The sequence below is a fragment of the Ascaphus truei genome, chromosome 2 (genome assembly GCF_040206685.1).
Source record: "Ascaphus truei isolate aAscTru1 chromosome 2, aAscTru1.hap1, whole genome shotgun sequence".
NCBI lineage: Eukaryota > Metazoa > Chordata > Amphibia > Anura > Ascaphidae > Ascaphus > Ascaphus truei.
The window spans coordinates 491157030-491226878 of NC_134484.1; the positions used below are offsets into that span (position 1 = coordinate 491157030).

The 69849-nt window shown below is 48.2% G+C and overlaps 1 protein-coding gene across 3 annotated transcripts; it reads left to right on the forward strand.

The window, feature by feature from the left end:
- Positions 1 to 25917: 25917 nt before the first annotated feature.
- On the forward strand, positions 25918 to 58555 carry LOC142488072 (tyrosinase-like). 3 transcript variants are annotated; one of them, XM_075588448.1, is made up of 6 exons: positions 29361 to 29539; positions 30725 to 31072; positions 35451 to 36269; positions 45760 to 45973; positions 56686 to 56827; positions 57743 to 58555. In XM_075588448.1, the coding sequence occupies exons 3-6, from the start codon at positions 35475 to 35477 to the stop codon at positions 58167 to 58169; spliced, it is 1578 nt and encodes a 525-aa protein (XP_075444563.1). In that variant the 5' UTR covers positions 29361 to 29539; positions 30725 to 31072; positions 35451 to 35474; the 3' UTR covers positions 58170 to 58555. The 3 variants fall into 3 exon arrangements, with proteins under 3 accessions (XP_075444564.1, XP_075444563.1, XP_075444562.1); XM_075588449.1 differs by lacking the exons at positions 29361 to 29539; positions 30725 to 31072 and adding an exon at positions 25918 to 26041; XM_075588447.1 differs by lacking the exon at positions 30725 to 31072.
- The last annotated feature ends 11294 nt before the right edge of the window (positions 58556 to 69849 follow it).

Consider the following 69849-nt stretch of genomic DNA (forward strand, 5'->3'; position numbering starts at 1 on the left):
ATTCCTGAGGCCCTTTAGCATTTTGGAACGGGTCAACCCTGTGGCATATTGCCTCCAACTGCCGCCATCGATGAAGATCCCTTCGGTTTTTCACATCTCTTTATTGAAACTGGTAGTTCGGAGCTCTCAGTTCCCTAATGTCGCGCCTTGACCACCTCCGGTTATGGTTCAGGGACAGGAAAAGTTCGAGATCCAGTCGGTTATTGATTCCAGATACTCCAGAGGAGGAGTCCTATTCCTTGTGCATTGGAAGGGTTTCGGACACGAAGAAAACTCCAGGTTACCACTTCACCAGATCAATGCTCCCGGCTTACTAAGGCGATTCCACGCTAGGTTCCCGCGTAAGCCGTATAGGAATCGTCCTGAGGCCGATCATCAAGGAGGGGGTACTGAAAGGAATCTCGGGGGAACATGTCCTTTGCAACGTGTTCACCCCTTACCTGCTGCAACTGCTGCCTCTGTTCCTGCTCATGCACGCATCCCCGCTCTTGTTACATAGCGCACGTGCACCCGCAGCACTTCTAGCTGCCGTATGGAACCTGGCCCTGCCCCTTCATGTGTCGCACGTCTCTCCCATGCAGCACGCACATGCGATGACATGCAATGATCCCCAGCTGTGTGGCTAGCTCTCCCATGCCTGCCTTGTTCTCCTGCAGCCTATCCCAGTCTCCGCTGGGGCCGTGCCTCTGCTCCGCCCCCTGTCTAATTGGTCTGCCCTGTCTGTAAATACTTGCTGCTTCCTCACATGCTTTGCTCAGCATAATTCTATGTAGCCGCGAGACGCTCACTTCTGTTGTGCTTAGCTCCTAGTTCTCTCCTGCAGTTAACCTCTTGTGTACCGACCCAGCTTGTTTGTGGATGTCACGATTGTCACTACGTTCATCAACGCATTTATATTTTTGGGTACTCGATTGAACAGAACAAGGGGCAAAATAAATTGCGATTTATTTCCATGATAGACAAACACACGACAACTTCAGAATACACTTAAAACAACACTTACTGGGGTAGGGAAACAAAAGAAATTGTCTTTTCCACAAAAGCGCAAGAAATCCAGTCTTTGGGTTAAAGTCCTGTGGCTAGATCGCAACTTGCCGATCCAATGTCTTGGCCACCACAAAGAATTTCGTAATAGTTCGTAGGAATTCATTTGGAAGTTCACAGGGCTAACGAATTTCGTAGATTGGGGTGATTTATTTGTTGCGCTGCTATTAACCCCTTGCGTACTGGAACCATGTCTCTGCGCTTGCACGAAATACTCCGTGAAGCGTGGTTACATCATCTCTCGTCAGAAGAAGAACGGACGAAGAACACTGGGGATAGCTCGGCGGGCACAGTTATAGGGTGCTTCATAGGGTACAGTTATAAGGTGCTTCATCCTTAACCTGTGCACCCATCCCCCTTGTGGGAATATTTCACCCACCAATAGCCGCGCTGCCCACAGTTTGCCAAACCGGGCAAAAGGTCTTCCCGGTTTGCAAAGCGCATGTGTCGGCTTGACACACGGGCAACTTAGTATACCTGGTGTACCTGGCACCTCCTAGTCTGAGGTTTGGCGCAAAGGTGTCAATGGCCCGGGATCTACGACTTCTCAGGAATCCGGCCATGTAAACATTAGGATGCTCTGCGGTCTTTCATCCCTGACACTTCTTTAGACTGAGGGGCGCCTGGTCAGCGGAATCCCTTTGAAGTGTCAGGAATAAAATACCCGCAGCTCATTCTCCCCCAACCTACCTTCAGGTCAGAGGAATTCTTCCCGGGCTTATAGGAAAAGGTCCTGCCCATACAGTTTAAACACACATTTTACACACTTTATTAAAACATTATGTTCTGGGTGTATTTTCACTGTAATTGTTCCATGTAAATTCATGTTGTGTTTTAGTACATGTGCACCCCGAAAACCAGGGTGCTGGGTGCTTCCGTTCTCGAGTCAGCCTTTCTAATTGAAATGCCGGCTTCAGGGACTCAAGATCACCGAATTCTCACGTCAATTGGCACAGTTCCCACGTCAATTGACCGGCCGCCTTTCAAGTCAGAAAGCTAACCGAGGAACGGATACATTCTATCGGTAAAACCTAACCGCAAACCACTTATCCAATTGACTTGTGGTTAGAGGTCAAACCAATAGGAATGGATACCCATGCTTCAAACAGCCTGTTAACTGCAGCCACACTTCTTCAATCAGTGCTTGCTTGTGTCGCAACAGGAATATAGAAGGCAATGCATTTTCTTTTAGTACAGCAGACAGAGAATGGCCTGCAAATGGGGGGGGGTAAAAAGGCTGGGACAGGGCAAATACAGCAATGCATGGGCAATAATTTTAACCCCTTCATTCCCAATGTGAGTTGGGGATGATCAGCCGGGTACAACACCTTTATTTAGGCCTTATCACCCCTATATTCGTCACACCTCCCCCATTCAAAGTGCAGGGACTGCCTAGACCACCCTGTCCGGTGGCCGGGCTGCCCTGCCAGCTCTTGAAGTCAGTATGTCCTTAGGGTTGTCCTGGCGGGAAAGGCCATCCGCATTGCCATGCTCACTCCACTTCTTGTGCTGGATGGTGAAATCAAATTCCTGTAAGGCCAGGCTCCAGCGTAAGAGTTTAGCATTTTCCCCCGACATCCTCTGTAACCAACTCAAGGGATTGTGGTCTGTAATAACAGTAAAAGGTCTGCCATAAAGATAGGGCTGTAATTTCTTCAGAGCCCATACTATGGCCAGACACTCCTTTTCTTTTCTTTTTTTCCAAATAGTTTTATTAGGCAGTAATACAAGACATATTCAACATACATAATTCACGGCCTAATACAGAACATTTTGTTTTTTCCATTCAGCGGGGAAAAGAGCGACAGGCTCAGCTGTCTCTGAAGGTGGAGTCCTCAAAGCGGGAGGACAGAGAGGGGAGTGGGGGGGAAGGAGGGAAGGGGGTGGGGGAGGGTGGAAGGGGGGGTGGTGTACCCTTCCCGGGAGGCCTTTCCCAAAGTTGTCCCTGTTTAAATTGAAGCTCACGGCTCAGTCTCCGATTCACCATTTATAGGGCCTTCTCCTCTTGTATGGAGAATCCATGGCTCCCATATGTTGTAAAATGTGAAAAGTTTCTGCTTAAGCATGGCCGTCAATTTCTCCATGAGCATCACTTCACTGGTCCTCTTTTTTATTGACCTCGTAGAGGGGGTGGTTTGCCTCTTCCAGACAGCCGCTATTTCACATCTCGCCGTGGTAAAAATAAACCATGCAAGCAGGTAGGTCAGTGGGTCTATAGGCAGCTCTAGGTCAGTGACCTTTTTTACTAAATTCTGGACCTTAGCCCAGTATTTTATCATTTCCGGACATGACCACCAGATGTGGGCCATGTCCCCTCTATGACCACAGCCTCTCCAGCATAAGTCTGACGCCAGGGGGTAGATTTTATTTAACCTCTCAGGAGTTAGGTACCAGTGATAGAGAATTTTATAGATGTTCTCCTTGGTTGTTGTGCAGATAGATGTTCCCGAGGCTGCCTCCCAGATTTCTTCCCAAATCTCTCTCTCTATTGTGATGTTCAAAGCTGCTGCCCACTTGAGCATGTAGTTGTGGTCCTGGGAAGTCGCTGAATTTTCCAAATCGGAATATATTTCAGAGATGAGTCCCTTTTGGTAACTATTAGCTTTGCAAAATCTCTCGAATTTGGTGAGAGGGGGGAATTCTGGGTCTGGGCATATCTTTTGAGCAAAATGTCGGATTTGTAGATATTTAAATGTGTCCAGCTCTCTTATTTTATATTTGGTGCGGAGTTCTTGGTAACTTAGGAGCTTTCCAAAGCTGAGAAGATCCGCAATCGCCCCAACCCCTCCCTTTCTTAGTTGCTCATAAAGTTTAGATCTGCAGCCTGGGGGGAATTTTGGGTTATTGGTTATGGGCGTGAGCTGTGGATTGGGCGAGCAAAGCCCAAATTGGGTCTTGTATTTCGTCCAGACCTCCCATGTAAGAAATTACGCTTTTAGTTTTAAGTTATGGACTTGTCTGTCTCCTCTGTCTAGACTCCAGAGGCAGGCCTGCAGAGAAGGCATTCTAGCGTACTGGGATTCTATGTCAATCCAGCAGCATCGGGCCGGATCAGTATTCCACATAACTGCTTGTTTCAATTGCGCAGCTATATAGTATTTAAGGATGTCTGGAACAGCCATACCTCCTCTTCCCCTTGATGCCAACAGGACTGATCTGGCCACCCTGGGTCTTTTACCCTGTCAAATGAAGTGAAACAGTCTATTTTGTATGTTTTTCAGGTCAGTGCTAGGTACATGGACCGGGAGTGTCTGAAAGTAATATAAAAGTCTGGGGAGTATGTTCATCTTGATGGATGTCATTCTCCCAATCCATGAGACCCGGTAACCTTCCCACTGATCTAGATCTTTTTTGATTGTCTCCCAGAGGGCTGGGTAGTTATCCTGATATTGAGCTCGATAGTGTCTTGATATATTCACTCCCAAGTATTTCATATATGAAGAGCACCATCTATAGCTAAAATTCAATTTAAGAAGTTTCACTTCGTGTTCTGGTAAGCTAAGATTTAGGGCTTCGGATTTTCCGCTGTTTATTTTATAGTTAGATATGTTGCCAAAATCCACCAGTTCCTTTTGAAGGTTCGGAAGGGAAGTTTGGGGTTTGGACAAAGTTAGAATGACATCATCAGCGAAAAGAGATATTTTATAATTTGTATCTCCTATTCCTATGCCCTGTATATTCACATTATTACGTATTTTGGTCGCCAGTGGTTCAATCGTTAGAGCGAAGAGGAGAGGTGCTAGGGGACATCCCTGTCTCTGTCAGGATCGCCTAGACCTCCTGCCTAGCCATAGCTTCCTTGTCCACTGGGTGTGCTGCTGCCTTCTGTTGGCTCTGGGTTCCTCTGTCTGTCTGTCTTCTTGTTGATCCTGTCTCTGTCCTTTATAGCTTGCTTCCTGTCTGTTGTGTTTGCCTTTGCTTCAAGTCAGACTCCCATGCCTGTCTTTGATCCTGACCTGTTTCCTGTACCTGTACCTGTACCTGTATTGTAGTCTGCTCACAGTAAAGGTCCTTGCTAGTAATCTGGCTTGTCCCTGGTTATTCCTGCTCCCCGGTCTCAGTCCCTGCTCCCCGTTCTCAGTCCCTGCTCCCCGTTCTCAGTCCCTGCTCCCGGACCTGTCCTGCCCCGCCTGTCCTGTTCCAGTCTCCTCGTTGCCGACCTCTGCTTGTTACCTGACGTCGCTACCTGCCGCCTGCCTCGGACCTCTGCTTGTTTCCTGACTGCGCTACCTGCCGCGTGCCTCGGACCCCTGCTTGTGACCCCTACTTCGCTTCCTGCTGTTCCGGCCACAGAGATCCTACCCGCCACAGGAGTCTCCCGTGACAGAAAGCAAAGGCCACTTCTGGATCTCGCTGGAACAGATTCTTCTTCTGCCTGCACCCTTTCCTGCCTGCTGCAGCAGACCACATCCGCATGGTTGAAGATAAGTACTTTCGTTTCTTTTTTGGAAATCCAAGTTGGGATTTTGAAAGGTTTTTTTTTGTTGCTGCTAAGTGTTCTGCAAGAATTATTGCGTTCATAACAAAAAAAAAAACATTTTTTTTTCTGAGACTAGAACTGTTGCTGCAAGAGACTATTGCTGTTTTCTTTGAGATTTTTATTTTTGTGCAGTGCCTGGGTTAACCCTTGCAGTACCTGTTGCCACCTTTTAGACTCTGACTTTTCATTTCCTGGATAGGCTTGTCTCTGCATCACTGGTTGGACCACTGCTGTTCACAGGGTTCCCATTTCAAAAGACAAGAGTGCTTCTATTGTTTTGTTACTGCATACTGTGATTTTTCCTGCAATCTGTAGTTTTTCATATCATTGGTTCTAAAGTTTCAGGTTTACCTGCAAGTTCCCCTAAAGTTTGTTTCTCTGCAACATATGATATCCCTACGCCTGATATCAAAGGTTTCAGATTTGACTGCAGGGTTCTCTGTCTGACATTCCTATGTCAAAAGTTTCAGATCTAACTACAAGTTTTCTCTGTATTAGTTTCCTGCTGTCTATGATATTTCTATAACACATACAGAACACCTACAAGCTCAAATTGAACCCCCAAAATACCCACAACATATATATAAGCATATAAGTTTCACAGAGGAGTGCTACTGAGCATGGCAATATATATTTAACATAAAACACAGACAAAGCTCAGTGCACATCCAGAAAAACTTATATACGGTACAGTGCCTAAATATACATGTATAAATAACTAATAAATAAAATGGTCTATTAGTTTAACATTTTGGCCAAATTGTTGTAAGCCCTTGAGCCAAACTTCACGGCAGACCACGTTTCAAGGGTCCCTACACTAATATAAATTCTTAATAACCTGTGCATTGCCAGGAAGAATGATTTATAATAAATCTGTCAATATAAGTTGCAAAAGTTCTAAGTCTGATTGAAGCTCTTATTAACCTGTACATTACCAGGAAAAGCACTCTGTAATAGATTTGTCACAATCACACTGCATGCAGGCAAGTTCCCCTGATAGTTGGAGATGCCATGGAGTGAGCTTTTAACCATTCAAATGTGGGAGGGAGTGAGCTTCAATTGGAAAGGAGGTTGCCACCCTCCAAAACAGCCAAGACTAGCTTCACTTCTTTTTTTTTTTTTTTCACATGGTCCAACATGCTTTATTGTTTTATCATTCAAAGCATTATTACACACAGATTTAATATCAAGTGATTTGTGACTGATAGCTCTTTCTACTATCTTTGGTGAAACTTTATCTTGCTAGTCCGGTAGACTTCATAGAATTAATGTTGTATTTCATTATAAACTTTATTTACATTTGTGCATTTTCTTTTCTTTTAACTCACATGTTTTTAGTTTTTTTGACCAATTCATCAGAGATTTTGGTTTAGCATATTATGTTTAATTATCTGTATATGTTTTCCTATCCAATGATAAGATTGGTCAATTTTATTACAGCACTGTTTTTAATTTGATGATTATTATTTGCTGTGTTAGGGGTTACACCTGTTACCCATTTGTTTGGGGCTTGTTCACAGGTGTTGTAACTTGCACTGGCTATATATACATCATGCTGTTACAAACGGATCACTCTTTTGACAAAGGCCTGACGGGCCGAAACACGTCAAGAGGATCCGTTTGCACTTTGTCTCATTAAAGTTTTTATGAATCACTGATCAGCCTTCTCTGAAGTTCTTGCTCCACGGCTGTGCGGCATCTACACCTCCCCTGGGAGGATTTCCAGTACTCCAGTGCCTGCTGCCTGCACGCCGGGCTGCGTCTGGTGCACCTGCGTCCCCCTGCTACACCCGGATACACCGGCACTGCCGTCGGTCAGGTGACCACCCACCGCGATCGAGCGGATGTAGGGTTGGCGGCAGAAGAAAGTGCTGGCGGGCTGAGAGGATCAAGTCGTCAAGACACATTGCTAGCAGAGGGACATGCAGCATTTCCATACCGGAGGATAGACCAGCCACTTCTCTGCATCCCCCAGCTGTAAGTTATCTACTTCTATGTTTTCTCAAACTTTATTGTGCTTATGGTTAGCCAGTTGCAGAGATTTACATTTGTGAAGATTACACTGGGGGACTGTGGCGTTCGTTTCCAACATTAACTGTTATTCAAGCACCAGTTCACAGCTGCAGCCATGCTTTCTGAGCGCCTGGTGGGTTAACTTGCTGTTTACCCGTTTCACATCCATAATATGGGGTTTAATCTATTTGCCAATATCTTGCTATACAATTTGAGATCGTTGTTCAGCAAAGATATAGGCCTATAGCTGCCACACTGTGTCGGGTCTGTCCTATCTTTATGAATGATCGCCAGGTTGGCTGTGGACATTGACGCTGGGATAGGATTCCCTTCCATGAAGGAATTGAAGAGGTCTAGCAGGTAGGTTGATAGTATGGGTAGGAACCTTGTGTCTGTATTTGTAAAACCGTCTGGGCCCGGCGCTTTGGATGCTTTAGAAGCCTTCACTGCCGCTGTTAGTTCTTCTATTGTAATTTTCCCATTTAAAATGGTATTTTCCTCTTCTGTCAGGGAGGGCAAGTCTCAGTCAGCTAGATAATTTACAATTGGCTCTTGGTCGACCATTTGTGAGTTAGCAGAGTGGTTTCTCCGGTTATATAATTTAGTATAACATTTAGTGAATTCGTCTGCTATTTTTTTCTCACTGTATATTATCTCACCAGACCTATTCTTGATCGCTGTAATTTGCGATCTTTTCTGTATGCCTCTTAACTTACTAGCAAGAAGTCTGTCGGCTTTATTCCCCTTGTCATAATACCTCTGACCTGTCCATTACAGAGCTTTTTCTACGTTTTCCAATTAGATATCTCTTAGTTCGCTTCTGGCTGCTGATAATATTTTGTACATTTTTCTCGAGGGATTTGATTTAAGCAGCTGCTCAAGCTTTATAATTTTGTCTGTAAGCTCTTTAATTAGTTTTGATTTGACTTTTTTCCTGTGGGATGCTATTGATATGAGATTGCCTCTAATTGTCGCCTTATGGGCCTCCCACAGGGTAGCTGGGGACTTGACCGTGTCGAAGTTCAATCTAAAGTAATCCTTAAGAGCTATTTTAATCTCTTTTTCTACTTCTTTATGGTTAAGTAGGGAGTCATTCAGTTTCCAGCTATAAGATATCGTTTTTACAAATGGGGTCGAGAGGTTCACAGAGATGGGTGCGTGATCGGACCATGTAATCGGCCCGATGTCCGAGTTGGCTGCTGCTTCCAGGATATTCTTGGTAGCAAGGAAGTAGTCGATACGCGAATAGGTCTGGTGAGGGGCCGAATAAAAGATATAATCCCTTTGTCCCTGATGTTGTGCTCTCCAAATATCCACTAAGGAAAATTCCTTCATAATATCGTTAAATTTTCTCCCTAGTCTTAGGACCTGGGTTGGGTGCGAGCGTCCCAAAGTGGACGACTTGTCTTCGGACGGGTTAAGTGCCATATTTAAATCTCCTGCTATTATTAGTGACGACAGGTATGCAGGGTCAATTTCCTCCAGTACTTGTTGTAGGAAGCTTATCTGGTTTTCGTTGGGGGGCATAAAGGTTGATCAGGGCGACTGCGGATCCCGATAATGAGCCATACACAACAATGAATCTACCCTCTGGGTCAGTTGTTATTTTTGTTAGATTAAATGGAGTGCCCTGATGGATCAGAATAGCAACTCCCCTTTTTTTACTACTAAATGATGAGTAGTAACTCAAGGGGTATGCATTTTGGAAGGTTTTGGGCGGGTCCTGAGATGTGAAGTGCGTTTCCTGGAGGAAAACAATGTCCCCATTTGATTTTTTTAAATTCTTGGAGGGCGAGCCTCCTTTTCTTATTAGTCTATAGACCCTTTACATTTAGGGATACTATTTTGATTGTGTTTTGTTTAGCCATATTTTCTCTTTATTTTTCCTTTTTCCCTCTTCGGGTCTTGGGACCTTACCCTTCCCACTAGGTATGGTCCAATGTCTGTTTGTAGGGGGTGCTACTCCCCTGTTGCTAGGGTCAGTGAACGTTTTGTTGTCCTGACACATCTGGGTGGCCTCCCAGAGGGGGTGGGAAGGTGGGGGAGGGGAGGACAGGGGGGGAGAGGGGGGTCATGCTGGGACAGTATCAGCAGGGTTAAAAGAGAAAAGAAAGCAGACCTTGTCAGGGTCTCAAAGGTACAGAACCGGTCTGAACTAAGGGCCAGTAGTTAGGGTTTAAGACCCTAAGGGGAGTACGTCCGGTTTCGTCCGCCAACAGGTCCGAGAGAGGTGGGGACCCTTGATTAGTCAAGAACCCTTTTGCTCCTCCTGGGCTCATCCGTGTTGGGTCGGGTGGGAGGGGGGGTCATGAGGGGGGGGGGGGGAAGTGCGGATCTGCATGTCCCCTTTCATGAATGGCCTCTCGAGGTTTACAGCTTAGTCGCTTTCCGGTCAGGGCCTTGGTGCTAGGCTGGGTGTAATTATTCCCTCAAGTTATGCTTAGGGTTAGTTATTTTGCCTAGGGTTGGCTGTATTTCTTCTGGGGGGGGTTAACATGTGAGTACACCTGGGGGGATAGCGTATAATGAGGGGGGAGGGGCAGGGGGGAGGGGGGGAAAGGCAGGAATAGGGGGGAGGGGTTTGTGTAGCGCCTAGGCTCACGGGGTACCTATTTTACTTATAGGAGAAGGGGTAAGCAAGGATGTAGTAACTAAGGCTAGAGTACATGACTAACATCCCGTTGGGAACTCGGGGCCGACAACCTTAAACATAATTAACTAACGTTACTGGAGGGTATGGGTCGAGCAGCCGCTCCTGAAGCACTGTCCTTGCGGGGTGGGTCTCCCTCCTTAGGATGGCTCTTCTGAGCGGGAGCCATTTTAGCATGTCCGTATGCTAGTTCAGACCATGGGCCTCCCCCCTCCCTCTCCCACAAGTCCCCATACAGACCGCAAGGTGAGGCAGGGTTGCCTTCTCCATCTCCGCCAGAGTTTCTTTGTGTCGGCCCTGGCCGTGCACGGTCCTTGGTCTCCAACAGCATGGTATAAAATGAAAGAAGTGGAGGGTTAGGGGACGTCCCGTCCTCTCGGCGGTTGTTGGGGATCGGTGCTCTGGTGGTAAGAAGATCTTCGTGTGGATGGCCGTCTGTTCCGATCTCCATGCGATGTAGAGGGAGTTAGACCCGGTGATGCAGGGGTTCCCTCTGAAGGTTTTCCGTGTGTCTCTCGTGAAGGGGATTCTGTGCAGCGGAGTGGTTCAGGAGCGGGGTAACGGCCAATTGGGGGTAACATCTGCCAGTAGACAGTGTTTGGTTTGGGCGGATCACTTGCTCTTGTTTTGGGTTTGTGCCGCTATTCTCTGCGAGGAGCGTATTGATCTATCTTCCTCCTCGGTGCCTCTCGCTGGGCGCTCCGCCTCCGACCACGAGGGCGGGGGGGAGAGGCCCAGCGCTCTGGCAAACCCGGGCTTCTCCTCTGGCCTCCTCAGGGCCAGATATTTTCCATTTTTGGAGGCTATAAGTTTAAATGGGAATCCCCAATGATATTTGATCCCATTCTCCCGCAGAAGCATGGTAAGCGGTTTGATTTCCTTTCTTTTGTTGACGTTAGATTTCGAAAGGTCACTGAAGACTTGTATAACCTCGTCTTGGAAGACAACAGAGTCCAGTGCTCGGCAGGCATTTAGTATTTTTTCTTTCATGGAATCGAACAATGATATCGCGCCGTCTGTTGGGATCTGCTGATCTAGGCCCTAGGGCCCTGTGCGCCCGATCGATTTCCATGTCTCTTTGGTTCGTTTCCCTGCATACTTCGGTGATTAATTTGGTAAGGTAGGGCTTCAGGAGGTCCGGGAGTATTGTCTCCGGTACATTCCAGATTCGGAGGTTCTGCCTCCTATCCCGGTTTTCGTGATCTTCCATCTCCTCCTTGAGACCCGCAACCTCCTCTCCCAGCCGGAAGATTTCGTCATCCGCCTCCATCAGCCTCTGGCATTCTTCCCCCTGTGTGAGCTCAATCTCGGCCGTCCGGTCTGCTAGGCCCGAGATTTCGTGTTTCAGTTCTGAGACGACCGGCTTTAGGTCGTCTTGCAGCGAGGTGTGCAGCTTAGCATGCATATTTGTCATCAGCTCCTCCATATAGGAGCGGGAGAGCGGGTCCTCTGGGTTTGAGTCTCCCCCGGACTGCTGGGGCCTGTTCACTTCAGCGGGCGAGCCGCGTGGTCCAGCGCCATCTTGCATCCTCGTCTCGGGGCTTTTGTGTGCAGGGGGAAGTATTTCGCTACACCTTGGGTTGTCGGTCTTTTGACTCTCGCCTGCATTCTTCCCTTATTCCTCCGACTGTTGGTGGTCGGGTGAGCCAGAAAAGCTTGGGGTAAAATGATCAGCGATTGCTTTTGTTAATGAAGGTCCCCGGAGCTCTCTCAGCAAGCAGCCATGCCGGAGGGCGTCACCGGAAGTCTCCCCAGACACTCCTTTTCAATGGTGGCATATGCCACCTCTCTGGGCAGCAGCTTGCAGCTCTGATACACCACTGGGTGTTCACTGCCCTCCTCCCCCACTTGGCTGAGTACAGCAGCAATGCCATAATCAGAGGCATCAGTCTGCACCAAGAACTTCTTTGCATAGTCTGGTGCAGCGAGAATAGGGGCACTGGTCAGTGCAATCTTCAATGCCTGGAAGGAGACCACACAGGCAGGAGACCAGACTACCAGCACAGACTGTAACTTCTGGGTCATGTCAGTCAGGGGTTTGGCAATGGCGCTATACTGAGGGACAAACTTTCTGTAGTAGCCTGCGGTGCCTAAGAAAGCCATAACTTGCGTCTTGGTTTTGGGAATTGACCACTTCTCTATTGCTTCCACCTTAGCTGGTTCTGGCTTAAGATGCCCGCCACCCATCCGGTGCCCTAGGTACAGTACCTCTGCCATTACTACTAAGCACTTGGTGGGTTTCAACGTGAGTCCCGCTTCCCTAATCCTGGCTAGCACCGCAGCTAACGCAAACAAGAGATGCGAAACAGTCTTTTGGCTTGGGGCGCCGCTTGCAGCCCCTGTATCTTCGCCGAAAGAAATGTCTTTGTTCTGCCCTTGCAAAATCCATTCACAATCCCATCACAAGATGGGCACAATCCTTGGTTGCAATGGATTATCATTAAACCTCTCACATAATCCGTTTGTTTGGGGATGATAAGGGGCCGTGCATTGGTGCTTCGCCCCACACTCATCCTAGAGACACTGCAGCAATTCACTCATGAATTGCGACCCTTGATCGTTTAGGATCTCACTAGGGATCCCTACCCTAGTAAAAAATAACTAATAATGTCATTGCTACTGCCTTTGCATCTATAGTTGCCAGCGCTACAGCCTCAGTGTACCGGGTGGCAAAGTCCACCACCGTGAGAATGCAGCGCTTCCCTGACCAGCTGGGAACCATAAGGGGACCCACTTTGTCTATGGCTGTGCACTGAAAAGGTTCTCCTATTACCGGTAATGTGTTCAGAGGTACCTACTCGCTGGCAGGCATCACAAGAGCGGCAGAACTCTACCACTGCGCCACTGCACCACTGCGCCTGATGCCCCCTGCCAGTAGTATCGATGCAACAGCCGGGCTCTCGTGCGAGTGACCCCCTGATACTACACCTTGTGGAATAGCATGGGCTACCTGCAGTAATTGCTGCCTTTATGCCCTGGGTACTCCTAACTGTCGCCTGCCAGTCCAAACCCTATCTGTCCCAGCAGATCCTTGCTCCCTATACAGAAGCCCGTGATGCCACAAGAAGTGGTCTGACCCCTCACTTTCCTGAGACTCGGACGCCCAATGTCTCTAAGCTGGGGTCAGCTTTCACCCCATCCCTGAATACTGTTGCTAACACTGGCCACCCACCCTTAATCTCTAAGTCAGGAGACACAGGAATAGGAGAAGGGAACTGTGAGTCAGTCTCTGGTTGTGACCACGCAGTCTGGCTTACCTGTCTGGTCTCGGCAGAGACCGCTGGAACCGTTGGTCCCAAATGCAGGGGGACAGGGGTTTATTTTGCTGTCAGTCATGGGAGAGGGGGTTTGGCCCGGTATTAAAGTGGCTACACCCCATTGGGCCACCCCCTGCTCTCACCTGGGAGGCGAGGGGTTAACTGGAATGATGTCCAGTATTGTAGTTATGCCCCTGATTCAGCACCAACTGTGTATCCCCCTGTGAATATGTAATGTTCCCATTCCAGTGTCTGCACCAACACATACACTGGGATCTATGCGGGAGGGAAAGGGTTAATGTTAATTCTGTGTTTATAGCCCTTTGTTCCATTTTCCCGCCTTTGCAGGCTCCATTTTGCTTTGATTTGGGCCCGTTTCAGTCGAAGACCTGCAGGTGGCGCTCGAGAGGAGGAGCGGCGGTTCCCCATTGAAAGTGAATGGAGTAATGCATTTCAATGGGGATTCCTGGAAGCCGACCACCGGAGACGAGCTGGCAGCCAGCCAGACCGCAAAACCACAAGAGCGGCAACATTGTCAAAAAAATGCTTTGATCACGCAATTGGCGTGGGAACTAGGGCCTCGTTCAAGTTCACGGCCAATTGGCGTGGGAACTTTTGTTCTAGGGCACCCAGAAATAAAATTCCTTTTGCACCTAAATGTTAGGAACCGCCTCACTTGACCCCAATAAGGTCCGACAATTAATGGCGACAAGAAAGGGTCGCGCCGGCCAGGAGGGTCCTACCATTGAATCCTATGGCGGCGCCGGCCCATGCATTTCCTATGGAGGCGCCGGCCCTATTGATTTTAATGGAGGGAAGCCACGTGAAAAAACGGCTAAGTCAGAATGACAGAAACCTGGAACCCATTACTCCGGTTCTGTTCAACCTAGAGGGCTGAGATTCGGTCACCAGGTAGTCCTAGTTCCGGCATGATTGCATGGCAAATAGCGACCCTCTCGGGGCCACAGAACGGAGTCAGGGTAATGGTAAAGTTTAGGTTTCTGCCATTGACTTGCATGGCAGAAAAAAGCCACTTTTGTAATGTGCTTTTAAACTGTGTTTTTTGTATCTCCGGTTCTGGGGGTCCTGGAAGTCTGATATTTGGCCACTATGGCAAGGCATGAGGACCTGGCAAATTTCAGCCCGCTCAGACCCACAGAACGGATTATTTTAATATGTGTAGATATTAAAGAATGTACAGTATTTTGGGTCCAGGGTAAAAGCCCGGGAAGGCTAGAGCCCATATGGTATGTTAATGCTCAGGGGGGAGACAAGTGGTCTACAATAAACCCCCTGATCGAAGGCTCCCCCACCCTGCTTGTGTATGCTACAACAAAGCAGAGCAGGACGTGGGTACTTGGGATAAGTTTTCTGTTTCACCTTGGAACAAAGGGTTTCCTATCCCAAGCAGACTGGGCGACGCCAGTCTTGTGGGAGGGGGGCTAGGGAAATAAGCCCCTGATTAGAATAATGTTCACCCAGTGGGCAGGTATTCTTTTGCCTCTCAAGTGAGGTGGCAAGGAGGGATTGGGTGCAGATAATTGTCCTCCAATGACTTGCACTCAATGCCAGGGTATAGGATTGAAATCACGTATAAACCAGTGTCAGCCCTATACTCAGTGTCTTTCGTGTCTTTCGTGATGTCTTCATTTGAACCTGTATTGCTGAATGAATTGCCAATCCTGTACCTGATTGCTTCATTGTCCAACCCCTAAGTAAGTGTCTATACCTTGTCTGTTATTTGTACCATCTTGTGTGTTCTCCTTCTTAAGGAATAAACTATATTTATTATATCTAAGTCGTGTTCAATTCAACCCAGATATTTGGTGTATATTATACCCTGTCACAAGTTACCGTGACACTGTCATCCTTGATGCCTGGCTCCTCGTAATCGCTGCAACAGGGGCCAGCTCTGCAGTGAACATGCACATCACATGCCACCGGTCATTGCCGAGCAAAACCTCCGCATCCAACCCAGGCAGCACCCCCACATCCCTCCTGCCACGACCGACACCCCAATCCAAAAAGACCCGGGAAAACTGGAGTGACCACGGTCCTCCGTCTGGCATAGTCAATCGCATCCCGCACTCGCATCCCGGTGCCCGGGAGCAAATCCTCTGGTCGGACCATATCAGGCCGGACCAGAGTAACGGTGGTACCAGAATACAGAAAGCCGTCCGCTTGCCAATCTCTGGTTGTCGCCCACCGCAGATGCTTCTGCTGAACATCATTAGATTGGAACCCGACTGGTGCAACCTGATATCCCTCAGTCTCTGCTGCTGGTCCCGGGGAAGCAAGGTCAGATCTCTCCGTGGACGTCCCTCCGTGGTTGATTCCTCAGTTAGTCTTGGTTCCTCTGTGTGTGCCAGTGACACACGGGCGACTGGCCTCGCAGCTTGGAAGCGTTGCCCCATATGGGGCTCAGCGGACTTGGCACGGTCCAGACAGTCAGGTCTAATATGACCAACCTTGTTGCACAGGTAACATCTTTTCTCCTGCCTGAATTATGCAGGCTTAGAACAGCTATGCCCTGCTGCTGCAGGTTTGTGTTCCCCCTTAGGAGTCTTCTAGGCTCCCCTGGCTGGCACAGCTGGTCGTCTGGGAGCACCTTTCTCCTCTATCAGGGCACGACTGCATAAATACGCATCAGCCATCCTGGCAGCATCTTCATGAGTCTTTGTTATTTTGTCAAAGACCCATGCCCTCACGTCCGAGGGGCACTGCTGCAGTAGCTGCTCCTGAAACATTAAGTCCAGCAGTGTGTGGTATGTTTTAGCACCACAACCCTCCACCCACTGAGTACCCTGGTGTGTCATGTTAAATTTCAGTCGGCGGATGGCCATCCAGGATGATATTCCAGAGAGGCATTCAGAAACTTTGGTCTGTATAGCAGGTGTAAGGTCAGGGGTTGAAAGGTAATTGTGTGTGTCGTCAGCATAGAGGTGATATTTAAACCCAAAAGATGTGATTAGGTCACCTAGATAGAGTGTGTAAAGAGAAAAGAGAAAGGGTCCCAGGACAGAGCCCTGGGGTACCCCCACAGAGAGAACAATAGAGTAGGAGGAGGTGTTAGCCAAAGAGACACTGAAAGTACGATGGGAGAGGTAAGAGGAGATCCAGGATAGAGCTTTATTCCGAATATCAAGAGTATGGAGAATGTGACACACTGCTGACACATTGTAAGCGTGCTTATGCAGAGGTCTTAGGCCCCCTGTAAGCACTGGGTGATCAGTAATGTGTGTCTTGCCTGGCTTATCTGAGAACAGAGCCCTATACTTCTCTAGCATAGCCCTGGCCTCTGCTCTCTGCCTGACACTCAGCTGAGACCCTATCTCAACCTCTTCTACTGTACATCCCTGCCTAGCCTCCCCCAAGAGATCTGGCAGAGCATTGCTCACCGGACCCCCATTGGTGGGTTACAAATGGCTAGCACCGATGCCACACTCGGTGCTATGTACTCCTTGAGCATGTTTATATGATAAGTCTTATTCCTTCCTGCCTCAGCGTCTACTTGTACAATGTAGTTGCCCTCATTCATCTTTCGGAGTACAGAATATGGTCCCGACCAGGCAGCCATCAATTTGTTCTCCCAAGTGGCCTTGAGAACAAGTACCTGCTGTCCTGGGATGAATTCTCTGCTACGGGCATTCTGATCATACCAAGTCTTCTGCTTGGTCTTAGCAGACCTAAGGTTGTCCTGTGCCAACCCCATGAGCATCTCTAGCCGTTCTCTGAGATCTATCACATACTGAAGTACAGAAGCATCAGTACTCTCCTCTTCCCATCCCTCCCGGAATAGGTCCAGAGGTCCCCGTACCCTGCGACCATATAGCAGCTCAAAGGGAGAAAAGCCTGTGGATTCTTCCGGTACCTCTCGGTATGCAAACAGAAAGTGCTGCAGATGAATCATCCAGTCTTTTCCCTCTGCCTGTATAAAAGTCTTAAGCATCTGCTTCAGGTCCCGTTGAACCTCTCACATAGGGCATCATGCAGTAAGCGCCGAAAAAGTGCTCTCGGCAAGTGTTCACTATCGGCATGATTTTGGCGATTTGCCTTCGCAGTATTCAATAAGGGCCGAATCTCTGGCGAATCACTGCGAAAACAAAACGGCGATGAGCCGGTGGCGAAACAGAATGTCTCCCGATAACCTGGCGATAGGCCATTTCTGCCGATATGTGTTTGCAGCAGAGAGCGACCTGCCACTCTCTCTGAGCAAACATCGGCAAAATAAAAATCTTTCTAAACAACTTTTACTCATAGTGTACATGTGAAGGGGGTCTCCGGAGTAGAACAGCATTGATTTCAGGTCCGGGGACCCCCTGCTTCCAGAGATACAGGCCCCTTTATGAGGTATCGGTATCCCTCTTCATTTAAATGTCCCGTTCACATGACCGCGAAATGTAAACAAAGCAGAGGGATACCGGTACCCCATAAAGGGGCCTGTATCTCGGAAAGCAGGGGGTCCCCAGACCTAAAACCAAAGCGGTTCAGCTCCGGAGACCCTCTGCACATCTACACTATGAGTAAAACTTACATATCAATAAACAATCATTCCTTACCTTAGCGGCTATCCGCTATGGTAATTAAGCAGCCTCAATGTATTTTTAATAATATTGTGCGGGAGCAGGGGGTCCCCTGAGCTGAACCGCATTGATTTGTGGCTCATGGACCCCCTGCTTCCTGAGTTACAGGCCCCGGTATGGAGCATCGGGTGCCAGTGTCGCCGCCATCTTTATAGAGCCCACGCCGCGTCTTGGACGCTATAAAGATGGCGGCGACACTGTCACCCGATGCCCCATACCAGGGCCTGTAACTCGGGAAGCAGGGGGTCTCTGAGGCACAAATCAATGCGGTTCAGCTCAGGAGACCCCCTGCTCCCACACAATATTATTAAAATACAGAAATGCTGCTTCATTACCATAGCAGATAGCCGCTAAGGCAATGAAGGGGTTAATGCATAATAGCATGTTTATTGGGGAAAATTGCCCGCAATAAACATTGCAATAAACAACATACACTCCCTATGCCCCCCAAAACCCCTATACCCCCATTACATATATCAAATTTTTGGGATGCACAGCAATGATACAATAGGCCGGCGGTGACCCTCGGGTGTTCCCTGCAGGCCTGCAGTACCAATTCTGTGCCCCCCCAAAAAAATCCAACAACACAAATACTTAACAATAAATACACCCCCCCTAAAACATACAATACAGTAATGGGCAAAATTACTATTATCCATTTAAAATACATAAAGAACAATAAATACATTAAAAACATATTGCACTCACCCTTGTCCGGCTGCCACGATGAAGGCCATCCTCATCTTCATCACCATCCATGCCCCCCTACGCTGCTGCAAAACATAAGCAAGAATAAAAACAGCCAATGTAATGTCCCCTAACCCCTTAATTACCATAGCGGTTATTAACCGCTACAGTCATTAAGGGCTTAACCCACCCTCACCCACCACTCGGGATGCCTACATACCCTCCCACAGTAACCCCCCACCCCGTGAGGCCTAACCACCCTCACCCACTACCCACAAGAGAGGCCTACCCACATACCCTTGGGGCCAATACCCCCTCCCCCCACCCACAGTACCCACAATAAAAACAATACACTGCCCCACAATAAACATCATTCTATTTATTAAATACATAACCCACTCCCTGTGCCCCCCCATAAATACATGCTTATTCTTTTACATACAGGGTTCATACCCCAGCCCCACGTGAGTCCCTGGTGGGCCTGACGGGTCACCTCACAGACCTAGAGGTTACCAGCATCATGTTTCACACAGGGTCTGGAGGCCTGTTGGTGGGTCCCACCAGGCGCCATGGCCCACCAGGTGGTCTCCGCAGGTCACCGTGGGCCACAATTTGGTCCCCACGGTAGGCCCACGGATGTCAGGGGACCCCGAGTCACACCCACAGGTGTCTGAGGGGCCTTGGGTGGTTCCCACGGGGGTCTGGGGACCCACGGGTGGTCCCTGCCTGTCCGCGGTGCCCCCGCAGATGTGGGGCCACCGGTTCTTCCCCGCAGGTGTCCCCCGTGGACCCACCAGCCTGATACCCGTGAGAAGTCCGAGGATACCGCAGGTGGTCTCCAGAGGTCTCTCGCAGAACAAAAGGAACCAACCCTGTATGTAAAAAAAAATGACTGTAGCGGTTAATAACTAATTATTTAGTGTGGGGCTGTTGTGTGTGTAATTTTTTTTATTGTGGGTAGCGGGGGTGGGTGAAGGAGGTATTTGGCCCCAACGGTGGTTTGTTTAGGGCTTGCGGGGTGGTAGTGGGAGGGCTTAAACCCTTCATGACCGTAGCGGTATTAACCGCTACAGTCATGAAGGGGTTAAGTGCAACCGCAAACCCCCCCCGCGAGCCCTAAACAAGCAACAAGGGCCAAATACCACCTTCACCCACCCCCGCTACCCACAATAAACCTGGCACGGCTGGTTAACCCCTTCATTAGCGGTTAGCCGCTAAGGTAATGAAGTGGCCTTTAAATGCATTTTTCCTGCCTCGGATGCATGCCAGGGGGCTCCGGTGCGGGTATCAGCTCCAGACAGACAATCACAGACAGGAAAAAGGCCTGATTTTTTCTAAGTGTCAACCTTTCCGATGCTTATACAGTACACCACCAGCCCGCCAACTTTAGTTGGCGGGCTTGATTGGAATTCAAGTCTCAATTCTAGAGTGCCGATCAGCAGCGAAAAGCTGATCGGGGCTACTAGAATACAGCCGATGTCAAAAAGTGCCGAAAACTGGCTTATCGGCACCCGCATGCCGATAAGTTTTTATCAAGAACAAAAATTGCAGATTTTGACGACTTTCGGCGCTTACTGAATCGGGAAGCTATTTTTGGCGAGAAAATGGCGATAAAAGTATTTTCGGTGCTTACTGCATAGAGCCCATAGTCCGTTGGTCTGGGGGTGGTAAGGGGTCGTGCGCTGGTGCTTCACCCCGCAAGCATCCCAGAAACACTGAAGCAATTCACTCATAAATTGCGACCCCTGATCGGTTAGGATCTCACTAGGGAAACCTATCCTAGAAAAAATTGTTAGCAAGGCTTTAGCTACTGCCCTAGCATCAATGGTGGCAAGCGCTACTGCCTCAGGGTACCGGGTGGCAAAGTCCACCACCGTGAGGATGTAGCGCTTCCCTGACCAGCTGGGAACCATGAGGGGTCCCACGAGGTCCATGGTTACCCGCTGAAATGGTTCCCCTATTACCAGTAACTGGTTCAGGGGTGCCTTCACGCGGTCACTCGTCTTACCTACTCGCTGGCAGGCATCACAGGACCGGCAGAATTCTGCCACTGCACTTTTTGCCCCTGGCCAGTAGTAACGCAACAACAGCCGGGCTCGAGTCTGAGCGACCCCCAGATGCCCCGCTAGTGGAATGGAGTGGGCTACCTACAACAACTGTTTCCTATACTCCCGGGGTACCACTAGCTGTTTCTTCCCTGTCCATACCTCATCTAACCCTATTGTCCTTGCTCTCTATTCAGGAGCCCGCGGTGCCACAAGAAGTAATCAGACCCGTCACTTGACTTAGACTCGGAAACCCGAAGTTTCATGCCCTCTAAGCTGGGGTCTGATCGCACCACATCCCTAAACTGGGTATCTAATTCTGACCACCCTCCGTTCATACCTAAGTCAGGGGGACAGGGAAGAGGGACAGGGAACAGTAAGTCAGTGTCAGAATGCGACTTCGTCTGGCTTACCTGTCTGGTCCCCGCAGAGACTGCTGGAACCGTAGGTCCCAAATGCAGGGGGACAGGGGCTGGTTCTGCTGCCATCCTTGATGACTGGCTCCTGGTGATCGCTGCAACAGGGGCCAGCTCAGTTGTAAAAACACAGGTAACATGCCCCAGGTTGTTACCAAGTAAGATCTCGGCATCCAACCCAGGCAAAAACCCCACCTCCCTCATGCCACGTCCGGCACCCCAGTCCAAAAACACCCGGGCAACTTGGAGTGACCGTGGTCCTCCGTCTGGCATTGTGAATTGCATCCCAGTGCCCTGGATCAAGTCCTCTGGCTGCACAATATCAGGGCGAACCAGAGTCACGGTGGCACCGGAGTCTAGCAAGCCATCTGCCTGCCGGTCTCTGATGGTCACCCTCCGCAGATGCTTCTGCCGGACATCGTTGGGCTGAATCCCAACTGGAGCAACCTGATGTCTCCCGATCTCCACTGCTGGTCCTGAGGTGGCAAGTGCAGATTCTCCACTGGACATCCCTCTGTGGGCTGGTTCCACGGCTGTACTTGGCTCCTCTGTGTGTGCCAGTTGCATACGTGCGACCGGCCACACAGCTGGTGATCGTTGCCCCTGAGGGGGCCCCTTGAACCGGTCCCGGTCCAGACAGTCTGGCCTGAGATGACCGACCTTATTGCAGGTAAAACACTGCCTCTCATGTTTGAACTCTGCAGCGTTGGGTGCGTTGCGTTGACTGCTGCTGCAGGTTTGTATGTCCATTGAGGGGTCATTTTAGCTCCCTTGGCCACGTGGGCCGTTCCTTTGGGAGCTGCCGCTTCATCCATTGCAGCCCTGCTGGCCACATATTCATCTGCCATCTTCGCAGCCTTCTCATAGGTCTGAGGTTTGTGGTCAAAGACCCATGCCCTCACATCCGATGGGAGCTGCTGCAGTAGCTGCTCTTGAAAGAACAAGTCCAGTAGGGTATGGAATTTTGTAACCTCATTTCCCTCCACCCATTGAGTCCCGTGTAAGGCCATACGGCTGGCATAGTCACTGAATGACTCCCCGGGGAGTACTCCCCCCATCCGGAACTTGCCCCTGTATGCTTTTGGGGTCAGGGCGTACAGGGTCAGCAGTTTACTTTTCATATGACCGTAGTCATTGGCATCCACACATGGAATACCCTGCACAGTCCTCTTGGCTTTGCCAGATAACAGTGGTCGCAGTCTGACCACCCAGTCCCTCCTTGGAATTCGGAACCGGGAACACTGCTTCTTTAAGTCATTAAGAAAAGCTTCGAGGGCATCTGTGCCATCCACGAACTTGCTGAAGCTATGGTGGTCCACCTGGGGAAGCTCCTGCTCCCCGTTTACAAGGTGAGAGTGGTGGACTCTTCCGAGCGCTGCTGTCAGGAGCTGTACTCGCTCCGCAGTGCTAACCCCCGCTCCCCATAAAGCAAGAAGTGCAGTGAGCCCAGGGACGGCCCGTTTGGCATCCGCCACTGCTACCTCGTCCACATTCCCTGGCGCCAAGCCACCCACATCCAGGGGGTCACCAGCATTCTCCTCATTTCCTTGCAACCCCGGAGCTGGAGGGACCTCCTGCACTTCGGGTTGAAAAGTGTCCGCTGTCACAGCAGATACGGTTAGAAGCCCATCTGGTGGGACCATTCGGTCCTCATGATGCTCCAAATCCTCCTCCAGCTGTGGCTTTGACCGCCCATCTGTCGGTAAGCCATATCCCGCACATCTCTCCACGATCTTCTCTCGGTCCCAGGATCAGAACCTTCCTGAGCAGTTGCTCATGATGCTATCGAGGTATGGGTAAAGGCACAGTGAAGTATCTCGTGCTCTTTAGAAGCGTGTGTAAGTTGTCACTTGTCTGGGGAGCTTGCAAGCCATGAGGTCCCCCACTATACTACAGAATCCCGCAGGAGACTATAGTATAGGTTCAATCAGTATCACACACGCTGCCACCAGTTAAAATAAGCCTGTCATGGTGGACCAGAACTTATCAACACTTTTTATATTTTTGGGATTCTCGATTGAACACGAAAAGGAGGCAAAATAAATTGTCATTTATTTCCTTGATAGACAAACACACGACAGCCTCAGAATACACTTAACACAACACTTACTGGGATAGGGAAACTAAATAAAATGTCCTTTGCAAGAAAGCGCAAGAAATGCAGTCTCTGATTTAAAGTCCGTTTGGCTAGATCGCAAGTTGCCGATCTAATATCTCCGCCAAATGAGGAAAGTGCGTAATAGTTCATAAGACTTAATTCGGGAGTCACCAGGGCTAAGGAATTCCAGAGTTTTGGGTGAATCCTTGGTTGCGATGTTATTAACCCCCTGCGTCCTGGAACCGCTACCGCTGTACTCGAACAGAATCTTGTGCAAAGTTTGGTTACGTCATGAATCACACTGGGGATAGCTTGGCGGGCAGGTTTATAGGGTTCAGAAAATGATCCAGAATGGCCATCAAAGGAGTTCCCATTAGTTTGCACACAGCTCAATTATAACATCTTTATAAGGAAACAGAATACCAAGCCATATGGGAAACCAGGAGGTTTAAAAACACAAAACAAAAAATTATTTCTTATTTTACCTAACTCTTCTAATTATAAACCACAATATAGTTTATAACATTTTCTTGTATATACATAAAATCATCTAAAAGAAATAGCGCTGGAGTATGTAATTATATTATATGCTTATCACTGTATTCAGACGTGTGCATATAATCTATAGACATACATAAACTCAGTACGTCATTATGGCCTCATAGGTACAAATATGCCAGCTGTATGTCTATATGTAGCCAGGTGTATAGACTTTGGTATAGTTGTCAATAGTCAGAGGCCATTCATATACCCGACAGTTCCCAAATGTATCGCCACAAGCTATGCAGATATATCTACTGCGTCATTTGTACTACCCAAAATTGGGTTAGGTAACCTGTTTAATTAGTTTGCATTGCGCTCAGTACGCATATATTGTCAGGGTTGCCCACATCGTTCATACAACCGTTCAACTACAGTGTATCCGTTGTTGCCTCATACTCCGTCTCAAACTCCAAAAAAGAAACCGGCTGACGTCATCAGTCTGTGCGTCGCCTGACACCCGACGATCGTTTCGCGCCTCTTGGTGCTTCTTCAAGGGGGGAGGAGCGTACCTTCACGCCTAGGATGTAAGGTTTTTATACCCTCCTGGGGGCAGGATAGGGGGCGTGGACGCGCTTCTAAGTGTCCCTTATTGGTTTAGCTCCCGCAGTCTGGATATCAGACACTTGTAATAGCGTTTAATAAGTAGCTAACGTTGGTTACTTATAATGAATAGTGTATGCCCATAACCATATCAGAATGCAGATATCAAAATATTGGTATTTAATCCCCGGTTATTATCGATGGAATCTATTATGATTTACTACAATTATGTGACTAAAACATTATGATTATAAAAAGCACCAGCAGAATGGAATCATTTACAGACACTCATCTGTATTGGTCTATGTTAGGGTGTAGGAGTGACAACTCACTGGGTAGACAGCCCTTAAGGTCAATATGGACTGTCTATCCATTTAGTATATTTAAACTAACTAGATGTACACTGTCAAGACGCTGTTGTTAAATAAATGGGGAATATATAAATCCTTCATTTAACCCCATGGGGCTGAGTGTCTTTAGAGTGTATATCCATTTAGTCCGCATAGTCAACATAGATGTCAGATGAAAAATTTAAAATACAAAAATACATAAAAAATGACCAGTCATTGTGACCAAAAACATAAACATATATCAAATTGTTTCTTGTTGGTATATTAATGACAGGTCACTGACACATGAAATCTATACTCCTTGAGCTTATTAAAGCAAAAATCATTCACTTGTATATTATCACAGACCCAGATGAATGGGATAGGAAAATCAAAAGACTCTGACAGGATAATTCGAACATTTAAAACATTTTGCACATATTATTTATAACTTTATCTCATCATAATGTGGCAGACCCGCAGAGGCTTTACTAACCACTACAAGGACTTACACGTGAGTGTCCCATATTCAAACCTCATAGTGCTCGCGGTGAGCCGGTTGGGGGGAATGATTATATGTTTCTTCATATTACACTAAGGTTGTGTATCGCCTGGGTCTAGAAGACTTACTTTATCTTTCACCAGCAGGACTATGCTATATTCTGAGCGCCTGGAGGGTTAATCAGATGATTCACCCGTTTGTATGACTTGTGTTAAAGATTGGTTAGAGGCCTAGCTTCCAGCCCTCAGATAGGGACTGCTGAATGTTAGTCAGTCCCCTACATGGGGTTAGGCCTGGTTGCTGATATGAATCCTGTTTACTGTTTAAAACTGATGGCTAATAAAGCCTAATCTTATTTCTCCGAAAAACGTCTCCGGTGTTTTACCCTCAGTGCACATCTCCTAAAGGCCTAACTCCACAAATAGGGTGCTAAGCTTTAGAACGCCTTTCCTCCCGTTCACTGTGAATAGGACTAAAGCTTAGCACCTTCTGTGGCTCTGGGTCAGTGTGTGGTAACACAGGGAAGATGTATTTGTATTTTATTTACATTGATTTCTTGCATATTAATTAATTCTGTGGGAGCTTAATTGCTTCATCTTGTACAACAGTAAGTAGTTACAGTCCTGTCGCTATTTGCAACACCTTTAATACAGAGCCATCAATCATTCCAGCAACCTGTGAGTTATTTGGGAGGAATCAGCCTCTAAATGTGCCCAGACCTATGTGTTCCTCCTGAGGGCGATACACGCCTGTCACCGCTCCCCGGAGAGTTTATAAAGAGTGAGGTGCACAGTGCAAAGAGCAGCCAGTCCTGAGACAGCAGCAGAGAGGAGACAGGCACCTGAAACTCACAGGTAACAGTGCACCTCTACACACACAGCACCTCTACACACACAGCACCTCTACACACACAGCACCTCTACACACACAGCACCTCTACACACACAGCACCTCTACACACACAGCACCTCTACACACACAGCACCTCTACACACACAGCACCTCTACACACACAGCACCTCTACATACACACAGCACCTCTACACACACAGCACCTCTACACACACAGCACCTCTACACACACAGCACCTCTACATACACACAGCACCTCTACACACACAGCACCTCTACACACACAGCACCTCTACACACACAGCACCTCTACATACACACAGCACCTCTACACACACAGCACCTCTACACACACAGCACCTCTACACACACAGCACCTCTACACACACACAGCACCTCTACTCACACACAGCACCTCTACACACACAGCACCTCTACACACACAGCACCTCTACACACACAGCACCTCTACACACACAGCACCTCTACACACACAGCACCTCTACACACACAGCACCTCTACACACACAGCACCTCTACACACACAGCACCTCTACACACACAGCACCTCTACACACACAGCACCTCTACATACACACAGCACCTCTACACACACAGCACCTCTACACACACAGCACCTCTACACACACAGCACCTCTACACACACACAGCACCTCTACTCACACACAGCACCTCTACACACACAGCACCTCTACACACACAGCACCTCTACATACACACAGCACCTCTACATACACACAGCACCTCTACATACACACAGCACCTCTACATACACAGCACCTGTACATACACACAGCACCTCTACATACACACTGTACCTCTACATACACAGCACATGAACATAAACAGCGCCTCTACATACACACAGCACCTCTACATACACACAGCGCCTCTACATACACACAGCGCCTCTACATACACAGCACATCTACATAAACAGCGCCTCTACATACACACAGCACCTCTACATACACACAGCACCTCTACATACACACAGCACCTCTACATACACAGCACATCTACATAAACAGCACCTCTACACACACACTGCACCTCTACATACACAGCACATCTACATACTGCACCGACACACTTTATTCGAGCAAATACCCGGTATGTACCTGGCAGATACCTGGAATGCGCCGCTCCTCACCTCTGACAAGCCCCGTTGCATTTGCCTTCCCAGCCTGGGTTCATGCCTGGCTGATGGGCGGCTGATCTGTTAAATGATAATGATTAGGATTTAATAGGCTGCAATGCTTCGCGTGTCTACCAGATGGCATAAATTCATGAATTGTAATGCAGTATATATATATGTACTGTGCAGTATTGCAGCCAGCAGGAATATAATGCTTCAATCCCTGCTGGAAAATAACTCAATGCACTCGGGCAGAAAACAGTCACAAACCTCAATACACCCGGGTATACCCGAATTCGTGGGACTAGCCGAGCTCGAATAAAGTGTGTCGCCAGTGTACACACAGCACCTCTACATACACACAGCGCCTCTACATACACACAGCACCTCTACATACACACAGCGCCTCTACATACACACAGCACCTCTACATACACACAGCGCCTCTACATACACACAGCACCTCTACATACACACAGCACCTCTACATACACACAGCACCTCTACATACACACAGCACCTCTACATACACAGCACCTCTACATACACACAGCACCTCTACACACACACAGCACCTCTACATACACAGCACCTCTACATACACAGCGCCTCTACATACACACAGCACCTCTACACACACAGCACCTCTACATAAACAGCACCTCTACATAAACAGCACCTCTACATACACACACAGCGCCTCTACATACACACAGCATCTCTACATACACAGCACCTCTACATACACAGCACCTCTACATACACACAGCGCCTCTACATACACACAGCACCTCTACATACACAGCGCCTCTACATACACAGCAGCTCTACATACACACAGAGCTTCTACATACTTACAGCACCTCTACATACACACACAGCACCTCTACATACGCACAGCACCTCTACATACACAGCACCTCCATATACACAGCGTGCCTCTACATACTAACAGCGCCTCTACATACAAACAGCACCTCTACATACACAGCACCTCTACATACACAGCACCTCTACATACACACAGCGCCTCTACATACACACAGCGCCTCTACATACACAACACCTCTACATACACAGCACCTCTACATACACACAGCGCCTCTACATACACACAGCACCTCTACATACACACAGCACCACTACATACACACAGCACCTCTACATACACACAGCGCCTCTACATACACACAGCACCTCTACATACACACAGCACCACTACATACACACAGCACCTCTACATACACACAGCGCCTCTAAATACACAGCACCTCTACATACTGTACACACAGCGCCTCTACATACACGATGCGCCTTTATATACACAGTGCGCCTCTATATACACAGTGCGTATCTACATACACACAGCGCCTCTACATACACACAGCGCCTCTACATACACACAGCGCCTCTACATACACACAGCGCCTCTACATACACACAGCGCCTCTACATACAAACAGCACCTCTACATACACACAGCACCTTTACATACACACAGCACCTTTACATACACACAGCACCTCTACATACACACAGCACCTTTACATACACAGCATTGCTACATACACAGCACAACTCTACATACACACAGCACCTCTACATACACAGCATTGCTACATACACAGCACCTCTACATACACACAGCACCTCTACATACACAGCATTGCTACATACATAGCACACCTCTACATACAAAGCTTCTATACATACAAATGTATAGTGTCAGGCAAAGAACTACTCATATGCTTTATTGAGGAGGTGTTTTTTAAGATGGGTCTTAATGGTGGATAGAAAGGGTTCTAGTTTGGTACTGACGGGAAGGTCATTCCAGAGGTGCGGGGCAGTCAGTGAGAAAGGTTTTACCCTCAGTGCACATCCCCTACAGGCCTAAATCCACAGTAGGGTGCTAAGCTTTAGAACGCCTTTCCTCCCGTTCACTGTGAATAGGACTAATGCTTACTAAGCACCTTCTGTGCCTCTGGGCCAGTGTGTGGTAACACAGGGAAGATGTATTTGCATTTTATTGACATTGATGTCTTGCATATTAATGAATTCTGTGGGAGCTTAATTGCATCATCTTGGAATACAGTAAGTAGTTACAGTCTTGTTGCTAATTGCAACACCTTTAATACAGAGCCATCAATCATTCCAGCAACGTGTGGGCTATTTGGGAGGAATCAGCCATTATCTATATGTGCCCAGACCTATGTGTTCCTCCTGAGGGCGATACACGCCTGTCACCGCTCCCCGGAGAGTTTATAAATGTGAGGACCACAGTGCCAAGAGCAGGCAGTCCTGAGACAGCGTCAGAGAGGAGACAGGCACCTGAAACTCACAGGTAACATAGCACCTGTACATACACACAGCGCCTCTACATACACAGCACCTCTACATACACAGAGCATCTCTACACACACACAGCACCTATACACACACACACAGCACGTATACACACACCCAGCACCTGTACACACATACAGCACCTCTACACACACACACACACAGCACGTATACTCACACCCAGCACCTGTACACACATACAGCACCTCTACATACACAGCACCTGTACACACATACAGCATCTCTACACACACAGCACTTCTACATACACAGCACCTGTACACACATACAGCACCTCAACATACACAGCAGCTCTATACACACAGCGCCACTACATACACACAGCGCCTCTACATACACACGGTGACTCTACATACACACAGTGCCTCTCTACATACACACAGCGCCTCTACATACACAGCGCCTCTACATACACACAGCATCTCTACATACACACAGCGCCTCTACATACACACAGTGCCTCTACACACACAGCAACTCTACACACACAGCACCTCTAAACACACAGCACCTCTACACACACAGCACCTCTACACACAGCACCTCTACATACACACAGCACCTCTACATACACACAGCACCTCTACATACACACAGCGCCTCTACATACACACAGCGCCTCTACACACACACACAGCACCTCTACATACACAGCACCTATATATACACACAGCACCTCTACATACACACTGCACCTCTACATACACACAGCGCCTCTACATACACAGCACCTCTACATACACACAGCACTTCTAAATACACACAGCACCTATACATACACACAGCGCCTCTACATACACACAGCGCCTCTACATACACAGCGCCTCTACATACACACAGCACCTCTACATACACAGAGCGCCTCTACATACACACAGCGCCTCTACATACACACAGCGCCTCTACATACACACAGCGCCTCTACATACACACAGCGCCTCTACATACACAGCGCCTCTACATACACTTCAGGGAAGAAGTAGTTAATTCTACGAAACTAGTTGGATGTAACATTCTATTGCCTTATATCTGCTTACATTGGGCTTTGTCTATGTATTGGCCTGTCCTGTTTTTATTTCATCCTGTGTGCTGTTTTGGACACTTGTGAGAGACTTTGTAAGACTGTTCAGACTTCCCTATTGAATCCACCACTGCTGTGTAGACAGTGACGTCATTACACAGCGTCCCGCGACGGAGCGGCATCGTGGCACGCTGAGGGCACCCCAGCAAGCTGCGTTTTAACCTCTGTGCAGAGGATACACCTGCCGAGGTACAGGAGCAGCTTCATATCGGCCAGGAAGCAGGAGCGATTTCACCGAGCCCCAGTACCAGCTGCTGAACCTGGCTGCATGAAGGGAAATCCCCTTGGGAGTGAAAAGACTGACGTCCTGCCCCAGAATCAACTGAGCTGCATCAGCAGAGGGAAGCAAGCACCCGATTCTACAGTTAACAGCTGCCGAGTGGTAAACAGTGTGATACACACTACATGCCTTTTACCAACTTTTTTCATGTACGCAGATATATTACCCCCTTTTTAATTCTATAATATATTGTTGAATTTGCTTCACTATTTGGCGTTGTGCGCTGTTTTCTTTTGTTTACATACACACAGCGCCTTTACATACACACAGCGCCTCTACATACACACAGCGCCTTTACACACCATTATCTAGCTACTTACCATTTACCCCCTGCCTGGAGTTTAACATTTGCCCTATACTCAGGGCATTATACCCTAGCAGGAAGAATATTTTACTCACTGTTTATCCACATGTGCCTCTGTCTCTTCGCTGGGGATTTTAATTCCACTATATATATTGTCACGCCTTTCGTCGAGTGTTACATACACAAATAAAGTTTATTATTTTATTTTAATACCTATGTCATGTTTCCGGATAGCCTCTCTCTTACTACCTCACTATGAATATATATTATAAATCTTTATGGAGGTGGATTTACACTCTGATCTATTAACGTGTTGCACATACAGTATGTTATATCCCATCATAAACTTTGAGTGAAATTTTTGGGGCAACAGTGACGCCTTGTGGTCACTGTTCTAGTGTTTGTCTGGTATTGTTTCCCCTGTGCACCTAATACTGCATTCCATTAATTCCGTTCAGCTTGTGTTACCATGGTAATACTAGTAAACATTGAACAATAAAATAATAAAACAAATATAATACTGTAGATAATAATTTATATATAACAAATCAACGTTTAATATGCACAATTAAATGATTACAGCTGATAATCTAAAAATAGAACATATTGCTAGCACTATCGCTAACAAACACAAAACCACAGCAAACTCTTTTTGGGAACCCCTGAGCCCCACAAAATATATATATATATATGTATATATGTATATGTATATATGTATATATATATATATATATGTATATATATATATATATATATATATATATATATATATATATATATATATTATATATATATGTGTCGAAATGGAGTGCTATTGAGCGTGACATATGTATACAACAAATGACAGAGAAGCCCAAAGCTACATCCAACATGACAGAAACAGACAGTAAAATACTTATATATTCTCTTGAAATAGAGTCATTTAGTTTAACCCTTTGGCCAAAGCGTTGTAAGCTTGCGAGCCACGACAAGGCAGACACCCGTTCGCAAGTTCTAACACTACCAGATAAAATTCTAATATACCTCTATTAGGATTAAAATTCTCATTTACCTTTATTAGGAGGGAGAAAGACCACATTTGATCTATATCCAGCAGAATGAAAATACCTACTTACTTGGGAAGTGGGGAGGGGCGGGCTTAAAACCTGGGAAGGAGGAGCCACTAACCTCCACCAGCTGGAACAGCTGAGAATGGGTTAACAAAACACAAAACCCAGCAAGATCTTTTTGGGAACCCCTGAGCCCCCACAAAATATGTATATAAGTGTCAAAATGGAGTGCTATTGAGCGTGGCATATGTATACCAGATAAAATACTAATATACCTGTATTAGGATTAAAATTCTCATTTACCTCTATTAGGAGGGAGAAAGACCAATAACACGGTACCATGCCTGTAGGCATATATATCTATATATATATATATATATATATATATCTATATATATATATATATATATATATATATATATATATATATATATATATATATAGATATATATATATATATATATAGATAGATAGATAGATAGATAGATATCTTTTGAATAAAAAAATGGTCTGCATTGGAGGGGCTCAAGGGCTTATGACACTTTGGCCAAAGAGTTAAACTATAAGACCTTTTTATTCAAAAGATATATATATATATATATATATATATATATATATATATATATATGGGCACTGTACCGTGTATTTGTGTCAGTGGAGGTAGCACTGGGCTCTGTCTGTGTTTCATGTTCTGTCTCTGGTTTTAAATATATATTGCCATGCTAAGTAGCACTCCTCTTTGACACTTATACGCGTATATATATATTGTGGTTATTTTGGGGGTTCAATATGAGTTTATAGGGGTTCTGTATGTTAAGCTTTTGTTCTGTATTCTGTTCATTGTACAATATATAGGCATTAAGGAAGAGGAAATATTCTTCTGCTTCAGTAACACCCCCCTTCTCAATATGACCCTTTCCTGTGGGAGAATACAGATCGAGTTATAGCTCGGTCGCCTTTGGTAAATCCCCTCGGGAAACGTACTTGCTCAGATCTCTTCAGGAACACAGATGTGCTGCAGCTCCTCCTAATCTCTGTCCTCTGTCACTCAACCTCACCCCCCTCACTCTCCCTGCTCCATTCTCCCGCAGTATAGACACAAACTAAATGCTAACTAACTCATTTATAAAGGTGTCTTTGTGTGTGTATGTGTATGTGTGTGCGTATATATATTTAACATAACTGTTATATATTTATTGCTATATCAAATAACCTTCCTCTCATGATTGCCCTATTCTGTACCACTGGATTCATAAAAGTGTAACCACTCAGAGTGGATTGTAATGTATACAAATATCAATTACAAAAAGATGATTCTTTTTTGTAAAACATTAATATTTTTATAAGTTACAAGACCCTGTGTGTGAGTGCCTACACATTTGTGATACATGCTAGATACTAATCCTCCTGAATTTCATTGGTCATGCACCCGTGGGCACGTATACCATGGCACTGTGAGTGCTCCTCTTCCCCTCCCCCCCTCCCCCCACTCTCCCCTCAAAAAACTTTTCCCCAAAATGTCTATGTTGGCTGGACTTGCTCTGGCCTGATACAATCCTCTCTCTCACCCCACACAATTCTCATTCCCTCACCAGCTTTCCATTCTTCTCATGCCTGTTAATCCCCTTTACATTCTCTCTCACCCCTTCATCCTCTCTCACTCCCCCCAAATCCCCAGTTAAAATTCCTAACCTGGCTGAAGAGGCCCTCCCTGGCACTGGAAGTTCTCACTTTCTTCCAGGTCGCCGAGGTTGGAGTGGTGGTGAGTCTTCCTCTGCCTCAGACGCCGCTGCCCTCCTCCTCTGCAGTGCACGTTTCCTCTCTGCGACTGTTCTGCCCCCGCGAGTCACACTGCCACTATTACTCACCTCATCCTCTGTCCCCCCCCCCCAAATGTGCCACCTTAGACTGCCTAGTGGTTGCACCGGCCCTGTCTCCTCACCAACCTCTCCCCACGTGCTCCTCACCTCACCCCTCTCTCACTCCCTCCCAACCTTTTTTATTTTGTCCTCAACCTTCTCTCTCACTCCTCTCTCACTCCCTTCTCTCTCTCACCCCCTCCCCATTTCACCCCTCCATTCTTTTTCGCCCACTCCCTCTCACCCCACCTCATCCCTCTCACCCCACCCCATCCCTCTCACCCCCTCCCTCTGAACCCCAAACCTCTCTCTCATCCCCCACCCCTCTCTCTCCCTCCCCTATCCCCCTCCTCTCTCTCTATCTCTCCCTCTTCCTCACCCCCTTCCCTCTCTCCCCATACCCTCTCACCCCCACCCCTCTCTCTCCCTATCTCTCCCTCCCCGCTCTCTTACACCCCTCCCCCATCTCTCTCGCCCACATCCTCTCTCACCCCCACCCCTCTCTCTCCTCCCATCCCTTACCCTGAATAGTGATGGCTATAATCACTCCTTAACTATTAACCCTTTCCCTCCTGCCTCGATCCTAGTGTATGTGTTGGTGTAGACACTGAAATGGGAAATATACACATTTACAGGGGAATACACATTTGGGTGCTGAAGCAGGGTAAAAACACATTACTGGACCGCAGTCCAGTTAACCCCTTGCTTCCAAAGTGAGAGCAGGGGGTGGCCAAATGGGATGTAACCCTTTTAATACCGGGCCAAACCCCCTCTCCCATGACACTCATGTCCTCAGGAATCTAGGGGGATTCCTGGGTACATGTTTCAGGTAACCCGTAACACTGGCCCCCTTCTACCCAAACACACCCGACAACATTTTACCGTAAAATCACCCCTGAGACTCACGCCCTGCGAATCTCCGCTGGTTAGCACCCCTGAGACTCACACCCTGCACATCTCCGCTGGTTAGCACCCCTGAGACTCACGCCCTGCACATCTCCGCTGGTTATCACTCCTGGAACAGTAAAAATGCACATACACCTTTATTATACAATCAGTTATATACCACAATTAGGTTGAAGAGCTGACACTCACAATTCCCCAATATTGCTCAGGGGCACCCAACCAGGCATAATACCTTTATTTATGCCTGGGTACCCCCTCACCATCACAGGCACATAGACCATGGCACCATGAGTGCTCCTACCAAAAAACATTATGCCACTGGCTTCAGACATGTCCTCTGTCTCCTGGGGAAGCAGAGGTCTCAGGGAGGCATCTATATAACACACACTCTCTCTCTCTCCACACATAGGATCGCTGGTAGCTGTAGGAAGCCATGCTTCTCCTCTGTACCTTCCTCACCCTCTGCCTCAGCGCAGTACACAGCCAGTTCCCCAGAGCCTGCACCACAGATGAAGCTATAAGGAGCAAGAGCTGCTGCCCGGCCTGGGAGGATGGAAGCCCCTGTGGTTCCCGCTCAGGGAGGGGTATATGTCGGAACAGGGTGGTATTTGTCCCATTTGCAGCTGGTCAAGTCCTCCAGCCTGAAGATGACCGCCTGGGCTGGCCCCTACACTATTATGACAAAACATGTGAATGCAATGGAAACTACAGCGGTTTCAACTGCGGTGACTGCAGATCCGGCTACATTGGAGAGGAATGTGATCGGAAAAAGACTGTGGTTCGGAGAGATATCCGGGAGCTGTCGTTACTGGAGAGGAAAAGATTCTTTAGTTATTTGGCACTAGCAAAGACCACAAAGAGCAAAGACTTTGTTGTCCTGACCACTGGAGACAGACTGCACCGAGACACGTATCGCTTTGTGGATGCTACCATCTATAATGTCTTTGCCTGGATTCATTACTACTCTGTGAAGGCAATCATGATGGACAACGACTTTGATGACTCACGTAACTATGCCCATCAAGGCCCTGCTTTTCCTGGCTGGTATCGTCGGGTTCTCCTCTTTTTAGAGAGACAAATCCAGCTTTTGACCGGTGATGAAGACTTTGCTCTTCCATATTATGATTGGCGAGGAGAGAAGAACTGCTCAATCTGTACTAACGACTTCATGGGAGATAACGATGTGCAGGGGATCGTTGACCCATATTCCTACTTTGCTTCTTGGGGTGTGAGTGATGTTTTATTTCTAATTCCCAACTTCAAACAGAAATGGCAAAAAATAGAAATAAAGAAAGAGATTAAAAATGTGGTCCGCTGCTAGGTAAATAAACCAGTTAGAGGTTTGAATATAACCTCCTAATATCTAAAGAGCAAATCTAGATGTGGTAAAGTACATATATCATCTACATCTTGTATTTTGGTGTTAGATTAATTTTATTCTTCTCGTGTTTTAGTGTTGGATTATTTTCATTATTCTAGTGTTAGATTAATTTTAGTATTCTGGTGTTTTGGATTTTTAGTTCTTTTATTGTTCTGGTGTCTAGGTGCTTGGGTATTTCTTTTATTGCTGTGTATTTTTGGTGATGTTTTTTTTTTAGGTTGCCCATTGACTGCTATAGTGGCTCATCATGCCCATAATATATGGGCATGATGTACCTCTGTGCAAATCAATGGGTAGAGGGTAGGGATATTTGCCCCAGGGTGGGTAGTAAGGCCTCCCGGGCGGGTAGCAGTGGAGGTAGGTTAACCCCTTAATTACTTTAACGATTATTAACCACTACGGTGATTTAGGGGTTTGGGGCCATTAGATTTTATTTTTTATTGTTGTGTTCATGCAAACGGATGACATGGACACGGAGAAGGGTGATGAGGACAGCCTTCATCCTGGGAGGGGTAAGTGCAAGTTTTATTTACTTTATGCTGCTGACTAATGTTTTAATTTGATTGGGCAAATGAGCTATAATCCAGATCTGGATAATAGTTATTTCACAAATTACTGCACTGTATGTGTTGGGGGGCTGTTGGGGGTAGAGTAGGTGGGTATTAGGGTCATTGCATTAATGTTTTTTGGGGGGGTAGAGGGATTGGGTGAAGGGGGTGTTTAGGCCTACTGGGTGGGTAGCGCGAGTGGTGAACATCTTCATTACCATAGTGGTTCCCACCGCTATGGTAATGAAGGGGTTAACCACTCCTGCAACCTTCCCGGCAGGCCTAACCACCCACCATGGGGCAACTACCCCATTCATCCACCCCCAATAAACAGGCTATTCTCATTTAGCTAGCCGCTAGCCTCTAGCTGCTAGCCGCAAGGGTAATGAAGCTGTTTTAACTAAAATTGTAATACTAGTGTGCGTGAGCAGGGGGTCTCCGAAGAAGAACTGTATTGATTTCAGGTCCAGGGACCCCCTGCTTCCCGAGATATAGGCCCCAATATGGGGTGCTGGTATCCCCATGCAATGTTTAAATGTCCTGCGTTACGTGACCGGGTCATTTAAATGCATAGGAGATACCGACACCCCATATCAGGGCTTGTATCTTGGGAAGCAGGGGGACCCCGTACCTGAAATTAATGCAGTTCTGCTCTGGAGACTACCTGCTCACGCACTCTAGTATTACAATTTTAATAAAAATGCCGCGATTGCCTGTGAGAGCTGTGCAGGGAGAGGCAGCTCTATCTGTGCAGGGAGATGCAGCTCTCTCTGTGCAGGGAGATGCGGCTCTCTCTGTGCAGGGAGATGCAGCTCTCTCTGTGCAGGGAGATGCAGCTCTCTCTGTGCAGGGAGATGCATCTCTGTCTGTGCAGGGAGATCACCTGTAAGAGCTGTGCAGGGAGATGTGACTCTCTCTGAGCAGGGAGATCGCCTGTGAGATCTGTGCAGGGAGAGGTGGCTTTCTCTGTGCAGGGAGATCGCCTGTAAGAGCTGTGCAGGGAGAGGCGGCTCTCTCTGTGCAGGGAGATGCGGCTCTCTCTGTGCAGGGAGATCGCCTGTGAGATCTGTGCTGGGAGAGGTGGCTCTCTCTGTGCAGGGAGATCGCCTGTAAGAGCTGTGCAGGGAGAGGCGGCTCTCTCTGTGCAGGGAGATGCGGCTCTCTCTGTGCAGGGAGAGGCAGCTCTCTCTGTGCAGGGAGATCGCCTGTGAGAGCTGTGAAGGGAGTGGCGGCTTTCTCTGTGCAGGGAGATCGCCTGTGAGAGCTGTGCAGGGAGAGGCAGCTCTCTCTCTGTGCAGGGAGATCGCCTGTGAGATCTGTGCAGGGAGAGGCGGCTCTCTCTGTGCAGGTAGAGGCGGCTTCTCTCTGTGCAGGGAGATCTCCTGTAAGAGCTGAGCAGGGAGATACGGCTCTCTCCATGCAGGGAGATGCGGCTCTCTCTGTGCAGGGAGATCGCCTGTAAGAGCTGTGCAGGGAGATCGCCTGTAAGAGCTGTGCGGGGAGAAGCGGATCTCTCTGTGCAGGGAGATCGCCTGTAAGAGCTGTGCAGGGAGATTGAGCTCTCTCTGTGCAGGGAGATCGCCTGTAAGAGCTGTGCAGGGAGATGCAGCTCTCTCTGTGCAGGGAGATCGCCTGTGAGAGCTGTGCAGGGAGAGGCGGCTCTCTCTGTGCAGGGAGATCGCCTGTGAGAGCTGTGCAGGGAGATGCGGCTCTCTCTGTGCAGGGAGATCGCCTCTAAGAGCTGTGCAGGGAGATGCGGCTCTCTCTGTGCAGGGAGATCGCCTGTAAGAGCTGTGCAGGGAGATGCAGCTCTCTCTGTGCAGGGAGATCGCCTGTAAGAGCTGTGCAGGGAGATGCAGCTCTCTCTGTGCAGGGAGATCGCCTGTGAGAGCTGTGCAGGGAGATGCATCTCTCTCTGTGCAGGGAAATGCGGCTCTCTCTGTGCAGGGAGATGCATCTCTGTCTGTGCAGGGAGATCGCCTGTAAGAGCAGTACAGAGAGATGTGGATCTCTCTGTGCAGGGAGAGGCGGCTCTCTCTATGCAGGGAGATGCGGTTCTCTCTGTGCAGGGAGATGCAACTCTCTCTGAGCAGGGAGATGCGGCTCTCTCTGTGCAGGGAGAGGCAGCTCTCTCTATGCAGGGAGATGCGGTTCTCTCTGTGCAGGGAGATGCAACTCTGTCTGTGCAGGGAGATCGCCTGTAAGAGCTGTGCAGGGAGAGGCGGCTCTCTCTGTGCAGGGAGATCGCCTGTAAGAGCTGTGCAGGGAGATGCAGCTCTCTCTGTGCAGGTAGATCGCCTGTGAGAGCTGTGCAGGGAGAGGCGGCTCTCTCTGTGCAGAGCTGTGCAGGGAGTGGCAGCTCTCTCTGTGCAGGGAGATCGCCTGTAAGAGCTGTGCAGGGAGTGGCGGCTCTCTGTGCAGGAAGATGCGGCTCTCTCTGTGCAGGGAGATGCGGCTCTCTCTGTGCATGGAGATGCGGCTCTCTTTGTGCAGGGAGATCGCCTGTAAGAGCTGTGCGGGGAGAGGCGGCTCTTTCTGTGCAGGGAGATCGCCTGTAAGAGCTGTGCGGGGAGAGACGGCTCTCTCTGTGCAGGGAGATCTCCTGTGAGATCTGTGCAGGGAGATGCAGCTCTCTCTGTGCAGGGAGATCGCCTGTAAGAGCTGTGCAGGGGGATGCGGCTCTCTCTGTGCAGGGAGATCGCCTGTAAGAGCTGTGCGGGGAGAGGTGGCTCTTTCTGTGCAGGGAGATCGCCTGTAAGAGCTGTGCGGGGAGAGACGGCTCTCTCTGTGCAGGGAGATCTCCTGTGAGATCTGTGCAGGGAGATGCAGCTCTCTCTGTGCAGGGAGATCGCCTGTAAGAGCTGTGCAGGGGGATGCGGCTCTCTCTGTGCAGGGAGATCGCCTGTAAGAGCTGTGCGGGGAGAGGCGGCTCTTTCTGTGCAGGGAGATCGCCTGTAAGAGCTGTGCGGGGAGAGACGGCTCTCTCTGTGCAGGGAGATCTCCTGTGAGATCTGTGCAGGGAGATGCAGCTCTCTCTGTGCAGGGAGATCGCCTGTAAGAGCTGTGCAGGGGGATGCGGCTCTCTCTGTGCAGGGAGATCGCCTGTAAGAGCTGTGCGGGGAGAGACGGCTCTCTCTGTGCAGGGAGATCGCCTGTAAGAGCTGTGCGGGGAGAGGCGGCTCTCTCTGTGCAGGGAGATCGCCTGTAAGAGCTGTGCAGGGAGATGCGGCTCTCTCTGTGCAGGGAGATCGCCTGTAAGAGCTGTGCGGGGAGAGGCGGCTCTTTCTGTGCAGGGAGATCGCCTGTAAGAGCTGTGCGGGGAGAGACGACTCTCTCTGTGCAGGGAGATCTCCTGTGAGATCTGTGCGGGGAGAGACGGCTCTCTCTGTGCAGGGAGATCTCCTGTGAGATCTGTGCAGGGAGAGGCGGCTCTCTCTGTGCAGAGAGATCGCCTGTGATAGCTGTGCAGGGAGTGGCAGCTCTCTCTGTGCAGGGAGATCGCCTGTAAGAGCTGTGCAGGGAGTGGCGGCTCTCTGTGCAGGGAGATGCGGCTCTCTCTGTGCAGGGAGATGCGGCTCTCTCTGTGCATGGAGATGCGGCTCTCTCTGTGCAGGGAGATCGCCTGTAAGAGCTGTGCGGGGAGAGGCGGCTCTTTCTGTGCAGGGAGATCGCCTGTAAGAGCTGTGCGGGGAGAGACGGCTCTCTCTGTGCAGGGAGATCTCCTGTGAGATCTGTGCAGGGAGATGCAGCTCTCTCTGTGCAGGGAGATCGCCTGTAAGAGCTGTGCAGGGGGATGCGGCTCTCTCTGTGCAGGGAGATCGCCTGTAAGAGCTGTGCGGGGAGAGGCGGCTCTTTCTGTGCAGGGAGATCGCCTGTAAGAGCTGTGCGGGGAGAGACGGCTCTCTCTGTGCAGGGAGATCTCCTGTGAGATCTGTGCAGGGAGATGCAGCTCTCTCTGTGCAGGGAGATCGCCTGTAAGAGCTGTGCAGGGGGATGCGGCTTTCTCTGTGCAGGGAGATCGCCTGTAAGAGCTGTGCGGGGAGAGGCGGCTCTCTCTGTGCAGGGAGATCGCCTGTAAGAGCTGTGCGGGGAGAGACGGCTCTCTCTGTGCAGGGAGATCGCCTGTAAGAGCTGTGCGGGGAGAGGCGGCTCTTTCTGTGCAGGGAGATCGCCTGTAAGAGCTGTGCAGGGAGAGAAGGCTCTCTCTGTGCAGAGAGATCGCCTGTGAGAGCTGTGCAGGGAGTGGCAGCTCTCTCTGTGCAGGGAGATCGCCTGTAAGAGCTGTGCAGGGAGTGGCGGCTCTCTGTGCAGGGAGATGCGGCTCTCTCTGTGCATGGAGATGCGGCTCTCTCTGTGCAGGGAGATCGCCTGTAAGAGCTGTGCGGGGAGAGGCGGCTCTTTCTGTGCAGGGAGATCGCCTGTAAGAGCTGTGCGGGGAGAGACGGCTCTCTCTGTGCAGGGAGAACTCCTGTGAGATCTGTGCAGGGAGATGCAGCTCTCTCTGTGCAGGGAGATCGCCTGTAAGAGCTGTGCAGGGGGATGCGGCTCTCTCTGTGCAGGGAGATCGCCTGTAAGAGCTGTGCAGGGAGTGGCGGCTCTCTGTGCAGGGAGATGCGGCTCTCTCTGTGCAGGGAGATGCGGCTCTCTCTGTGCATGGAGATGCGGCTCTCTCTGTGCAGGGAGATCGCCTGTAAGAGCTGTGCGGGGAGAGGCGGCTCTTTCTGTGCAGGGAGATCGCCTGTAAGAGCTGTGCGGGGAGAGACGGCTCTCTCTGTGCAGGGAGATCTCCTGTGAGATCTGTGCAGGGAGATGCAGCTCTCTCTGTGCAGGGAGATCGCCTGTAAGAGCTGTGCAGGGGGATGCGGCTCTCTCTGTGCAGGGAGATCGCCTGTAAGAGCTGTGCGGGGAGAGGCGGCTCTTTCTGTGCAGGGAGATCGCCTGTAAGAGCTGTGCGGGGAGAGACGGCTCTCTCTGTGCAGGGAGATCTCCTGTGAGATCTGTGCAGGGAGATGCAGCTCTCTCTGTGCAGGGAGATCGCCTGTAAGAGCTGTGCAGGGGGATGCGGCTCTCTCTGTGCAGGGAGATCGCCTGTAAGAGCTGTGCGGGGAGAGGCGGCTCTTTCTGTGCAGGGAGATCTCCTGTGAGATCTGTGCAGGGAGATGCAGCTCTCTCTGTGCAGGGAGATCGCCTGTAAGAGCTGTGCAGGGGGATGCAGCTCTCTCTGTGCAGGGAGATCGCCTGTAAGAGCTGTGCGGGGAGAGGCGGCTCTCTCTGTGCAGGGAGATCGCCTGTAAGAGCTGTGCGGGGAGAGACGGCTCTCTCTGTGCAGGGAGATCGCCTGTAAGAGCTGTGCGGGGAGAGACGGCTTTCTCTGTGCAGGGAGATCGCCTGTAAGAGCAGTGCCGGGGGATGCGGCTCTCTCTGTGCAGGGAGATCGCCTGTAAGAGCTGTGCGGGGAGAGGCGGCTCTTTCTGTGCAGGGAGATCGCCTGTAAGAGCTGTGCGGGGAGAGACGGCTCTCTCTGTGCAGGGAGATCTCCTGTGAGATCTGTGCAGGGAGAGGCGGCTCTCTCTGTGCAGAGAGATCGCCTGTGAGAGCTGTGCAGGGAGTGGCAGCTCTCTCTGTGCAGGGAGATCGCCTGTAAGAGCTGTGCAGGGAGTGGCGGCTCTCTGTGCAGGGAGATGCGGCTCTCTCTGTGCAGGGAGATGCGGCTCTCTCTGTGCATGGAGATGCGGCTCTCTCTGTGCAGGGAGATCGCCTGTAAGAGCTGTGCGGGGAGAGGCGGCTCTTTCTGTGCAGGGAGATCGCCTGTAAGAGCTGTGCGGGGAGAGACGGCTCTCTCTGTGCAGGGAGATCTCCTGTGAAATCTGTGCATGGAGATGCGGCTCTCTCTGTGCAGGGAGATCGCCTGTAAGAGCTGTGCGGGGAGAGGCGGCTCTTTCTGTGCAGGGAGATCGCCTGTAAGAGCTGTGCGGGGAGAGACGGCTCTCTCTGTGCAGGGAGATCTCCTGTGAAATCTGTGCAGGGAGATGCAGCTCTCTCTGTGCAGGGAGATCGCCTGTAAGAGCTGTGCGGGGAGAGGCGGCTCTTTCTGTGCAGGGAGATCGCCTGTAAGAGCTGTGCGGGGAGAGACGGCTCTCTCTGTGCAGGGAGATCGCCTGTAAGAGCTGTGCAGGGAGAGGCGGCTCTCTCTGTGCAGGGAGAGGCGGCTCTCTCTGAGCAGGGAGATCTCCTGTGAGATCTGTGCAGGGAGATGCAGCTCTCTCTGTGCAGGGAGATCGCCTGTAAGAGCTGTGCGGGGAGAGGCGGCTCTTTCTGTGCAGGGAGATCGCCTGTAAGAGCTGTGCGGGGAGAGACGGCTCTCTCTGTGCAGGGAGATCGCCTGTAAGAGCTGTGCAGGGAGAGGCGGCTCTCTCTGTGCAGGGAGAGGCGGCTCTCTCTGAGCAGGGAGATCTCCTGTGAGATCTGTGCAGGGAGATGCAGCTCTCTCTGTGCAGGGAGATCGCCTGTAAGAGCTGTGCAGGGAGATGCGGCTCTCTCTGTGCAGGGAGATGCGGCTCTCTCTGTGCAGCTCAGATTGCGAGAAATTCGTAGGGGAGGAGAATTTAGAACAAATCTCAGATGACTTTTCACTACGCGGAACGGTTCTGGCATTTTCCTACCTCACGGTTTGAGATGGGTTCATTTTCATTCTGAATACCGTGATAACGCAACTGACAAAGCGTTCGGCAGGAACATACCAAACCTTGCAATGTAGCCTCCAATTCATCAAAACTACTAGAATAGACCCCATAGTGTTACGTCCTGAATACATCAGGTGGCAAGTTGATACATATTATATATAATGTATCAATCTGAGTACAGATTAAAAAGGAGGTAGTTTAATAAATCAACATAAATCCTGTAACATATAAAAACATTAAACATGAGGGTCAAAAAATGTGGCGTGTGGCTGACAGCGTATAATAAAAATATAGGTGTAGGGTCTGAGGAAGGAACTGGATTGTCCTGAGTCGTTACTGCTTTCTTATTGTGTGATAATGGGGGAGGGGAAAGTGGATGGACTGGGCGCTTCCCAAGTGATAATAAGTAAAATAGTGTTATAAGTGAAACACAGAATATACACAAATACACCTTACACCAAAATAGTGAATTACAAATAAAAAAGTGTAAATCGCAGCTCAACTTCCTCTGATGAGACAGTTCCAAGTCCCAGGATATGGAGTTTTCTTTGCTTGGAGATGAGGAGGTATATAGAAAAGAAAATATATATATATATATAGTGCAGACTATAATTACTGCTTATGTTCTTTCTTATTGCTCTGATGTACTAAATACAGCACCAGTTTTTTTTAACTCCATTTAAAGCCCCCTGTGTGCCACCTCTATCTCCAGTTTCAACTACATGGCTGACGCAGGGCGTTTATTTTCCTGATCCCGGCTGGGAATGTTCAGTATACGGGTGTAACCCTTAAATCGGTGTCACTGATTCGGGATAGCCTACATGTGAGCACGGAGCCCCGGGGTAGATAGAAATTTGCTCTATGCAGGTTGTCTGAGGCAAATAAAAAGTAAGGTATAACTGCTGCGATGCCTTACTATTGGTTGGCTTAACCTACTGTAGTGCCCACGGTTATTCTAACACAAACCAGTGGCAATCGCCAAAAAGACCCAGGTACATGCTGGGTACATGCCTTAAACTTGTCTTAAACTAGACCCAGCATTTCTGCAGACAGACTAATGGCCCATCAGATTAACAGCAGGGGTCCCTGGCAGTCCCATTCAAACTGAATGGGACTGCCAGGGACCCCTGCTGTGTTAATCCTATGGGTCATTAGTCAATGCAGAAATGCCTTAAACTTGCCTTAAACTAGCCAGGTTACACCCAGCACATACCCAGGATGTAGCCGGGCTAGTTTAAGGCAAGCCTCAGAATACTCGTCTGTAGGTATACATGATTACTCACAAGATGACAAATATCAATGTATGAATAGATGGTTGTTTCCTGTCAGTATACAGACTTGCTCATGTACGTATAATTGAGATTTTAGCAAAGTAACAAATACCTGACTTTTACAGGCTGTGTCTCTGTTTTCCCTTAATAAATAGAATGGAGGAGGTGGTGAGGGCACATATGGAATAGATATATAAAGATATACAGTATGACACAATGTTAGTCAGGCAATGTACAATACATAAACCGCTGTCCAAGACTGTAACAGCCCTGCAGGGAGCAAAACTTCACCCAGGGATCAGGGGATGGGTATATAGGTTTATAAACATATACTCACACGGCCGTGTGTGAGCCCCTTCCTAGGAAATGGTATCTTTTCAGGGATCTTCAGTTCACAGAGTGTTAGCCCACGATCACAGATCTTGTTCCTTGTCCCATATGCCGTCCCAGCGAGGGTAATATAGACGGCAAGTTAAAATAATATACGTTTTATTACATAAAAAAGTAAACATGGACTCACATAATAGATACAACACTTCCGCTCCTAGCAGCCGCCTGGATCTGGTCTGACGTGGCGTTCTCCAGCTTCTGCGTCCAGTAGCCGGACCGCGACAGGCAGACACGTGACAGCTACGGTGGCTTTCAGTGTATAAGCCTCCTGCACACCGCCGACCAGGAATAACGCGTTTCGGAAATAATTCCTTCTTCAGATTCCTGTTGGCTGTGTGCGCTCCGCTTCTTCTTATACCCTGTGCGATGTGCTTCACATTATTTTGGGTTATAGCAAATAGGCAACAGGAGAATTACCTTCTCTGTGTCTTCTCCTGTTCCTCAGGCCATCTGCAGCGGGTATAACTACGATGATGCCTACTGTCCAGTGGTTAATGATGAACCACAGATGGAGAAGCTGCACAGGAAACCTGGTACCGACCCTCTGGCTAACAGACTGCCCTCATTCCAAGATGTGGAGGACACACTCAAGTGGAGAGACTTTGACAGACCCCCGTATGACGGCACAGCAACACGAAGCTTCCGTAATGCCCTTGAAGGTTGAATTTTTTTTATTTGAATTCTGAATCTATTGGTATTTATGTGTTAGGATTAACCGATGTTTATATAAATTATGCAGATATTTCCCTTGAACATTTGGAATATGTGGAAACTCACCAATTTCAATCAATAGTAAAAATGTCTGAGTGTGTCATGGATTTTTACATCCAACTAATGTTTCTACCAGCTCGTACTGTATACTGGTCAATCAGTTTATCCGTTGTATTCCTGTCCCTATATTACCTTCCTTTATAAACCTACTTAGAACAGCAAAGAGGCAAGAACCCAACTAAAGCACTCACTACCCTAAATGCAGTATGAAAAAATGAAAACTTATATCTTTAATGTTTATCTGATTAAAATAATGAGGTTTAAAATTCAAGGAAGGACACACATATATAACCCAAAGTTCAGTGCATGTGACACTCCGGATTATAATATGATATGAACAATTGAGGGGAATTAGATCAAGTGTTAAATTGAGGGAGCTGGTATGCAGTATTCCCTGTGTGGGAGTTCTTGGGTTAAAGCAGAGATGAGGAGGTGGTGTAGAAACCTGCCTATATAGAGCGGGTGTAGCCCATGGAAATCAGGGCTAAGTGCACTAATTGCTGGCAGTAGATAGAACAGCTGACAGATACCAGAAAACGGTGTGGCTGATTGTGTATGCCTGTGCACATATTCATGAATGTGCTCAACCGTCAGGTACAGTGCTTATACATGAACTCGTGAAGTAGTGAGATATGAAATATATCCCTAGGTAAAGGTACAACTACTAAGGTACTACTGCTCTGGTGCTGCTGTGTGGCAATAAGTTTACCTAGTGTTCATATAATAAATGAACTCAACCGTGCATGCCAGATCCGGTAAACCCAACAACCACTATCCTCACCGTCTGCCCACCGAGTGAACTCCGAAACTCTAGCCCAGTCTGAGAGGGTGTGCAGGCGCTAGGTCTGGCAGCTGCTCACTCTGCGAGGTAAGAGGCTGCCAGGTCAGTGCTGACCGTGCATGTGAAAGGTGCCGACGCACGCGTTTCGCGTGAGAAACGCTTTCTCAAGGCTTCAATGAGAGGGGGAGGTCCCATAGGTACAATCTGGATATTTATATGCTCAGATGTGTTTCAATTGGTTACTCAGCTCACCCTTGTTGCCAGCCCATGTAGTGCTCATGTTAATACTTCTATTGCTCATCCTACGTTATGATGAGTGGCCCCAGGGCATATAATGATAATAGCACAGTAATGGAATGCAGCAGCATATAGCTAATGATATTATACTGCTGCACATGAATGTTCAAGCTGTGTGTGTGAATACATAGAGCTTAAAAGGAACAAAGTGCTGCGATAGGGGGTCTTTATTATACTCCTCGACCCCTGAAGTGGAAGTGTTAATAACACTTCAATGAATGATTATTATTTATTTATTTATTTTATTTATTTATAAAATATTTTACCAGGAAGTAATACATTGAGAGTTACCTCTCGTTTTCAAGTATGTCCTGGGCACAGAGTAAAACAAATAATACATGGTTACAGATACAGTTACATAAGTGAACAGGGTATACATTATATACAAGACATTGTGTGCACAGTTAAAGAAAATATATATTATGAGCGTATGAAACAGTTACAGACCAGGTTAAAGTGTGAGACAGCCTTAGATTTGAAAGAACTTAAACTGGTGTTGGATGTGAGAGTCTCTGGTAGGTTGATTATGGGTGAGTTAATAATTTTATTCATAATCAGATATACATACTGGTCCACTGTGCATAAGACTCACAGTAATCGGACTAAGGGTTGATGAATAGTCACTCCTTAATGATATATATGCATGCAACATAGTTTTTAATGTCAGGAATTGACCAACCCCTGCAGTCAGTGTTGCAGCAGGTTATGCTGTATATTAAACATGTTCACAATACTGAAAACTGAACCGGGCTAGAATGAGGAATCTAACATTTCATAATGGCCAATAGGGGACCAGGAGAGTGATATGAGATAAATAGCTCAAGCCACCCCATGGAGTATGTGTGTATGTCCTACACCACATTATCTCAAATGAATGGAGTAAACAGGAATCCTTCATTTAGACCCTTGGGTGACAATGTTTGGAGTGTATATATCCACTTAGCCTCTTTCTGCAATACAGCAGTGTCCCAGTCCCCATGCCTTTGGTCCATAGAGAACTGATCTATTCCAATAAACTTAATTATGTTCTGATCACCTTGGTGGACATTGTTGATGTGTCTTGCTAAAGGTTTGTCGGTCTTATTGCGTATGGTGCCAATATGTTCAAGCACCCTTTGTTTAAGGGGGCGCCTGGTCTTACCTACATAGATCTTCCCACATTCGCATATTCCTTGATATATTATGCCCGAACTTTGGCAATTTATAAATTTGCGAATGTTGTAGGTTCTCGTGCCATTCCAGTTAGAGAATTCCTTGGTGACAAGCATGTGCTTGCATGCCTTGCACCTACCACATTTAAATGACCCCTGTGGTTTTGGGGGGAGCCAGGTCCTAGGTGCATCTTCGTTGAAATGGCTATGGACTAAGACATTTCTCAGATTTTTTGCCTTACTACTGACCAATAGACGGATGGTCATGTAGAAATTCACTGATATGAGTGTCGGCCTTCAGTATATGCCAGTGTTTTTGAATGATATCTCTGGCATGTTGCCACTGTGTGTTATATGTGCCGACAAATCGTACCACTTTATCGCTTGGCATTTGTATGCAATCTTGTAACAAGGATCTACGTGATGTATATTTGGCCCTTTTAAAGGTCAATTTCACTGTTCGTCTACTGTTGCCACGTTCATAAAACCTTTTGTTTTTTGTTCCACTTGAATCTCAAATTCAATATTGCTGCTACAGTTTCTTTATAAACCTACTGACAGTAATAGTGAGAGCTGGGATCCAGTGACTGGGATGGGATCAGTATTTATTTATTTATAAAATATTTTACAAGGATGTAAAACATCGAGAGTTACCTCTCGTTTTCACGTATGTCCTGGGCACAGAGTTATGATGACAAATAATACATGGTTACAAATACAGTTACATAAATGATCAGGATATACATTATATATGTAAGGGTGTGTTAGATACCTTATGTGTGCGCGCGAAGGGAGTACGGCAGGTTCCGCGACGGCACGTTAGTACAGGGTGCCGCCCTGTTATTGCGCAACGTTGCCGAGGGCACTAACAAAGTGGAAAGGTCGCGCATGCGCAATGGAAGCGCGCGAACGACGGCACAATAAGGGAAAGGCTCCGTTAATGGACTACAACTCCCGTGAGCTCTGGATCAGTTATCTGACGCTAGGAGCCAATGAGAAGGCTGGGATTAGGGAAGGAGGAACAGGAAGCGTGGGGGAGAGACCACGCTAGGCAGAGGAGATCGGGACAGAGCTGAAGGAGGTAGTGTGAGTGCAGGGGGTCCGTGACCTGCCTGCATAGGCCAGCTATTCCCCTCAGGCCCATAGGAGCATTCCCTGAGTCACAGTAGGCTGCTGTACTGCAGGGACGCCCGGTAGTGGAAGGGATTGTCACCTTAGTTAGGGACAACGCACGGAGTTGTGGCCGGTTGCAGCCATCTGGAATCAGACGGCTGGACACCGCGACATCCGGAGGTCAAGGGCCGGCAGCAACGGATCCTTTGTGAAGAGGTACCGGTCACCGCCATGACCGGAAGGTACAGTGTAACGACAAGTGCACCAACACCGGTCATCAGGCGCTGATCCCGCCTTAGGAGTAACTCTGTAGTGACACTAGCAAGTGGCTAGGGACTGAGCATATACTACATAATACTCTACAAGGACAACACTCTATAAGAGCGTGGCGGAGCCACTGTTGTACAGGACAATATTCCCTAGAGGTGTGGCCGAGCCACTATAGTATAAGGACCCTAACGTTATAACGGTGTTAGGTATTGCGGCCAGTATTAACGTTATGATATATGTACATGTTATGTGTGATGTTATATAGAGGATAAGGTACGACTGCATATGCATAGTAAAACTTGGTTGCACGCACTGTATGGTATGTTTCTTGCTCAGGGCAATCTTGCATAACGGGGATCCTGGGCAAGTGGAGGCGCTGCGCTAGAATCGTTACCCCAGGCTCCCAGCTAGCGGAGGCTCAGATCTCCTGGAGCCGCAGGTTGTGTACAGTACCAGTAGTCCCTTTGGAAGGCGTCAGAAAAAGGGCTACATTTGGAGGCGCTGCTGAGATCTTAGACCTGGGGTGCCCCATATATTTTTTTTCTCAATTGTGCAACGAGTTTTATTCATCATGTCTGTGCCCTCGCCGCTCGAGGTGCGCAAGTGGGCCCAGCGGCATGAAATCCCCCTGACACGTGCTTTCAGCCTGGGACATGTTCCCGCCGTTCTCTCCCTAGGCACTGTGACTGACCATGTCAGGAAACTTCCACTCATGGACACTGCCCGAGTGCAAGATCACTTTTACGACCGGGACCAGATGTGGCGCAGAATATTATATGTCACTGAGCAGGACATATGCCCCAAAGCTCTGCCCTTAGTACTATTGCTACCTGAGGCCCCCGGCGTACACTGTCCAATAGTGCAAGTGGATTCCACCGAGCCACTGGCCGCTACCACCCCACAGAGGGGGTATCCCAACTCGTTAGGCGCCGTCACTAGCGGCTCTGACCGCACCCCTGAAAACAGTTTGAACCCTTGATGGCCTGCTGCAATGGGCCTGGGCACTTCGTTCACCCCCTCCGCCATGAGGCCCGCACTAAGTAGAATCAGTATGTCAAGATTAGATACCTACTCCCCAGCAGGGGGTAGCCTACTGGATAATGCCTCTATCCCTGTGCTTGCAGAAGCCATCCACCACTCCACACAGTCCCACCACTACCGGAAGTTAAAGGTGTTCTCAGGTGACAAACCCACGCCTCAGGGAGAAGTTGGATTTGAAGAGTGGCTGGATCACACGGAACAGGTACTGCCTAAATGGTCCTGCACTGACGCCATCTGGAGGCAGCGTATCGTTGAATGTCTACGACCCCCAGCGTCCCACATGGTGCACTGCTATCGGGACGATCACCTGGACGCTGATGCGGCGGACCTCATTTACTGCCTTACCAAGACCTATGGGGTCCCTGTGGATGCCTATGCCCTGATGGCCAAGTTCCATGCTCTGGCTCAGAAAGAGGGAGAAATGGTGTCCGACTTCCTTAGACGTCTGCATCTGGATCTGTGGACTCTGGTGAGAAAGGGCGTGGTACCGAAGGTGGATGCCGACGGACTGCGCACTACCCAGCTACTGAGGGGGCTCCTGCCCCTGCATCCGGTGTCCGTATGTGTCAGCGGCTGCCTAATACCCGGACAAGCCTTGGCGTTTAATGACCTAATGGACCGAGTCCAAGCGCATGAGACTGTGCTGTTGGGGCGTGACTTAACCCCAGGGAAGAAGGCGTCGGGTGGGAACAAGGACACCAAAAAGTCGGAAGCGAAAGCCGAGGCATCCGAGAGCGGGGACCCCGACAAAGAGGATTCGGGGGCGCCGACAGCTGCCCGGCACCGCCCTGTGTCGGGGCGAAACTCGCCTCCCGAGCGAAATGATACCTACCTCAGTCAAATCCAGTGTTATGCTTGCGTAAAGATGGGACACCTTCGGGCACGCTGACCCTCCCTACGGAGAACGGCGTCTCGACCGGCCCAGTCTATGCCGTGTACTCCCCAGGACGGCGGAGCCGGGGCCCAGCCTTCAACGAATAATCGGATCGGACCCGCTGCCATCGTTCGGGTAGTAATTGAAGGTATCTATGCTTCGGCATTGATGGATACGGGGTCTCAGGTGACCATAGTGTATCGGCCCTTCTACGACCAACACTTACACCAGCTGCCGCTGTTATCTGCTGATTCTTTACGGTTGAGAGGGTTGAGTCCCAAAGATTAACCCATCGATGGAGTGGTGAAGGTACATCTGGACATCCCCCAGCTGAACACCGGTAAGCACCACCCCATGGAAGTGGAAGCCTTAGAGTGTCCCGAACCACAAGACCACCCCAGTGCCCCGATAATCATGGGGACCAACACCGACATTGTGCAATCGGTAATCCGCATGTACTTACAAGAAGCGGGCGAAGCCCCGCTGCTGGCCCTTGCTACGTGTCCGGCACTACAAGAGGCTTGCGGTAAAATCGCGACTGAAGAGGAGCATGGAATGCTGTACAGTCAAGAGTGGAGACTGACTCAGATTCCTCCCGGGGAAGGGAGAATGATGATCGCGGCCTGCCACTACCCGGATAGACGTCCGGAAGATCAGCTCTTCTCATTGGAGAGCACAACACGGGATGATCAGTGGCTGGGCTACGAAATATTAGCTTCCGTAAAGAAATGGCCGGGAAAAATTCCGAACAGACCCTGGGAGACATGAACCCGCAAGAATGCCTAGTGTACTTGGATGACATTATAGTGTTCGGGAAAACCTTGGAGGAGCACGAGGAGCGGTTAATGAAGGTGTTGGATCGACTTCAGAACTTCGTGACATACGTGGGCCACATTGTATCAGCTGAAGGGATTTCCACCGACCCAGGGAAGATAGAGGCCATAGTGAATTGGCCCAGGCCCAGTAACGTCCAAGAACTGCGATCCTTCCTGGGGTTCTGTCTCTATTAGCGGCGTTTCGTGGAGGGTTACTCAAGCAAAGCTAAACTCCTGAATAACCTTTTAAAGATCTATCCTGAGGATACGGGCTGGAAAAGTGTCACGGCGCAAACGCCCTTTGGAGAAAAGTGGACCCCTGCTTGTGAGCAAGCATTCCTGAAACTGAAAGCCAGTCTAACGCAGGCCCCAGTACTGGCCTATGCTGACCCTGATCGCGAATACGTGCTACACGTGAATGCCAGTTTTAGCGGACTATGAGCAGTGCTGCACCAGAAACACGACACAGGGCTCCGCCCCGTGGCGTACGCGAGTCAAAGCTTGACCCCAAGTGAACAGAACTATCCTGTCCACAAACTGGAGATCCTAGCCCTCAAATGGGCAGTAGTGGACAAGTTACACGATTAGTTGTATGGGGTACAGTTTGAAGTGCGTACAGACAATAATCCAATGACATACATTAACACGTCCGCCAAATTAGATGCGACCGGTCACCGGTGGTTGGCGGCGCTGGCCAACTACCGTTTCAACCTCAAGTATAAACCAGGGCCCACCAACGTGGGGGCCGATGCTTTGTCACGAAGACCGGGGCTCCCGCCTGTCTTGGATGAGGAGGCCTGGGAAGAGATTCCGGGGCCTGGTATACATGCTCTATGCTCCACCGCCGCCGTAGTCGACAATCAGATCGCATTCTCGGAGCTAAGAGTAGCCGATTCATTAGGGTGTCAATCCCGTGCTGTTCCTCGGGCTTACCGAGGCTGGGAAGGAATGAATATTACAGAAGACAAAATTATCTCCTGGAACAAGCTAGTGCAGCATCAAATTCAAGACCCAGTGGTAGAATTAGCTCGCCAGGCCCTGCAGCAAGGAAAACCTTCTATTCTTAAGCAAGCCCCCAGAGAGTTGGTGAAACTCTTGTTAAATGAGTTCAGAAAATTTGAACTGGACAATTGCCTCCTGTATCGGGTCATACCCTACCATAATCATCCCGACCGGCGACAGCTATTCCTGCCCACGATTCTGCGGAATATGGTCCTCAGGGCCCTACACGATGATCATGGCCATCTAGGTGTCGACAAAACATTCGGGTTAATTCGGGACCGATTCTACTGGCCGAAGATGAGAGAATCCGTGGAATTTCATTGCCGACAGTGTACCCGCTGCATACAGAGGAAGACTCTCCCCACTCGAGCCACCCCCATGGCGCATTTGAAAAGCTCTGGCCCCATGGATTTGGTGTGCATGGACTTCTTATGCATCGAGCCAGACTCCCGGGGCATCGGTAATGTACTAGTGATTACGGACCACTACACAAGATACGCCCAAGCATTCCCCACCAAGGATCAACGAGCGGTGACTGTGGCTAGAGTATTATGGGAAAAATACTTCATTCATTATGGATTACCGAACCGGCTACATTCGGATCAAGGCCGAGATTTCGAGAGCACTCTCATTAGAGAACTGCTGAAGTTGTTAAATATAACTAAGTCACGAACGACTACGTACCACCCGGAAGGGGATGCTATGCCTGAACGGTTCAACCGCACGCTACTTGACATGCTGGGAACACTAACAGGCTCTCAGAAGACGGAGTGGAGCAAGCATGTGGAGACACTGGTGCATGCATATAACTGTACCCGCCACGAGTCTACAGGGTACACTCCATACTTCTTGATGTTTGGAAGGGAAGCTAGACTACCTGTGGACGTGCGAATGCGTATATCTACCGATGGGGTATCAAACCGGACGCATTTCCGATATGTACAGAGACTACAAGACAGTCTACAGCAGGCGTATAAATTAGCGGAGAAAACGGCGGCGCAATTAAATGCAAGCAACAAGAGACACTATGATCACAAGGTGAGGCATAAAGAGATTCGCCCGGGGGATGCTGTCCTTCTACGTAATTTAGGCGTTCCTGGGAAGCACAAATTGGCTGATCGGTGGAGAGATGGGGTGTATGAGGTTGAATCACAGATGCCTGGCCTCCCGGTGTACCGCATCAAGGATTCAGAAGGCCGTGTAAAGGTATGGCATAGGAATCATCTGCTCCCCATACCTCAAGTAGGGGACAACGAATTGGAAGTGCCCACTGTTTCAATAGATGGAGAAGATGAAAATACAGAGGCTGGCCCAGAGACTGTAATAAACGCCACCTCTGAGAATCTGATGGAGGGAACCTCTCAAAGGGGCCTTCCGACCGCGGGGGCATCTCCCGAAGGAGCTACGGGTAAAGAGCCCCTTGGTCCAACGACAGATACGCTGACTCCAGTGAGCCAGCCGTTAGACCCGCAGAGCCCGTGCTTTGTGCCACAAAAAGACTTTGTAGATCTAATGAACCCCTCAAGGGCAGAATTGGAAATGCCAACTGAGACTTGCTACTCTCCAGAGGAGGTAGCTGAAGAACAGCCTCGCCGAAGCCAAAGAACTGGTCAATCTCCAATGAGGATGGCTTACGATCAATTCGGGGCACCCCATTATGAGGCTCAGCAGTGGGCTCGCCGCAGAGTACAGTCGGTAGTGGTAATGTTCACTGAACTGTGCAATTTAATATAGAGCCTAAGTTATATGTACTGTGTTGCGTTAATCTGTATATAAGTTATGTAGGTGTAGCCCAAGCGGGGACGTTGGATTCTGCGGGGGGGAGAATGTAAGGGTGTGTTAGATACCTTATGTGTGCGCGCGAAGGGAGTACGGCAGGTTGCGCGACGGCACGTTAGTACAGGGTGCCGCCATGTTATTGCGCAACGTTGCCGAGGGCACTAACAAAGTGGAAAGGTCGCGCATGCGCAATGGAAGCGCGCGAACGACGGGCCAATAAGGGAAAGGCTCCGTTAATGGACTACAACTCCCGTGAGCTCTGGATCAGTCATCTGACGCTAGGAGCCAATGAGAAGGCTGGGATTAGGGAAGGAGGAACAGGAAGCGTGGGGGAGAGACCATGCAAGGCAGAGGAGATCGGGACAGAGCTGAAGGAGGTAGTGTGAGTGCAGGGGGTCCGTGACCCGCCTGCATAGGCCAGCTATTCCCCTCAGGCCCATAGGAGCATCCCCTGAGTCACAGTAGGCTGCTGTACTGCAGGGACGCCCGGTAGTGGAAGGGATTGTCACCTTAGTTAGGGACAACGCACGGAGTTGTGGCCGGTTGCAGCCACCTGGAATCAGACGGCTGGACACCGCGACATCCGGAGGTCAAGGGCCGGCAGCAACGGATCCTTTGTGAAGAGGTACCGGTCACCGCCGTGACCGGAAGGTATATTGTAACGACAAGTGCACCAACACCGGTCATCAGGCGCTGATCCCGCCTTAGGAGTAACTCTGTAGTGACACTAGCAAGTGGCTATGGACCGAGCATATACCACATAATACCCTACAAGGACAACACTCTATAAGAGCGTGGCGGAGCCACTGTTGTACAGGACAATATTCCCTAGAGGTGTGGCCGAGCCACTATAGTATAAGGACCCTAGCGTTATAACGGTGTTAGGTATTGCGGCCAGTATTAACGTTATGATATATGTACATGTTATGTGTGATGTTATATAGAGGATAAGGTACGACTGCATATGCATAGTAAAACTTGGTTGCACGCACTGTATGGTATGTTTCTTGCTCAGGGCAATCTTGCATAACGGGGATCCTGGGCAAGTGGAGGCGCTGCGCTAGAATCGTTACCCCCAGGCTCCCAGCTAGTGGAGGCTCAGATCTCCTGGAGCCGCAGGTTGTGTACAGTACCAGTAGTCCCTTTGGAAGGCGTCAGAAAAAGGGCTACATATACAATACATTGCATGCACAGTTAGAGAAGATGTATATTATAGGCGTATGTAACAGTTACAGACCAGATTAAAATGTGAGACAGCCTTAGATTTGAAAGATCTTAAACTGGTTGTGGATGCGACTGAGGATGTGTTTGGTCCAGTTTTGGGGTGCACGGTAAAAGGAGGAGAGGCTGGATACTTTGTTGAGCCTTGGGACCATGAACAGTGTTTTGGAGTCAGATCTCAGATGTCCCTCTCAGTAAAAGTTTGGGACGTGATACAAACTGGCTCTTGATGTTTCTGTGTTCTCTCTTTGCTCAGGGTTCATTAGGCCATCAGATGGGACGACTGAAGAAGAAAACATGAATACTCGAGTCTATAATTACATGGGAGGGACCATGGGTCAACTCCCAATAGCCGGCAATGACCCATTGTTTGTCCTGCACCATTGCTACATTGACAAGTAAGTTTCTGCACAAATCAACTCTGCTGTTTAAACCCTTTGTAGATACTTTACCCGGCTGTAGCTGCACGTATAGAAATGTCCCTCAGCCAGATTTGCCTGAGGGAGGTACAATTGCTGCCATGAGGACAGGAAGAGGAAAAGGGTAAATATTAGAGGGGAAACCATGTTTCATAAAGAGAAGTGCCAGAACAAGAGGTCACTGCGCTGAAGCGGGAGGGTGACAGAATTAGGGGAAATGTGAGGAGGTACAGATAGGGCGGTGGATATATGGAATAACCTTCTAACAGAGAAGGCCGAGGCAAATTCAGTCAGGGAATGATAAACGTATTGTGATAGACATAAGGTTATTCTAAGTATGAAAGGAAGACAAAGGACGGAGGTCTCAGGTTTTATACCAGACAGGAAAATAGGGAAATTAGGTGGGTCACGTGGTTCTTTTCTGCTGTCAAATTCTATGTTTCTATGTTTGTGTAGGTGAATGAGTGAAGGTCAGGATTAGGAGCAAGTGAGGATGAAAGGCAGGAAGATAGTAGATTGCAAACAGAGGTTTAGATGAGAGTAGAGAAAAAAGAAAGTTAGAGAGAACAGCCGGTTATTTGAAGTTTAGAGAGTATGTATTAGGTAAATGTGTAGAGTAGGACAGGACAGGACATGTATCTGGTTAAAGTATAGAGTGTTGGTTGGAGAGCAGGTTGGTAGAGACGGTAAGTGGAGAGAGAGTTGGTAGAAAACAGACTGGTAGAGAGCGGGTTATTGGAGGGTAAATTGGTGGAGAGCAGGGAGATGGAGAGTGGGATAGTGGTGGATAGATTAGTGGAGAACAGGCTGGTGGAGAGAGGGTTAGCAGAGAATATTGTATTTATTTGGCCCATATAGCAAGACAAATCTGTTATCTTTGCCTTTCTGTTACAGGATCTTGGAGTTATGGATAACCAAATATAATGGAACTCCTAATGCATATCCTGAAAACGATCAGCCGGGACAAGGCCCCAAAGAGTGCTGCACCCCGTTCTTCCCATGTTATAGAAACAAAGATCTCCTCCAGAAGTCAACAGTTTTTGGATACAAATATTCAACATATCAGGAACCTTTAAAAGAGCGACAAGTACAGCAGCCAGAGGAAGTACAGCAGCCAGAGAAAGTACAGCAGCCAGAGAAAGTACAGCAGCCAGAGGAAGTACAGCAGCCAGAGAAAGTACAGCAGCCAGAGAAAGTACAGCAGCCAGAGAAAGTACAGCAGCCAGAGAAAGTACAGCAGCCAGAGAAAGTACAGCAGCCAGAGAAAGTACAGCAGCCAGAGAAAGTACAGCAGCCAGAGAAAGTACAGCAGGGATACTAGAGTTTAAAGCTAATAAATTGGTCTGCTATTGCACCATCCTGTAGAGAAGTCTAATTTTCCTCTACTGTATCTCCTTTAACTTTTGGTTCTCACCTGCCTCCTGTTCCCACTTAATCCTGTGCTGGGAAGATAGCAGCGACACGCAGTCTCCGGTCTCGGCAGGCTATGCATTCTGGGTGCGACTTTGCTCTTCTCAGCGGTGACTGACAGTCCTGCTAAACATGCATTGTCCTAAAGAGGGGAGGCGTTAGCAGGAGATTTACCCTACAAAAAGCTTTGGTCCTGCTCTGCATTTAATAAAGCTGCAAATATTCCTATTCATATCGGTTTTCTATAGAATTGTCTTTCTGGACGCTCACAATAATAAAATATTTCACTCTGACTTATGTTATGCCTGTATTTGTGACTATATATATATATATATATCTCCTGAATGTTTAATGGTGCACATACAAGTACATGAGATGCACAATGTGTTTTCAGTAAAACGTATTGTTCCATATTTGCTAAGCAGCCTTCTGATATAAGGCCTCTTCCTATTCAAGTCAATGTGCTGTAAGCCGTTTGCCAGCACCGGAAGGTGACTAATGGCAGAACATTGCTGAGTAAATATGGGCCATTGTGCTTAACAATATCATTACGGAGATTTAGAGACAAGTCACTGAGTAACTACACAGGTATTATGTAAGGAAACCTTGAAATATTCCTCCAAGTCACAGGAAGACGACGGAGTTAATGAATAATATAAACAATTAAGGTTTTTTAGAACATTAGTATATAGTCAATTGTACCACAAAATCCTAAGAAAATAAAGAAAATGACCTATAATAAAAAAAGACAGTAAATTACCATATTAACATAAAATAAAACAAAAAAAATACATTATTTTATAAATGACAAAACAAAGTGCTGATAGTGGACAGCCCTGTCCGGTTGTGGGTGGTGGTCACAGATAAACTTCAGTGGAAAATCTGCTTCAGTGATTCTATAGACTATGCACAGAGTGTCTCAGCTCCTCTGAATGGGAAAGAATGGGTTAAATACACTGGATCCATGTTACGTTTGCACTGACACAGTTGTGTAAAAAATAGAATTTTATTTTTTTTGCCTGAAACGACAAATATTTATCATGGGCATTTCTACTGATTTAGAAATTGGTGCACGCTGAGCTAGTATTTTGCGCTAAAAAACTCGCCATCAAGAAAAGTAACGCAGACCGCATACAGTATTCCTTAATACACAGACCTGCGCTGATAAACAAATGTCACTCCACCCTAACTCTTCCAACTCGCGCCACATATCCCTCATCTCATCGCAGGCAGACGCACCCGAAAAGGGGACGCAGACACACCCGAAAATAGCACAACTTGGCTTATTAGAAAGCCATTGAAGACAGTAGAGATAAAAGTTGAACTCTATCTGACATCTATGAGTATATTGTTACAAAGTACCAAATTCTAGAAAACCCACAAAAAGGCTGGAAGAATTCAATTCACCATAACCTAAGCATTATTGATTGCTTTATTAGAGAAACACACCCTGGCAACAGGGGCTGGTACTGGTACTTTGCACTACACACGTTGTGGATGGGTATGTTTGATAATGGCAACTTTCAAAGTAGAAAGAGATTCGTGTGATGGTGAGGGGGTAGCCAGGCTATACAATAAAGGTCAAGCCCACCTGGTTACCCCTGATCGGTGTGTAATGGGCCAAGAGGGTTAGCTCTTGGGTCCAGTAACATGCCACATTGTGTATTTGGGCAGCAATCCACTGCCCAAACTGTATAAAAAAGGTATTTTTTTCGTTTTTCCCCTTTCTGGGCATGTAATCAAGCAAGGATTTTGTGTGCATGAGTTTTAAGGGGGATTTTGCGGAGAAACTGTTGTCAGGCTGTGCATACCAGGTCACGGACCAGAGTTACCGGTTCCCCGGTAAATGTGTCCGACAATCGGGCATGGTTTGCGGACACATGTATGCAGATTAGCCCGGCAATATCTCCCCTTAAGAACGTAACCGCGACTCACCGCTAGGGTGGCCTGCTTCAGCTTGGCTCGGGAAGGAAAGTGAGCCATGTCAAAATATATTTAGTGTCCTTAGACAATTCAAAAAACTCAGCTGCCAATCATTGCGTGGGAACTTTCCCAGAAGCCAAACAGAACCAAGCCGGCTAGAAAAGCCGGGTCAGCCGGAAATCTGAAATTGCCCAGGAACATGCGCAAGTTTGCCACCTTCGTCCCTGGCTATCTCAATGCCACCCACTGGGGTAGGCTCCACCAGGTCTGGCAGAGCAAATGGCAGCCCGGACGACAGCCATTGTTCCCCGGACCTGGGTACTTGAGACCTTCCTCGCTGCCCAAATGCTTTTCACACCTCCGGCATCCTCTGACTGCTTTGAAATCTGATGTTCAGCAGACTTACCGGCGCCTATGGGTTAGCCCAGGCAGTTTGTTTGGGCATCGGTTCTGAAAGTCCCAAGCACATTGTCACGGTAGCTTATGACAAGATATAATGAACACCAAATATCTGGGTTGAACTGAACGAGGTTTAGATATAATAAAATATAATTTATTCCTTGAAAAAGGTGAACACAGCAATATAGTACAATTAACAGACAAGAAGGTAACACTTACTTAGGGTTGGGGGATGGAGAAGTATCAGCTAGCAATTCTCCAGCAATCCGGTGACATTCCAGGTGGAATCAGAAGCACAACTAAAAACTGTAGGGTTGTCACAGTTTATATACCTGTGTAACCCTATTCTTAACATTGAATACAGACTATTGGTGAACAATTATCTGTATCCAATCATTAACGTGGAGACACAGATTAACCCATGCCCTCCAGCTAGTTAGCCCATGTGTACTGGGACTCTGAGGGTCTTATTTCTGTAGCCCCATAATTAAATCAGGGGCGACGATCAGTCTACCAAATGAAGTATCTGGTAGGATCTGCATTGTTTGTAGGTGTAGACATAACACTTACAAACCACTCCAGTTTGATGATTCTCCGCCCTCAGGTAACAATTAGAGTGGCAGAGTCTGTTGAGTAGTACTTGGTTCCTAGTGTAAACAATCAGGGCAGTTAACTTTTGATCACAGTGCTTATGCTCAAACATCCGGCTGCCCTTCATGACCTATGAGCATAGCAGATGGAGTCTGCATTTTCAGAGCAGATCCAAAATACCATACATATACACTTTAATATCTACACATATTAATAAGTTCCATTCTGGTGGGCTCAGTGGGTCGAAATTTGGCAGTTCTTAATGCCTACAGTGACTCCACACATTGGCCAAATATCAACTCTCTGCGACCTCCAGAACTGGAGATACAGAAATGCACTTTAAAACATTAAAATACAGGATTATAATGAAAAAACATGGGAACAGGGGAACATACATTTTACTGACATGACAAGGTGTAAGCCACATTCCTGGACTGCAGTCCAGTTAACCCCTTGCCTCCCTGGTGAGGTCAGGGGGTGGCCATATGGGGTGCAACCCCTTTAATACCGGGCCAACCCCCTCTCCCTCTACACCTCCCCTTCTTAATGGGTGACCTGTGGCCCACTGGCCCTAACGGGGAGTGGGGCACTGCTGGCACCTTTAACGAACTCAGTCTCAGAGGGATAGTCCTGACGTGAAAGTCCATCAGCATTGCTGCTTTCACTACCCTGTTTGTGCTGAATAGTAAACTCAAACTCTTGCAAGGCCAAGCTCCACCTTAGCAACTTGGCATTCTCCCCTGATGCCCTCTGAAGCCAACTCAGGGGGTTGTGGTCTGTGAGAACCGTGAAAGCCCTTCCATACACATAGGGCTGGAGTTTCTTGAGTGCACACACAATGGCCAAGCACTCTTTCTCAATGGTGGCATAGGCCACCTCTCTGGGGAGTAGTTTTCGGCTGAGGTACACCACAGGGTGCTCTCTACCGTCGTCCCCCACTTAGCTCAACACAGCCCCAATGCCATAGTCCGAGGCATCAGTCTGTATGAGGAAATGTTTGGTATAGTCTGGGGCAGCCAGTATGGGGGCCCCAGCAAGCGCAGTTTTCAGTGCCTGGAAAGCAGTTTCACAGGCAGGAGTCCAGGTGATAAGCACAGGCTTCTTAGTCAAATCAGTCAGGGGTTTGGCCACGGCGCTGTACTGTGGGACAAACTTCCTATAGTACCCTGCGGTGCCCAAAAATGCCATGACCTGTTCCTTGGTTTTTGGAACAGGCCACTGAACTATGGCTTCTACCTTAGCTGGCTCTGGTTTGAGATGCCCTCCACCCACCCTGTGCCCTAAGTACACGACCTCTGCCATCCCTACCATACACTTCGTGGGTTTCAAGGTAAGCCCAGCCTCCCTGATCCTATCCAGCACCGCAGCTACATGTCCTAGGTGGGAGTCCTAGGAATTACTAAAGACAGCAATGTCATCTAAGTAAGCCCTGGCATAGCTCTGCATCCCTTCCAGTAACCTATTGACCAGGCGTTGGAAGGTAGCCGGGGCATTCTTCATCCCAAATGGCATCACCAAAAACTCATAGAGGCCACTTGGAGTGATGAATGCTGACTTCTCCCTAGCCTCCAGGGTCAGTGGGATTTGCCAATAGCCTTTGCTCAAATCCATGGAGGTCAGGTACCTTGCCCCCGCGAGTTCATCTAGTAACTCATCCATGCGGGACATGGGGTAGGCATCTGACACCGTCCCAGCGGTAGTCCACACAAAACCGAGTGGTCTTGTCCTTCTTAGGGACTAGAACTACCGGGCTTGCCCAAGGACTCTGGGATGGAGTAATTACCCCTAGGGTCAGCATCTCCTCTATCTCCCTTTCCATACTGGTTTTGACCTCTGCTGACACTATAAGCATGCTTATGCATAGGCTGCAGATCCCCTGTGTGCACTGGGTGTTTTGTGAGATGTGTGGTGCCTGGCATGTCAGTGAAGAGGGCCCTAAACTTAGCTAGCATGTCCCTGGCTTCTACCTGCTGCCTAGCACTCAATTGTGCCCCTATCTCTACCTGCTCCACAGTGTTTCCCTGCCTAGCCTCCCCTAGGAGATCAGGCAGAGCATTGCTCGCCGGATCCTCCAGCAGTGGGCTACAAATGGCCATTACTGCTCCCATACTCGGTGGTCTGTATACTTTCAGCATATTGACGTGATATGTCTTATGCCTCTCAGGCTCTACCTGTACAACGTAGTTGTACTCATTCACCTTTCGGATAACCGGGTACGGTCCCGACCAGGCAGCCATCAACTTGTTCTCCCGAGTGGGTTTGAGAACAAGCACCTGTTGTCCTGGGATGAATTGCCTGCTACGGGCATTCCGGTCATACCATTTCTTTTGCTTGGTCTGAGCGGCCCTGAGGTGGTCCTGGGCCACCCCCATGAGCATCTCTAACCGGTCTCGGAGATATACTACCTACTGGATCACTGAAGCATCAGTAGCAGTAGCCTCCCCTTCCCATCCCTCACGGAATAGGTCCAGAGGTCCACGTACCCTGCGGCCATATAGTAGCTCGAAGGGGGAGAAGCCTGTAGATTCCTGCGGTACCTCTCGGTAGGCAAACAGCAAGTGCTGTAAATGAATCTCCCAGTCTTTCCCCTCCGCCTCTATAAAGGTCTGAAGCATCTGCTTCAGGGTACCGTTAAACCTCTCACATAATCCGTTTGTCTGGGGATGGTAAGGGGTCATGCGCCGGTGCTGTACACCGCATGCATCCCAGAGACAATGTAACAGTTCACTCATGAACTGCGACCCCTGATCGGTTAGGTTCTCACTAGGGAAACCTACCCTAGAGAAAATATTCAGCAAAGCTGCATAGATAAAGTTCAGTGTACAAGCTGCTTCAGTGATTCTATAGAGGAGGAGTATAATGCGTGGTGTACAGCTATGATGATAATGTTATAAAGATGATTAATCCTATATGAGGTCTGGGATGTAATCTTGATTGTAGGGGGGTACTTGGTGTGGTATCCTAGTTGGTAAACCACCATAGATGGCACTCAAACTGTCCAGGAACCCAAAGGCTAATGATCACTCCAAAAAACAGTACCCCAATCCCTTTGTTGAATAATATGACCATGTAGCAAGCAAGAAAACTTACGAATCCGCTGCTGCATCCATGTTGATCCTGCCAGACCTTCTAGGTCCTCCGTCCTTGGAGATAGATAGCAGTAGAAGAGAGAAATGGCAGAGCACAACCGGAATCATCCAAAAAAGAGAATTAGGAGGAAAGTGCGTTATCCATAAAAAGATTTAATAGTCATGGAAGAAAAAAAGGCAAGGAATTACCCTACCAACATGTTTCATGCTACACAGAGCACTTTATCAAGGCATACACATCCTATCATCATTAACATATCTAAAGAGTACAAAATAATTGGCTTACCAATCCTGAACCATATCTGGGATCCTCCCTGTAATCTGGCCGATGAGATTCTGGTGTGGGGTCACCAGAGTGCGCACACGCACCCCCACACGCAGCCCCCGCCTCCCACATGCAATCCTGGGCCAGCAGAGAGAAGAAAACCCGAGCTGAGACGCGCTTGCGCAGAGCCAGCAAGGGCTTCATCACCATGGTAGCCATGGAGCGTGTCTAAGGGGCGGAGGAGCACGCTAGACTCGCGCGCGCCCGTTGGTGCCACCATCCATGTCACCCTGGTGCGCACGCACCCCTCCCAGAAGAGAGGAGAAGTCCTAAATCCCTCCCCGTTGCCGCGCGCATAGCGGGATGTACACAGGAGCCCCGGGTGAACGCGCTTGCGCAGTAGCAACCCGTGGGCTCCCGGTGATCCCCGCAGTGAGCGCGGCCCGAGGGAGGGGGAGGGACAAAGAGAAAGGAAGAGAGGAGAGGAGAAAGAGAAAAGAAGAAAGGAAAGGAGGGGAGGAAGGAGGGAGGGAAAGAAAAAGAATAGGACAAAAAATGAGGGGGCGCATAAGCACCCGCATGAAAAACATCACCGGACCAATCGGAAGGATCCCTTACAGTACCAGTAAGTAAATTACAATAAACTTTATTAAGAAAATACATAATGACGAACACACTTACACAACAGTAATTCCTGTCTCTGATATATGAAAGAAATCATAATATCAAAGGGAATAATCTGTATATAAAAACATAACTTTAAGTATGTATACTATAATGCCTAGAACCAAATACCTAGTTCACAGCACATTCATGCAGGACATGCTGGGAAAGATCAATATAGGATTTTAGTAAATAAATGATCACGTACATATCCAATTGCATGAATGTGAGGGAAAAAACAAATACCAACGTGACATGGCTTAGATGCAGATGGTAAATAATACATATATATACACACATGTATAAATTTGTTTTATTGTATTTAATCTACTCGATTGAATGTTTAAAAAAATATCAATAAACTGAGTAATACAAACCATAAGTCCAAGGGTACTGTTTTAAGGATATACCATAAGGTAAGTATAAATGCCCATTTTCAAATTTGTCTTTCAGAATATTTAGAATCATTCATTGATCCTTTTTCTCTTTTTCTTTTTGCTATACTGACAAATTATCATGAACTCTCTAATTTTGACATTATGAAGTTTTTGATTAAGGAAACGGATATGGTGAAATAACAAAAATGTACACGGTTACCACAACATAATTGAGGAAGGAAAGGGAAGCGAAATTCGGTAATCACAGGGCAGGGAAATATTGGATTGGTTGATCCTATGTCTAAATCTAAATCAATGTGTACTCACAAGGTGAAGCAGAGAGTACCCATATAAATATGTATAGGATCACAAATTCCCACACGTGCATGCTGCGTTCCTCCACTCGCTCTGAACGCCTCTGGAGGAAATCTCACTCTCGCTGACTTCCTTCACTACAAATTTATGCTATCCTGTTTCAACTCTGCCCTCTCACAAGCTAAACAAGCCTACTTTTCTTCACTAATTAACATGCACAATTCTAACCCATACCGACTGTTCCCTGTCTTTGATGCTCTACTCAAACCACCCTCATATGCCTCTCCTTCCTCCATCTCCGCTCAGGACTTTGCTGACTATTTTAAGGAAAAGGTGGAATCCATACGTCAGAACATCCCCTCTGTTTCTTCCTCCCATCCTACACCTCTTCCTAACTCTCCTCCTGCCTTCCTTGACTCTTTTTCCACTGTCTCAGAGGAGGATGTGTCGCTGTTGATCGTCTTTTCTCCCTCTACCACTTGCTCTCTTGACCCCATTCCCTCCCATCTCCTAAAACCTCTTGGTCCTACTATAATCCCTACGCTCACACGCATTTTTAACTCCTCCCTCTGCTCTGGAACCTTTCCATCCTCCTTCAAACATGCAACAGTTATACCATTACTCAAAAACAGCAAGCTTGACCCTACCTGTCTTTCTAACTATCGACCTGTCTCCCTCCTGCCTTTTGCCTCCAAACTCCTTGTCTTGTATTCGCTCGTTGCTCCACTTTGTCAACACCCATTCTCTCATAGACCCTCTACAATCTGGCTTCCGCACTGCTCACCGTGGACTACCCCCTTCTCCTTCACATTCTCCATACTCTTGGTATTCGGAACAAAGCTCTATCCTGGATCTCATCCTACCTCTCCCATCGTACTTTCAGTGTCTCTTCTGCTAACACCTCCTCCTCCTCTATTGATCTCTCTGTGGGGGTACCCCATGGCTCTGTACTAGGACCTCTTCTCTTTTGTCTGTACACACTCTCCCTAGGTGACCTAATAACATCTTTTGGGTTTAATTATCACCCCTATTCTGACGACACACACATATACTTTTCAACACCCGACCTTACACCTGCTGTACAAACCAAAGTTTCTGAATGTCTCTCTGCTATATAATCCTGGATGGCCCTCTGTCGCCTTAAACTCAACATGGCTAAAACAGAGCTCCTCATACTTCCTCCCAAACCTGGCCCTACTACCTCCTTCCATATTACTGTTGGAACTACGATCATTCACCCAGCAGCCAAGCACGCTGCCTAGGGGTCACACTCGATTCCTCTCTCACATTCGCCCCTCACATTCAAAACATTTCTAAAACTTGTCGCTTTCTCCTCCGCAATATAACTAAGATACGCCCTTTAATCTGTTGCTCGACTGCTAAAACTCTGACTCAGGCCCTCATTCTCTCCCGTCTTGATTACTGTAACCTCCTGCTGTCCGGCCTTCCTGCCGCTCACCAGTCTCCCCTACAATCTATCATAAACGCTGCTGCCAGAATCACTGTACTCTTTCCTAGATCTGTCTCCGCATCTCCCCTCCTGAAATCCCTCTCCTGGCTTCCGATCAAATCCCGCATCTCACACTCCATTCTTCTCCTCATTTTTAAAGCTTTTCACTCTTCTGCCCCTCCTTACATCTCAGCCCTAATTACTCATTATGCACCATCCAGACTCTTGCGTTCTTCTCAAGGATGTCTTCTTTCTACCCCCTTTGTATCTAAAGCCCTCTCCCACCTTAAACCTTTTTCACTGACTGACCCACACCACTGGAATGCCCTTCCCCTCAATACCCAACTAGCACCCTCTCTATCCACCTTTAAGACCCACCTTAAGACACACTTCCTTAAAGAAGCGTATGAATAGCACTGTGGATAATACTGGCTGCAGACGCACTTACCAGAATTCCCTCCTACTGTCTCTGTACGTTCTCCCTACCTACCAATTTGGAAACGCGTTAGAGTGGTTGCCTGATGTTTGCTGCTAGCGATCAATAAAGTTTTTTTAGACATCCATGCGTTGGCTGCTGAAGTTGCTGTGATCCGCGGACCACCATACCTCTTTACCTACCAATTAGACTGTAAGCTCCTCGGAGCAGGGACACCTCTTCCTTAATGTTACTTTTATGCCAGTAGCACTTACTCCCATGACCTGTTATTTATATTATCTGTTATTTATTTGATTACCACGTGTATTACTACTGTGAAGCGCTATGTACATTAATGGCATTATATAAATAAAGACATACAATACAATGACCATATGAATAACTAGAATCCATACATATAGATTTAATTCTCTAAAAAGGGACCCAAGTCCCAATCTGAGTTCAACCCAAAAGGAACTCACGTCTTCATGGTGAATATCCAAAATAGTTCCCGGCGGTCTAAAGCATTAACCCTGTTGCCGCCTCTGGTGGACTGTGGTCCATGTTCTATTCCTGAAAAGGAATAGGCCCCCACACCTCCAGAGCTACAACAGGAAAAATGATTTGACACTGGATGAGTCATATCGCCCCTCTCTATGAGTCGCACATGTTCCATAATTCTTGTTTTTAAAGCTCTAATTGTGCGACCCACATATTGTTTGCCACAGCGACAGGTCAGCAGATAGACCACAAAGCGCGTATTACAATTAATGAACGCTCTGGCTCCATACTGCCGACCTGTCGTTGTGGATGAGAAACTAGAACCAATGTTCATGTATTTGCAAATTTTGCAATTGGAACGTCTAAAACTTCCTGCTGGAAATGATGAGCAGGTTGTATGATACAAAATTAGAAATTGTCTTTGCCCCTGCCCCCTCCTTTCCTTTCTTCCTTTCTCCTCTCCTCTCTTCCTTTCTCTCTTTCCCTCCCCCTCCCTCGGGCCGCGCTCACTGCGGGGATCACGGGGAGCCCACGTGTTGCTACTGCGCAAGCGCGTTCACACGGGGCTCCTGTGTACATCCCGCTATGCTTGTGGCAACGGGGAGGGATTTAGGGCTTCTCCTCTGTTCTGGGAGGGGTGCGTGCGCACCAGGGTGACATGGATGGTGACACCAACGGGCGCGCGTGAGTGTGGCGCGCTCCCCCGCCCCTTAGACACACTCCATGGCTACCATGGTGATGAAGCCCTTGCTGGCTCTGCGCAAGGGCGTCTCAGCTCGGGTTTTCTTCTCTCTGCTGGTCCAGGATTGCATGTGGGAGGCGGGGGCTGCGTGTGGGGGTGCGTGTGCGCGCTCTGGTGACCCCACACCAGAATCTCATCGGCCAGATTACAGGGAGGATCCCAGATATGGTTCAGGATTGGTAAGCCAATTATTTTGTACTCTTTAAATATGTTAATGATGATAGGATGTGTATGCCTTGATAAAGTACTCTGTGTAGCATGAAACATGTTGGTAGGGTAATTCCTTGCCTTTTTTCCTTCCATGATTATTAAATCTTTTTATGGATAACGCACTTTCCTCCTAATTCTCTTTTTTGGATGATTCCGGTTGTGCTCTGCCATTTCTCTCTTCTAATGCAATCAGTGATTCTATAGACTATGCACAGTATCTCAGCTCCTCCTCGTGGGGAAAGAATGGGTTAAATACACTGGGCTCCATGTTACGTTTGCACAGACACAGTGTAAAAAATAGATTTTTTGTCTAAAAAACTCGCCATCAACAAAACTAACACTGGACGCATAGTCCTTAATTCACAGACCTGCGCTGATATGCAAATGTCACTCCACCCTAACTCCTCCAACTCGCGCCACATATCCCTCATCTCATCGCAGACAGACACACCCAAAAGGGGACGCAGACACACCAGAAAATAGCGCAACTTGGATTATTACAAGGCCATTCAAGACAGTATAGATAGGTCTACTCCATCTGACTTCTATGAGTATATCGCTACAAAGTACCCATTCTATGAAAAATTCCAAAAAGGCTGGAAGAATTCCATTCTCCAAAAGTTAAGCATGGATGATTGCTTTATTAGAATA

What these genes read in the sequence shown, in the direction of transcription:
- LOC142488072 (XM_075588449.1), top strand. Translation starts at nt 35,475, where the DNA reads ATGCTTCTCCTCTGTACCTTCCTCACCCTCTGCCTCAGCGCAGTACAC. An exon ending in CTTCCGTAATGCCCTTGAAG is followed by an intron (nt 45,974 to 56,685) that starts GTTGAATTTTTT and finishes CTCTTTGCTCAG; the next exon opens with GGTTCATTAGGCCATCAGAT. An exon ending in CACCATTGCTACATTGACAA is followed by an intron (nt 56,828 to 57,742) that starts GTAAGTTTCTGC and finishes TTTCTGTTACAG; the next exon opens with GATCTTGGAGTTATGGATAA.